This window comes from Salarias fasciatus, chromosome 12 (genome assembly GCF_902148845.1).
Source record: "Salarias fasciatus chromosome 12, fSalaFa1.1, whole genome shotgun sequence".
NCBI lineage: Eukaryota > Metazoa > Chordata > Actinopteri > Blenniiformes > Blenniidae > Salarias > Salarias fasciatus.
In genome coordinates, this window is record NC_043756.1 from 27,700,129 (window position 1) to 27,772,217 (window position 72,089).

Sequence of the window (72,089 nt, forward strand, 5' to 3'; positions counted from 1 at the left end):
TGAGTATCGGCTCTGATACCGAAGAGTAGCCACACTCAGAACAACCCGGCGAGGGTTACGTCACGTGTCAGCAGCGTTGCAGCAGGTAGACAAGAGAGGACGAGCGACGTCCGTAATTCTCTAATATTTAGAGAAAAACAAAAGAGAGTTGGTTCAACACCAGCAGCTTGATCAGCAGAGACATTTGGAGCAGCAGACCTGGCCTGATGTCGCTCAGTAGTTCAGCTGCTCCACTGATCCAGGAGGGTTTCACTCCGATGCTACATGCTACATGCTAAGGAGTTTCGGGGCTCACACACCGAGGATGCTACAAGCTAAAAGATGACGAGCAGCGAGCTCGGTCCCTCGGTCTGCAGTCTGCAGGATGGAAAGCTACCAGACCGTGAGGCTGGTGGAGCTGTAGGTGATATAAAGTTAGGCGATAACTCCATCAGTTATGCTATGAGGGCAACGATACGGAGTATGGATCAGGCTGAAAGCCATTGAGTAAGTCGTTAACGATACCCGGCACTTCGATAAAGCGGTCAGTGTCTCGCTGCTTCATTCTGAACACGTTTCTTTGAACCACAGTGTTTTGCTTCGTCTTCTGTTGCTCGCTGTAAATAAAATGTTCAACCTTTTGGCTCTAATGATGCATGAACCTCCAGCTGGAGTCGCCGTACTTGTGAGTCTAATGACATTTAACTTTTCGATGTGTGAGTCATGCATGAAAGGTCTCGGGTGTCACGGGTGTCAGATCACTGTGTTCTTGATCCGAAGGCTGCAGGATGACTAATGTACATTATACGGTGGGAGATCCGCTCCGTGTCGCCCACTTTCTGAACTCCCGGGAGGAACGGAGCGGCGGCTGCTGCTGCTGGTCAGGCCTGCGCTGGGCTTGCAGCTCTATCCGTCTCTGTCTTGCTCCGGCCGTTTATCGGCTTACGGCGTCCCGCTCTGCCTCGCCTGCTCTCACTTCGCTCCCCATAAATCACGCCGTTCGCAGCCAAAGTCTCCGGCGCACGTGTGGAGCGCGGCCAAAGCGCTCCGTGCGCCGCACTCCAGTTGACGAGGAGATTAATGGCTCTTCGGTGAACAATAGCACCCACCACCACCTTCATCATCATCCTCATCATCATCTTCCTCATCCTCACCACCCGCTGAAGCCAGACTGGGATCTGTGGCGTCTCCAGTCTGTCTCACCCTTTTTTTTTTGCCTCCTTGAGAAATCCAAGCCAGTTCTTTGTGTGTGAACAGCAGTGCAGCGGAGGGATCAGTGAAAATAGCATCTTCTTCTCTCCAGCGACCGGCCATAACATTAAAACCACCCACAGCTCCAGTGAGCAACGCTGGTCTCTTTGTTCCTGCGAGTGAACATTTTGTCCTCGAAGTTGAGGACAGTGGGTGAAACATGTTGTGTAAGGAAAAGAGGTGAACGATGACAGGGTCATGCACATGTAAGGCCCCTTTGCGCAGTGTTTGCATTTTTGTTTGAGAGAAATGTTGTGTTTCCACGGCAACATGGAAGTCCGAGGAATCGGATGCTATGACAGGTGACACTAAACTATGAAACTAGTGTACGGGTATCGATAAATCCAGTTGTCCACTGAACTCTTGGTGACTATCCGGAAACGATAAAATATCAGCAGAAACAAACCAGTGGCTGACATGGAAGTACAGTTCCACCTGAGTTTTCTACAGCATGTGATAACCATTTGTGGCCAGGTGGACCCAGACGTGGTTCCAGATGTTAGCCTGGAGGTGTTACCGAGCAGAGCTCCACAACCTTTTCTGCACCGCTGACCAGTTTTAAAGTTCCCCACAGAGCGGCAGGACGCTGTGAGGAAAAACCTGAACGGTGTTTGAAGCGCAGAAAAGAAGTGCTGAAAGAAGAGAGGTTTTTCAAAATAACACTCAATACAGACTAATTGAAATTAAGATTTACATTTTGAATGCCGGTTAATGTGCGATCCAACAGCTGCCGTCCCTCAGACTGCTGCAGAACTTCTTTTTGGGTCTAATAGAGAACTGTGAGTAAAGAAACAAAACAAAACACTGCAATACAGTTTAGGTTTGAGGCTGCCGAGCTGTCCACTGCACACAGCTCCCACTGGCAGTGGAAGATCTGATGGATCCTGTTTTCTTTTGACATTGCTGGTCTGGGAATACACAGCAGCAGGATGCATTCTGGGAAGAGGTTGATCCTGTGGAGGCATGCTGCTGAAACTCCTCTGTGTTTAATGCCTTCTTCCTGCTTCTGCACGACTCCACAAACACGAAGCTCCTGAGAAACCCCAACAGTTTTGCGGTGTGTTGGAGCAGGCAGATATCTGAAACAGGGACAGGAGATGCTGAAATTACAATCAGATTTACACAAGCCTTTTTCAGAGGTATTTGGCACTAAGTGGTAGATTTTCAGAGATTACTCATCTCACTCTCTTCAACCAGCAAACCGCTCAGGTGATAGCTTAAAAAGTCATGTTAATATGCGCGTGGGTGTTCTGGCTCAAAATACCAGAAAAAACAAGCAAGTTTTACCAAGGAAAAACCAGCCAAGAAGTGACGGGTCAAGCCTCATCGTCAGGTGTGTTGCTGCAACTGCCGAAACAACTCCTGGCGGCTGCTTAAGCGGCTCGTCGTCTTTGAGTTCCAGCCAGCGCGGCTTGTTAACCCCTCAGCATTTATTCACTTTCTCACTCGGGAACCTGAAGAGTTTTTGTTTTCTGGCTCTTGATGGACAGAAGTTTCACCGAACATGGAATACAACGGGCACATTGACCATAGGAGGACACATCACGCAGAGTCTTATCGTTAAGTTAAGGTGATTCTATTGGTAGCTGGAGATACATCTCTTTGGATTAGCCGTTGACCCATCATGATGAATCCCAGATTGGATTTCTTCTGCAGCGAGCTCTCCGCCATTAGAAGTCGGGATGGTATTTGTGTTTGCTTCAGGTGTCTGAGCTGGTTTTTCTCTTCACGCTGAGTCAGACACCGGCCAGCGGTTTGCAAACACCAGAGTGCCGTTAAGAGTTTCACAAATAACACCTTGCAGGATTACTGTGGGGAGGGATTATTCCTCCAGATATTTGGTTTTGGAGCTTTCAGATAATATCCTGTGGGCCGGCGACAATCTGTGATGGAGCAGGTGGAGAGCAGTCCCGCTGCCATCGCTGCCCTCGGGCTGAGCGTTAACCTAGAATTAAACGCTATTCCACTTCTATTAGGCGTGCTGCTTGACTGCGAGTGGCGTCTCGCTGGCAGAGCCAGTTCATCAGGGGGGTGGAAAGCAACGAGCACGGGAGCCAAAGAAGGATCCACGCCAGAATGAATCTGCATTTGAGAATTGGCTGATCATGAAACTTTGGTTGCATTTCACGACTCTGTGCACGACTTTGCAGAAGGGCCGAGGCTGGAAAAAGTGGAGGTAAAAACAATTCTGAAATCAAACTGTGATTCAGTCAGTTTCTGCACCGTGACTCATATTTCACATTTACTATCAAGTTAACCAAAGTTTAATGGAACATTTAAATGCTAGCTTCACTTAATGTGAGTAACACGGAAAGAAATCACATAAAATCTCACTGAAAAATAACGTTTTGTGTTTGAATTGAAATATAAACAAAATCAAAAAGACTTTGAAAAGTCACCATACTGTTAAAAAAAAAACACTAAAGATCATGACACCCCTAAAAAATGCTGCACCCGTTCTAAGCCACTCTTAAAACCACACCTGTAGAAAAAATGGATCAAATCTCTCTAACAGTGTAATTATGGTACGGTGCAAAATTACAGCAAAAAGACAATTAATGATACATTATACTGTAGAAAATATGTCACTCTTAAAATTTCTCAAGAATTCACAATATTAAGTCTTCCACTGTAAAAAAAAAACATCACTGTAAAATTTAGAGAAAACTAAGAAGTCACTGTTGAAATCACAAAATACTTATTTGTCATGAAATTTGTTATTGAAAAATTCAAGATATCATATGTACTATAGAAACAATAATTTAAAAATAACTACATACAGAAAAATACAATTACAACAAAAATTCATTCTTCCATTTAAAGAAATCGGAAAATTTGAAACTACTGGATATAAAAAAAACCATCAAAATGTAAATAAATATATGGTGATAAAACAAAAACTGATTAAATATAACAAAATTGTGGGAGGTCACAGAATTTATTTCACTCTCAAAAAAACAAGTTAAATCATGAAATATTGTAAAATACAGATGCAAGCATCCAATGCAGATAACAAAAAAACATTCTATGCCACTGCAAAATTAATCCTAGTTTTTTGAAGATGACTGGTGTAAAACATCCTACTGTTGTGTTTAAATGTATTTCCCTCTCCGGACTCTACAGGAACAGTGTTTTACAGTACATCACGGTGAAACAGTTGTGTTTTTCTTAATTGTGTGTTTACTGTCTGTTTGCGGTGGAATGAGTTTTGCTTGCTTTGTTTTTTGATGCCCGAGGCGTTCGGAGACGGGCCGCCTCGCCTCCCCGGTCCCGTCCATGACAGATCTTTGGAGAACGGCACGCCGGAAGCGGGCCGTCTGCTCCGATCAGCTGCTCGATGGGGAAGATTACGAGCACTTTGGAGCTAATGTCGCTTTTAATATTTCAGCAGCGTCGGAGTCGCTCCTGAAAGGAATCGCAGAGCACAACAGTTTTCAGGCTTTAATAGTTTTCACTTTGGAGGGGGGGAAATGTGATTTCACGGCCACGTTCCCTCGAGGCCGAGTGACCAGCAGCCGCCACCTCCTCCTCCTCGCTTCAGCGATTAGCTCCAGCAGTGCAGTGTGGATATTGGTGATAACACATCTGGTGCCCCTCATTGGAGAAGAAAAGCACAAGACTTTCATACCACACTGAAAATTAAAAAACAGACGTGAGCGGACCGTTTTAAAACACTGAAACCTGCAAAAGACAGTCTGAATATCGCAGTGACGGTCATACAATCCACATAAATGCTCAAGAACTACACTCAGCTCGCATCTGATTTAATCAGGATGTGGACACTCTTGTTGGAATCAGCGTTAGGACATTTCCTCAGTCATTCCAGGAACAATTAGAAAACATGAAAAACATCGTCTCCATTTCAGCATCAACATTCGGTTCGGGCTGTTCGGGGCGTTTCCAGGAAGCATTGGGCACATCTGTGAAAAAGCATGAAAACTGACACACTGGTAGTTTTTGATATGCCGAAATCAAATATCCTGTGTGCCAAATCCTAATTTCAATGTGGTCGCCATATTTGGCAAAATAAAATATTTGCGACCGAGAAGTTGATTTTTTCATTTTTAGTGAACAGAAAGATATTCCTACGGGTTTTCACACCACAAAGTTTAAAACTGATTTCAAATTGACTGAAAAATTGACAAAAATCATCATATTTGAAATATCCAAGATGGCTGCCAAGCCAAAAATGTAAGTTTAATAGAGAAAAAAAAATCATAAGGGTTTGATATGAAGAATTTCATGTATTTTGTATGTAGCTTACAATTAGAGTATAAGTGTGCCTGTTTTCATGCTTTTGCACAAATTTGCAGATTCCTCCTCAAAAAGACCGGACTAAAGGAACAGAGCCAACAATGAACCCAGGAAAATCAAATGTTTTGGTCCTGTTTGCACAAAGTCTTCAAGTGAAAACGGAAAACCTTGTTGCTGTTTTCGGTAGGGATTCCCAGATACCGATACTGGTATCGGGTACCAAGCAAAAATGCAACTTTTCCGAAACGATGAGGCAGGACTGAGAAAACTGAGACGTTTCAGTCACATTTTGGGAGAGTTCCTCGAACAGCTTCAGGTTTACATTAATCCAATCACCTGGAATGCCTCGGTTCAGTAATCTCTGGGAGATTTCAGTGTTTACTGAAGAAGCTGGAGGTGCTTTGTCTCTCAGCCCATCCAGCTGCTGCTCTGCACCACCTTTAACAGTGACATTAAAGAGATGGTCGGACATTTCGGTAGAGACAGAGAAAGGGAACAGTTTGTAAACTCATTGCATGGGCCACCGGGTCGTTGTAGTCTGATGGAGACGGTTTGAAGCCCTCAGGCTACCTCCTCCTCCTCCTCCTCCTATATTTGGTATTACTCAGACGGGTGACGACAGTTTGTCTCCCTTCAGCTCCTCGGGAGCCGAGCGCTTGACAGGACTGTTGTTTTTTTAAAGACCCAGATGGTTCGGCACAAAGCAGAGTTACCATTAGCTCTGACAAGCTGCAGAAAGCTCTCAAGAAATCCCAGTGAGGGAGTTCGCTTTTGGCGGATCGACATGCGACCCGTCTCTTTTCTGAAGCAAGTCTCGGAGAAAAGAAGTTCTTCGCATTGTTTCAAAAACAATGAGAAATATTTCAGTCGCTTCAGTTCCTGTGCAATAATAATAATAATAATGATAATCAACAACATAGAACCATTTTTTTATGTTCAAATAAAGGAGAAGGAGGTTTAAACTTTCTATTTGGTCCCTTAACTTATTGTTTTGCATTATCGTTTTTAGAAAAGTAGTTTTCATGCCAGGCCACAAGTTGGCTCTGTTGGTTGTTTTTGTGATGAAACCACACACACACACACACACACACACACACACACACACACACACACACACACACACCAGCAGTGGTGAGCTGAGCAGCGGACTCAGAGAAATTTGCCATTAGCCTCCCAGCCTCATCATGAAGCCGTTTACGTTCTCACATATTGCGTTGTAACATATTCCTTTAACGGCCGTGGCGTCCCGCCATAAATTACATGCAGGTACTGAATTCTCCAAAAGATTTATGTGTTTGCTGAAGTACAGAAAGCTTTCCAATTACATCTGGACCGCTGGAACAGGAGGACTGAGTCTCCTGGGTTTTCACACTTCAATTCAGTTTATTTCTTTTCTTTCTTTAGTTCATGTAGAGTCAATAATAACTCTGTCAAGAGGCTTCACTGAGCTCCCAGCCGGGATCATGATTGAATTCTTTTGACTTTCTGTATGGTTTAGCTCATTTTGCTTTGAGTCCGTTCTGAAGTATTTTCTTTTCTTCTTCTTTTTTTCTTCTTTTAGCGTGTCAACAAAGCAGGTTTTTGAAACTTGGCAAAAATTTGAAAATACATTGACAAAGTTTTATAGCTTCAAATCTGTGAAAAAGACGACATTCTCTCAAATCAAACTTATTCATAGCAGACCCTGGAGTCAGTGGAAGCCCTACCCTACCTAATTTGGCACTTTTATAGGTACCGACTGAATTCCATCGGTACTCCCAAGTACCGATTAACTTAAAATCAAATGGAACCATATTTTGGTACTGGAACGCATCCTTGTGACTGAGGAAGTGGAAGAGGAGGGAATTTTCCATGCCGGACCTGAGCGCAGCATTGCAGCATAAGAGCATCATGACGTCAGTAGCTAGCGTGTCAACAAAGCAAGCGTGACTAGAAAACACTGGAAAGTACAGCTCCACTTTTTAAAACACGATGCAAATTACGCTCACTGGTGGGAATAATTCTAATCTTAGGAAGCTCCTGGTTAAGAACAAGATGTTTCTCAAGGCTGAGGAGTGACCAGCCTCAGATCTACAGCTACAACTCCTGCATTTAGCACCGTCAGCACGCTAGCATCTATTAGTGACTCGTCGTTTGCAGCCAGCAACAAATGAACATTCATTACCACATAAAAACACACACAAGTACTGAAAACTGGTACCGTTGAGTACCGGTACCGATTTCCAGTGACGTCAACTCACAGCTATGAAATTACTGAATCAAAGATATCAGAACTGTGACTGAACTCGAACTTGTTTTAGCACATTTCTCAACTTAAATCAACTGTAACACACACATGACGGCAACTAAGTGAAATTAAATACCAACTGTCAATATAAAACCAGTTTTACTTATCCGAGACAGAAATGTTACAAAAATGACCGATATCAGCTGTTACCAACATCAACACGGATATATTGTGCATCTCGCACCAGAAAGACTGATGTAACGGAGATAAATAACCAAATAACCATCATAGAGTCAGTTCTATTGCAGTATATCAGGAGATCCGGTACAGACACTCATGCCTCGTCTGCAACTTTAAAGCGACAGTGTCGTCCGTTTGCCGAGCAGTGAAGCAGATAAGTGTGTCAGTGATATTGTTTGCTGGAGCTCCGGTGAAATCGGCCGGCACACTGTGTGCACATGAGCCGGATCACAAACAGAACAGGTATTGTTCACAGCGGGCTGGTGGGAATCGGCAGCTGTGAGGCGGCAGACGGCCCAGAGTACGAGGAGACTCATGTAATTACAGGTTCTACTGATGACGAGCAGCAGTGTTATCGCAGACATCACAGGTTCCAGGCAAAGATTCCACTGCCACCGAAAGAACACAGACCTGATAGTAAACAGAGAGTCAGTCGCCGTTGTGAACAATGCCTTGCTTAATCACTCAAAACATTGACGTCATTACACTGTTGAAAAAGGCGGCTGTAATGGTCACTGTGCTTCTCTGACAGCTGGATGTCAGTAAATAGGAAGTACAAGCCTAAATTTAACTGAATTTACTTCAGTTAGTGGGGGGGAAGATGCTCTATCTATAGTGTAGATGTTTGCAACTGGCACTCACATAGACCCTAAACACCTCAGTCATGCTCTTATGAAGACGATTATAACTGTGAGACTGATTTTGACTATCAGTTCTTTGCTGATCTCGCTGCTGTTACCTGTTATTTTGTAGCCTGTTATTCTCAACAGGATGAGTAATGAGGATAATGAGCTGTTCTGCAGGATAGAGACGTCACAGACGGACGCCAGTCATCATCCACTTTGTAAGAAAGGTCATGAAATCATCATTACCATTTGCTGACCTTCAGCAGACTGAAGGAGCTGTAACATCAGTGAAGGCCCCACCCCCCCACCAGACGCCACCTATGTTCCAGAGACGCCGTCTGACCTGTAATTGACAGCGAGCTTCTGGTTACTTTTAATGAGAGCCTAATTAAATATGGCGAAGGTCACACAGAAGCCTACAACCAAGTCTGGGACTGTCGAGTGTGCAGTCGTACTGTACGGCGTGCGTTCCGCTGAGGCGTTTTGGGAACGTCTCTGAAATTGCGTTGCTGACGAGGCCGGGGACAACGGGACGGAAAGTGGCAAAACTCATAACCCGACCACCCTCCGGAGGAACATGTTACCATCATTTAAATGCTTACTGGCAATAAAGCTCAAGCTTTAATGAACTCTACCAACAGGAGGGCCTGGTTACGTCCCAATCTGCTGTCTGCGCCGCCTCCTTTAGGTGCTTCACATTCTGTGATTTTTTTTTTTTTTTTTTTCCCCCTCCTCCTGCTTCAGGACCTACTGATGAACCTGCCGCAGCCTCTGGGGACCTGTGGGTAATTGCTTGACTCATGGCCTTTGTTATCAGTGGAGTGTAGTCAAGCAAGTGTCTCATAATGAAGTCATCAGCCATTTACAGACGGTGTGTGTTGGGGCAGATAGACGGGCGGGGTAACAGAATACAAGCCTGAGAGGTGCTGCGTTAAACTGAAAGGAGGGGGTGAGCAATGAATCTCTGCTGCTGCGCTGGTTTTTACTTCGCTTCTCTTTTCTCTGGATTGACCGATTAAACAGTCGTCTGTGAGGCTGCTGCATGGCAGTCAAAGCTTAAAACGCACATCGTATTCTGGGTGTCTGTTTGCACGACAACCACCGATAATGCAGCTTTGTGAAAACGGCTCCCGAGGTGGAGATTTTTGAAAATGCTCCGACTCCATGTAAATAGTCGAAAACGCAGCTTCTCTGAAAATTTGTGCACCGCTGTAGTAAAATTTTTTCTACACATGCATGACTCCCAGTCCACAGCCTCTGTTCCTAGAGATGTCCACGTTCTCCCATTGTTGATGTTTGCAGTGTATTGTTCTCTCATGTGTTTGTGGTTTCATTACAAAAACAAACAGCACCCACTAGAGGCACATCCTGAGAACTACTTTGCTTTCAGTGTTTCCTTCATGGTCATGTCGGATCGTTTTCAGAGCGTTACCAATGTGATAAATGTGATACTGTAAACAGTGTGCTTCCACTTCACATAACATGTTCCTCTTTCTGTTTGCATGTGTTCCCTGAACCTTCTTGGGTTGTTCTTTCCTCACAGGAGCCACTGTCTTCTTCTTCTTTTATGTTGAGATGTCTGTAGCTGATGTAAATTTATGTAAATATGTTTAATGTGTTATAGTAGGTCTGGCTTGCAAACTTCAACATGTGTCTCAAGGTGATTGCTGTTATGAACAGATGTTGTGATAGACGTTGTTGAGGTTGTTTCACCTGAACTGACTGTAAACAACTCATGCTGGAAAACTTACCAAGCTAAATATCAAGAAGACGAGCTGAGGTCTTTTCTAGATAATCTGTATTTTGTGAGACTGTTAAAGACCCCAAGGTTTCACACAGCTGCTTTCTGAAAATGTACATATTTGTGTTTCTTAATCCAACACTGCCCCTGGCGGCTCCCTGTGGTATTGCAGCTTTTGGTTCAAGAACGCTTCCATTAGAATGACAAAGCTATGAATATAGAGTTTGGATGGATTGTATGCAGCCGTCTACATGTCTTATGAAGAGACTAAATGAGCCTTAAAGACTTCTTATAACTACATACTAACTAAAAAATGTGCAGTTTCAGCTTTTGCCACCTTCATATCTAATTATAAAACACAGTCAGAACTCTTGGATACTTTATATGTTTGAGGGAGATGCAATATTACCATAAACCCAGTGAAAAACGTTGTATACAGTATTTTCTACATAAAAAAAAAAGATAATGAAGATAAATAAATAACAAAAAACGGGCCAGAGGCATCCATTAATGTTTGTTGAAAAACAGTCAAAACATTAAAAAATACGTAAAGCCCAACTTTCATTGTTTTGGAGGATCTTCTGCTGACATTTTGACCCAAACTCCAAAGACTTCCTTCAGTTATTTTGAATCATGGTGAGGGATCGACATGTGTGGATCATCGATATCAAATTCAGTGTAGTTCAGTCGTCATTTACAACTGAGAATGGCAACAATATCAATGTCTGCCATTATTTTTAGTGTAAAGTCTTCAAGAAAACTGGAAAACATTACTGAGCTCGCTTTTGCGTCCAAACGCAGACAAACACTACGTCGCAAATCGCCGACGATGCTTGGACGACTTTGACTGGGAAAGTGATAAATGAAGGCTGAAGGTCATGTTGCGAGCCAGACCGGCTCCACTTGAGGGCCATGATGCATGCTGGCGTCGATGTTTCGTAACCGACTGGCCCTGTGATGCTAATTTCTCTTTTCATCTGTACACTACTGTTCATTAATCAGGAGTCTTGAAGGCACACTCTTGTTTCCTAAAATAACGAGGACATAATGATGGCCTTCTAATGACAGGAGCCGGCAGGTGAACAGTAAGATGGCCGGCAGTCCTCTCATTGATCTGACTCATTATGATCTGATCGCCTCCCAGCGAGCGGATGGAACATGGAGGGCACAGCAGGGTCACAACTTACACAAACGCCCTCCGTCACATCGAGCTGGCCTCCATAGCGACACCGCTCTTTCTTCCTGCCACGTACAGGCGCTCACTATATGATGACGAAAGCTCACTTCCAAGAAGAATAGCTGCAGCGGCGGTGATGGCGGTGTACTCCTTCGGTTGACGCATTGTGGCTGATATTGTCTTTTTATTGAATATCAGTCTATCGATGTCAACTGCTCCAGAAAATGATTAATGTTTGTGCCTGAATGCAGCCACAAAAACAGTGGAGGAAACCTATAATCGAGTTCTCGCTGTGCATCTCAGCTGCTTGTTCACCTGCTGAATAATGGTTTTTTTCTTTGGAGCAATCATTTACCACAAAATGGAAGCGTGAGCTCTGGTCCTTGTCCTTTGAAATGCACGAATCTCGGCGCATCACAAGTTTAGTTTCAGTGCACCATTTAATACAAGCTCAAGGGAGAGCCGGGGAGCAGCATTAATGATGCGAAATGCAAATGGACATGCATTGTGTGCGCGCTGTGCGGCCTCAATAGCTCCATTACGCGCAAACAAACAGCCCAGTATGCATAATTTTATTACCAAGAGGTCAAATGAGTTCATGCAGCGTGGAGGAGGGTTTCTGTCAGCCAGGAGCCCACAGAGTGGCAGTTCTGCACAGCTCGGCATTAACTGCTGTTTCAGTTCATTTCCACTGCTATGGGGGGGATGTAAGAACTGCAGACATAACCCTGCTATTCCTTCATCCTCTGTACCAAATTCGATACACAAACAGAGTTTAATTTTTTCGTGTTTTGGGAATGGTCTGGTTAGATATCTTCCACGCAAGGCAGAGTGGACTGGATGGAGATGAGTATCAGGTGTGACTGATATGGATCATTCACTGTCGACTGGGTGGATATTTTAGTCATGGATAGAAGAGTGTTTGGTCTCATTGTATTTACAACCACTGGTCCAAGTGGACTAATCTTTATTTGCTGGAATATTAGTTACACCTGAACATAGTGGGTCACATCTGTGAAAAAATGCATCACGAAGAGAGCTTTTGTTCTAGAACCATCTGTTTGTTACTCAGCTGTGGGCACGGTTAACCTTCTTACTTTTCTTTGTCACAATAGCAGTTCTTCAAAGTAGAACCTGTGTGTAGTTATATTCGAAGTACATTGGATACAGACTTGGTAATATATCTTAAACGAACATCAGTTTTCCTGTAGAGGTTTTGATTCTGGAGAAATCCACCAGGTGTTGAGTTGCTGTATTTATAACTGAAAAAATACCCAAATAAAAGTGAGCGTTTGAATGAGACACGCGACCATTAAGTGGCTCTGCTGCTGGACTTGTTGCCCTGCCATCAGATTACTTAATGAGGCTTCCTGCCGCCTTATCGGTATCAAAGAGGCATTAAATCAGCTTGTGAATGAGGGATTGTGTGGTTGTGGAACTGAGGCACGCCGCCAAACCCAAATCTTTTTCCTGTTATGACTCCCCTGATGAGTCCACTGAAAGAAGAGACAATGGCTGGATGTTTATAATACTGAAAAACCAGAAGGAGCAAAAAAGGAAAAGTTACTGAAAATTAATCCATGATCACTATTATTCAGGGACGCATCAATACTAGCAACAACATGAGGAACAAAGAAAAAAGCAGCAGTGGTTAATTGTTGTGTTTTCCCCTTTGACAACATTCTTTTCACTTGAAAAGTTAAGTAATTGAAAGATCCATTCATTGATCCACTCTTGGTCTGTTGTAGCAAAGGGTTTCGGGGCCTGGAGCTGATCCCAGGTGGAAGTTAGGATGCATTGTGGGGAAGGTCACCACTCCATTACAGGGCAAACAGAATGAAACTGAGACACGTGAAGCCCACCTTGGGCAATTTAGAGTCACCAGTGACCCTCATAGGTTTGTTTTTGTGGGTGTATTCAGAGAAAACCCACATACATACAGGTAGAACGAGATTCATCAACATCTTCTTCTTCAAACTGTAACAGTGTGACTAATTTCATGAGCGTTAACTGTTCCGTCACAGTCTGGATAATTGCTACCAGGACGAACGAGCAGTAGGAACAGAGAAGTGAAGGAGAAGTAAGAGGATCGCCATGCGAGGGTCCGTTACCAGAGGAAAAGCAAAGCTACAGCTTCTTTTTGTCTTCACTCCTGCCGTTATTTACCGTGGCACACACCTTTTTCAGCGGTGGGAACACACTCCATCACACGAGCACAAAGCCAAAGCTCTTAGACCAGCAGACTTTATTCATGTACCCGGACTCTCTGAGGCTCTCAGGCTTTCACCTCTGTGCCCTCGCATGTAAATGCTGCCTGCGGCATCTATAAGCGTTACCATCCCTCACATTTCCATACAGCCATACATCCTCTTTGTCTGCCATGCGACCAGCTCCTGACAGCATCATATCTCAGTTCTGCATCAGATGTCCTCTCCCTTCTTTACCTACTACACCTCCATTCTTCATCCTGCTGCTTATTCCATCCTGAATTTCTATTTTGGGCTCATAAACACGTCTCTCTCTTGTCGCTGCCCCCCCTCCCCCCTTCCTCCCCCCTTCCCTCATGTCACATGGCTGAAAACATGAGTAGGAGAAAGAAGAAAAAAAAAAAAAACTCCGAAAGCACGAAGTAAAGCTGCTTGTGCAGCGGCAGCAGAGTCGGAGTCCGACTGCTTTCTATAATTCATGTTCTAAAACTCCCTGACACGCCGGTCTGTGTTTCAGAGACCTTTCAGACAAATGTATAAATGAATGCATGTAAAAAGCGGCGTTAAACAAAGCTTATTGGCCCGAGGAGTACATCGAGTCTTCACTGCTGCGGTGAGGAAACAGTAAAGCCGCAGGAAGAACGAACACATTTCTGTGTTTTAGTCTTGTGAGGGCTGAATGTCATCTCACTGAGTTTGTGCAATTCTTTGCCCTGAAGAGGTGCAGAAAAAGTGAGATATAACACGAATACAGTGGAGGTTCTCTGCTCTGACCCGACCGTGTGCAGCGGTATCTAGAACTGAGATATGAGCAGCAGATCTTTTATGTAGTTTGGGGGTTTTTAATGGGAGTACATACATCAGTTCATCTTAGACATGGCACTGCCTTCTCACCCTTCCTTCACTACTTTTGAAAATGTTGACCATTAGAGTGGGAACAGAAAGATGAGATAGTTTTATCATCGACAAACTCACTTGACCATTACACCCATCTGTTTTTTTTTTTGGTTTTTTTCTGCTTCTAGCTCATCACTTTCAGAGGGTAAAGTGTTCACTTGCTGTAATATATTCCAATAACTAAAAAGTGCCTTAAAAAAATAAACCCATGTATCCATCTATACAGCTTCATCCAGCGTAAAGCCACAGAGCACTGAAGATGACTCCAGCAGGGTTTGGACTGGTCTCCAGTCCATCACAGGACAAACACCTTATTCCTTTAGCGTTGCTCTCCATCAGATGTGTTTACTCCATGAGAGGAAACTGAAGCAGGTGGAAAAGAACATAACCACAAACATAAAGGCCACCAAGAGGTCTTAAGTGTTCTGTCCGTGGCTATAATCTTCTGGCTGATTGGTGTCTGTCAATAAAATTTACAAACTAAACATAAAAGTAGTAAAAACACCCTTAAATGCATCCTAACTCCCAGAAAATATAAGAGAACTTACAGCTGCTTACAGTATGAGAAAGAGATGCACGAGTTTACTCAGTGGAAACAAAGCACAAGTTTGACTGTTGACTCGACTTGAAGCTTAAATACAATTTATATCAGGCCAATTATGTAGTTTTACCATTCATGCATTAATAATGACATGAGGCTGCTAATAAGTTGACTGATACGACTTCAGTCTGATAGTTGGTGATGCTGCAGTGGTTTTCTTCCCGCTAAGCTGAGTGCATTGTCACATTGTTCTTCCCTCAGTGTAGCATGTGCAGTTTTTAACAGGGGTGCACGGAGTCAAGCAGATAGATCACAGATGATTGCATTTTCTTCTTGGTGCCCTCCTCCTCCTCCTCCTCTTTTACTCATCATCCCGACTGGGAGGGGGAGTTTTTTTCACGAGGCGCGACACCGCTGCACGTGCCGCCTCATATTTAATTACTTAGAGTGTCGTAGCAGGAAGGCATGCAGGCTGCAGCAAGAACACAGCAATTCCATCTCACGGCAACCCCCAAGAGGTTTTTGCTCAAAACATGCTGTGTGTGTGTGTGTGTGTGTGTGTGTGTGTGTGTGTGTGTGTTGCCTGTTTGCTTTCATGCATGCTGTTGCACACACACAGTCTGCGGATGTGGGAGAGTGAGTGAGTGCACGCAGATGGCAGGAGTGCCCGGTCGGAGTGAGTGGGAGGAGAGTGATTATAGGTTGAACTGCTTCACTGCGAGGTGTGTTTGTGTGTGGCCTATATCTTTTAGAACCGGCGTGTTGTGAGTGTGTGGGTGTTTCAGCAGGAGAGATGTGTATCTGACACAATAGTACAAACTGTCTCTGCACTACAAACTGCTGATTTTACTTATCCGGGGCCACTTACGCCGAACAATGGGCAGTGTTTGTCGGCTACTTATGACAGGCTATCAGTAATATTTTTTCCAGTCCAGTTAAAATTGCAGCACGCGCTTTGTTTACCCTGGCTGCAATGTTTCAAAAGAATTAGGTCCTGCTCATGTTTGCTGTTCCTGTTTCATGGGTTCAGTTGTAGTGATTTTAGAAAATGCATAAATAAATGCTGTTTGTTGTTCTTTGTTGTATATTCTCTGTTTTTGTAATTGTCTTACTGTCTTACTTGTGGTGTATGTGATGGTGTCCATAACATCTTGAACTGACATGAAAGGCTGTTGAAACACATTTCCCTTCACGGATAATAAAGACCTATCTATCTATCTATCTATCTATCTATCTATCTATCTATCTATCTATCTATAGCATAGCATTGTATGATCTGTTTTTGTCAGAAAACAGGATTTCACTCTTGAATTAAAAAAAAGACATCATCAGCGTAGAGATTAACCATTCAGTGCTGAACCTCTGTTGAATATTATCACTATTAAATCCATGTTTCATCCCAGTATTTTACACAAAATGATACAAGTATTTGTAGTTTTATCTTACAGTAACTTTAGTAGGTTTTTAACCTTTCAATGTGGTCTCATTTCAGTAATCAATTTTCATATATCCTTTACGATTGCTGGTGAAAGACTTAAAGAAGAGATTTGTATGTTATGTATATTGCGGTGCATATTCAGAATTAATGCTTCCACAAAAGTTTACTGAGTCTTCTTGTTTGTGTTTCCGGGTGCTGCTAAAAATGTAAACATCATAATCCCAAAAATAACCTTACAAAATTAATTACTGTAAGTTTGGCAATCCAGGGCTGAAACCCAGGTGCAACAGAAAAAAATATCTGGCATAGAAATTAGTCTTAGTAGCAAATCCTGGTAAAAAACAAAAGAAAAAAAGCAGCAGCCAAATATACATCTGAATTAAATATACAGTAATGTGTGTACAGAGCAAATGCTGACACCAGCGTTTAATAGAACAACTGAACCAATGCGACAGATTGTTTAATTCCTGATGCTTTAATTTGTTATCCAAGTCGATAATTACAGTGTATAAAACTTTGGATGCTATTGCTTTAATCCTAATATGCAAAGGTCCTATTGAAAGACCTCATGTTAAATAAAGTATGAATGATGCATCAGTGTTGACTGACCCCGATACGACCCCGTTACGCTCTGTAAAGACCCCGCAATGCCTTCATTGAACTACTGTTCCTTTTTATTCGGGCATCACTCTGGACTAGATTTGTATCCTGTAATGCTGCAGATTGTGGGGCACGACATTTTGTGTCCACTTATGCTGCAAATGAATACACAGTTGTGTAACGTGCTTTGGACCAAAAAAAAAAAAAAAACACCATTAAGTCTCTTCTGTTTTAATGGAAAAAAAAAATGAATATTTTTTTTGTTCCAGAATTGTGAAGAAATGGCTGATTAAAAGCCAGAGCTTTCAGAAGAAGTGCTTGGAGAATTGTCCTGAAGAGAACCCGATGTAAGAGAGGACACTTTGTTTTATAAACTACAGGCAGGCTGCCACCTCCATGCTGCACACACTCTGCCAGTTCCTTTGCTGATTCCTGCCAGTATGTGTACATTTATAACATGTGTACGTGACTGCATAAATCTCCTGCCTTCTATTCTGGCACATGCAGTGTCACAGTCCCCTATGGGACTTATCAGCTGTGCAGCCGAGGCAAGCTGTGGCTTCCAAGCTGTTTCCCAGTCCTCCTGCCACTGTATAAGATCAGACTCTTACACGGAGTGTAAATGCTCTCTGAGCAGCATGAATCTCGCCTCGCAGACCGCTACGGTGCTGTAATCCATGATGAGTGTAGAGGTCTTGCAGAGGAAAGGCTGAGACAGGCTGTTGATGTGGTGAAAATCCCGTGAAGCCCTTTTTGTGAGTCACTTCTCTGTGGTTGATAGCAGCTGTTGCGCGATAGGGCTGTGGGTTAACTGTTGCATTTGTTGTGTCTCTTACAGAGCAGCCCGAGCTTTTGGAGAATACCTGTCCAACGCCAACCCAGAGAACCGCAACGGAGCAGGTAGGTGGTAAACAAACACCGGGGAGCGCCAGCTCGTTCAGTCACACATTATTAGAAAGATCAAACTCCCCCCTCTGAGGACGGTCTGAACCCAGCTCACTTATTAGTAGATGAACAATCCAACTGCTTCATAATGATCAGATGAACTGGCATCAAAGAAGACTCATGTATGACTAAAACACTATTAATTCATTTTGAGAGACCTTTGTTGATTCCGATCAGTCCCATACATATAAGGCTATGATTTTCACTTGAAATACTGGACAGTGAACAGTTACGCTGACTCCTTGTGGCTTTAGTAGGAAACTGCAGTAGCAATGTAGCTGCGTAGTTATATTAATTTATGTGTAGTTCTGTTCTGGCTCGGTTGGTGGAATTGTTGACTCCACCAATCCATGTGTCGAAGTGCTCTTGAGCAAAACACTGAAGCCCAAATTGCTCCCATTGGATGAATTCAGTGCCTTGCATGGCAGCTGCCTCCACTGGTGTGTTTATGTGTGTGTGAATGGGCAAATATGATTAACACTGTAAATCACTTTGAGGACAGCTCAAGCGGTGGAAAACTGCTATTTAAGTGAAAGCCATTAACCATTCAGCTTTGTTTTGTGGTTCTTGTCAATTCTCATCAGTACTATACATGTGGGATCATATATGATCCATCTTTGCCATCTGGTCAGGTCAGTCATGGAAGAGACAAAGAAAGAGAGAAAAATAACAGTGACATGTGACGAGACTGACCAAATCAAAGTGAAGAGTTTCAGTGGGAGTTTTAGATTCTGTAATTGTGTAAGGGCATTTCTGACTGCTACAATGTACAGTCCATATCGATTTAGAGTGAGGACAAGTAAATGAACATGATCCACCCTTATCCAACTTCTGGTGATGGGATGATCCTGGCTGACTGCCTAGAGTCAGGATACACATCAGCAAATCATCAGACCATCACAAAAGAATTTACACCGAAATTTCACCAAGTTTTCCCAACACATGGTCTGCACGGCAACAGTTTGACTATTCCAACAGTCCTTTTTATATGGTGCTTAGATGGGGAAGACTGGAACAGAATAACCTCGAAGTTGGACTAAAATTGGGTATTTACACTGTGAGGCAAGTATGCCAACCACCAGGATGCATTAAAAAGAAAAAGAAAAAAAAAAAGATCCTATATGATAACATTTAGAAATACCACCCTGCGCCGGTAACTATGGTAACTCTCTTGATTTCCCGTTCTGTGACTTTACACCCATGCAGACATACCATTTGGTTTTATGTTGAACTTGAATACAATCCTCCTGGGTGTGAGTCTTTGCTTCACTCCCCATAAAAATGAAATAACATGGACTTTCTCCTTTTAATGTCTTGGGCGCACTTGAGAATGAAAGGCTTCCTCTCGAGCAGCTGCTATTAATAACCTTCATCTTTAACTGTGTGACTACCTACGCAGCTGCTGTTGTCATTAATATGACCACTAGCGGTCCTCACGAAACCCGCCTTGCGACTCTCATCGGAACAGTCAAGTCAGGCTAACCTACTTCTAAATGATCGATGACGAGTAACTATTGGATATCAGTGGGTCTGACAACATTTTAATTTGTTCATCAAATCTCTAATTCAGAAAATGTCTACATCTGAAAAGATATGAATAGATGTTAGCTATTGCTACCTGTCACAGAGGTGACATGTCAAACAAGCAATGAAACCTCACCCTACCAAAGCAAAATGCAGCCGGTAAAGGTTGGTAAATCACACTTTCTACTCAATTTTTATCTCTCTGCACCAAGCATGTCCCTGACTTGTTTATCCACAGCACACACAATATGATAAAAAACAGAGATTCCCACGAGCTAACACTTATTTACAAGCCTGGAGCGATGCAGCTGCTTTCTCTGAGAAGGAGTAACCATTCTCCTCGACCCTCAAGGATGACTGGGCCTTTGTATCTGCCAGAGTACTTTCTGTACTTCCAAATCTTCCATCATTCCTCCATTTGCTCTTTTCCATCACTCAGTCACATCTTGCTGTTCTCCTCATCCTCCCAAAAGCTTTGCTGGCTTGTAAATGTTTACTGCTCCAATGCCAGAGAACAAATCCCAGTGAGGGACAGACGTCGATCTGCATTTCAATTTCAGACATTTATTCCTTGCTCATTTGGAGAACTTGTTTTAAACACAGAAAATATTATTGATCTGTCAACCTCCACTTGCTGCTGTCCTGAACTCTTTCTCCTTCTCTTTCTGTTTCTCTCCAGATCATCTTTTGTCTGACACTTTCCCCGGCCAAGACTGTGACTCTCCAGACGTCAGCCGCTTGCATAACAACAATCTGCCGGCACAGAGCCGCTGTTTGCCTGTAGCTAAACCCGACCAGCCCCCTCAGCCCAGTCGCAGCGCCCTCTCTCAGTCTCAGCCTCAGGTCAAGCCCCTCCAGGCACAGGCATCGCTCGGACCCTCCAAACGGCGACTCTCCGGTGAACGCAGCCTCTCCGCAGAGGACCCGCGAGGCGTCAGGGGCCACGAAGGAGGCATTGGTCTGAAGCCATCCAGAGTGTACACCATCACCAGAGAGGGGGGCATGACCCTGGGGGGCCGCAGCAGTGAGGAGAGCCTGGAGCTGGAGGTGCTGAAGGGCTCCAGGGAGCACCCCATGGCCCAGACCTCCGCCGGGGCCAACAGCAGCCTGTCCTGCACCAGCCAGCCATCCGCCACCGCCAATCGCGGCAGCCACCACCGCAGCGGCCACCACCGCAGCAACCACCACCACACCAGCACACATCACGGCGGTCCGTCGTCGTCATCGTCGCAGCCGCTGCAGAGCTCAGGGAGCGCCAGCAACATCCGGGACTGGGGGATGAGGAGAGGGGGGTCGCGGGACGACTACACCCCCGACTGCGTGGCCTGCATACGAGCTCCCTGTCAAAGCCAGCGCTCCCTGGACCTGGACACCTCGCCACGGGACGGAGGGAAACCTCGCAAGAAGCTGGAGAGGATGTACAGCGAGGACCGAACCTCTACCGACGACCGGGGTAAAGAGAGAATGGGTGGGATGAATGGTGGGAGGATCCAACTACACTGTATATTTATTTTTAATGTCACACTGAAATAAATTAATATCGCATTGATAAATGTCATTTTCCCCACTTTAATTGAAATTACGATCCTTCCCTGCACCCACAAGGGGGCGTATATATGGCATCAATTTTAAGCCACAAATATTTAGCAGTTTTCCTGCCCTATATTAAAGGGAGAATCACCCATGGCTAAAACCGCTCCTGGGGTTCAGGGTAGACCTGATAGAGCAGGTCGACCTTCAGTCCCTAAGTTGACAGTATATTAAACTGAGGAGACAATGAGATCCAAGTTTGAGTATGTTGGAATACCTTGCATTTCTCGCCATCTGTGTGTGTGTGAATGCAATTTGTCATGTAAAGTGCATTCATAATGCTGAATTGGTATCATGAAGCGTATTCACCATTTACCAATAACAAATAATTAACATTTTATTTTGATAGATGCATACAGTTATCGAGAAATGTTCAGAAAGATCTTTTAAATAGGAAAATCAATGATTAACTATAAATGAGTTTATGTGATGTGACGTCTATGGCCAAAGCAGTATGTGGTGATTTGCTATTTCTAGACCATGCTTCCTGAATCCTGAACCCACACGTTCAAATAGGCACAACTCTACCAAGTTGCCTGATTAAAGCGCCTCAGATTAGTCATAATGTAAATTCTACGTGGGGAAGTTGATGCATTTAACCAGAGATGACTCCGCTCTGTGCTGGTGCGTTCTCCAGCTTCCTCCGCTAATTGTTAGTGCTGCGAGTGAATCTTCTTCTGGCTGACGCCACGCCATCCTTCTCTTCCTGTGTTTACAGAGGACAATCCTAATAGCTGGTTCCCCAAAGAGAATATGTTCAGCTTTCAGACAGCCACCACCACCATGCAGGCGTGAGTATGTCACGGAGGTTCGCCTCCGACTCTTCTTCTGTGGATCGCTGTGTCGTACTGCACCTCCGCCGTGTTGGCAGGACGTCGCCAGAGCTGTTCCGTCCAAGACTTACACATATCACACTTTAATCAGCACACTCAGACTCTTTTAGGATTTTATAAAGTGTCTGTCATCATATTGGCTTCATACCATAAGAATCCCAGTTGCTACTTTGAGTGGACTTAGTATTGTTGCTAATATATGTACATTAGTATTATTAGACACAACAGACCTTCATTACAATCCCATATTAGTTAAGGCACCAAAACACCTGGTGAGGGTATAAAAAGAGTTAAGATACATGAATGTCTTCAATTTCACACAATTGTTGGTGTTCAGCAATATGATTTAAAATTGTATGAAATAATGCAAGGTGTGATGAAATACATCATATATGTGATATCAAATGCTGTGGCAAGTAAAGGTCCAGTACATCATGGTTCATTGATGGTGAGACAGAAACTCTATGAAGCATTCAAATGAAACTTTCTTGCTTGATATATTTTCAAAGATGATTCCAGATTGAGAGTACTGATAGAATACCTTTTGTTCCTCCTTATACAGAAATGAACTATTGCTGTGGCCATAATCATAATATTACCGTCAACCTGAGCACCACAGCCTAACCCTTAAAATTTGAGAGACTACGCAGTTGTGTACAAATCTACACACAGGCACACACACACACGCACACACACACACACACACACACACACACACACACACACACACACACACACACACACATGCTTTGTGAGCAGTTAATCAGCACCTATCAGCGGGATGTTATAATTACAACTCTCAAACAGACAAAGCCCACCCACCATGATCTTTGCCTCCCACGCTCCCTCTTCTTCCTCCATATGTCTCCTCTTCCTCCTTCCATCTGTTTCCATCTGCTTGTGTCCCGATCCGGGTCAGACTGATGTATGGGTCTGACGCTGGTCTCGGATCTCCATCTTTCCCCTCTGGCATGATGAGTGTGTTGCAGTTTGATGGACTGCTCATTCAACGCCGGATCGATCAAACTGTGTGTGAATATGATGAAGAGCATGCTGTTTGTGGATGATCATCATGTAATATTTAGTGGTCAGTCCTTATTTGCATTAAGATTTTAGATCAGATTCAGTAATTTTACGTGAGATTTTTTGCTCCCTTCAAAGTAAAAAACTGTAATATAAATCTGTGCGTGCGTGCGTGTGTGTGTGTGTAGTAGTTGGCTGACCCTGTTGCTAACTTCTCTTTCATTTTTGTCTTCTCTTCTTCCCTCTGCGTGGCGGCTTTCCAAACCACGACTGTAGAATATCGTGAGTAACTCTTTCAAACGCCCCCACTTGTTCCTCCTCGTTGCTCTTACTTTTTTATTATTATTATTATTTTCTTGGCTCTGTCAGGTAACGTGTCTTGAACCCTTTTCCTTGTGGCTTTGTGTAATCCAGTCTGCTGTGTCCTTAACAATCCCGCTGAACGACAAACCCCCCTCGACCTCAGCGCCTGAGTGTTGAAGTTACAGAGACGCTCATACCAGCTACTGAAGTGTTTTCTAGGGATGCACCGATTACCACTTTCTTAAAGGACGAGTACAAGTACGAGTGCTAACCTTTAGCTGCTTGACAATACAGAGTACGGATCAGCCACACTTTAATCACGTGAGCCCTGAAACTCTTCAGCATGTAGCATGTAGCACAGCTCGGAGTGAAATCGTCCTGGACCCACTGTGTAGTTAAGCTAATGAGGCTAACTCTGCACTTCCAAACGTCTTGGGTCTTGCTGGTGTTGGAGGAAATAGCTTTTGTCTCCTTTTGATAATTTGGTGGAACATAATTTAAAGTCTGTCTTACGTTAGTCGTTCTCAATATTAAAAGAAACTCTGAAGTATCAGTGCAGTATTGGATTGGATGCACAGTACGGTATAATTCCAAAAATTTATAATTGTTTAATTCAGCCTTAGAAATACGTAGTTTTGGAGGGCATCCAGTCAGTTGCTGCTGTCAGGAAAATAACCAATTAGTAGGTAGGGTGCCCATAAGTCTCCCAACTTTCATTCCCATGGGTTTTTTCTTCCTTTTATACTCCCATAAGATGATTGAATTTAGAGGGAAATGTGGTGGATCTTGTCTGACGAGATGTGCTGGTGATGATAGAGCCTCTTCCCACATGATGCAAACATGATGCACACAGGCAGAGCTACAACCGCCATTTCAGATAATAAGCCATGTGCAGAGCGATGGTGACTTCAGCCCGTCAGCCGTCCGTCAGTCATAGCCAGACCGCAGGACAGGACTCCATTTCTGACATACGCTGTCGCAGATGATTCTCATTATGTCTGACATCCTGTCAGAGGCATTAACATCCCTTCTGGGAAAGACACGCCCAATGTCAATCAACGTACACACTCTGAGGATGGGAAACAATGGAAGTGAAGACAGACACGGGGGGGGAACATAATGACTCAAAATGGCTTTTTAAATAAAATTAGGTAGCAGTCTTTACTGTCAGCACCTGTGGCTTTTTCTGTACGATACTACTCAGTTTCCCTCAGTGTCTCTACATGTAGACCTACCCTGCATTGTATGTGTGTGTGTGTGTGTGTGTGTGTGTGTTTGTGTGTGTGTTTGTGTGTGTGTGTGGATCGGTTGTGTCCGTGCTAACCAAGCTAATAAAGCACTTACCAAAACTAACCAACCCCTCACTAACCCGTATGGATATAAACATTCTCCCCTCGAAATCACGTTTACTGTTGCCCCATCCCACCCTGATTATTAATGCCCAAACCCAACTCGACCCAAAGGCCTTCTGTCTGATGTTTAGCTGAAGTTACTTCAAATAGTGGGAGGAAGATGCTCTAATCTAGATGTTCTGTTAAAAATAAGACAAAACATTCACTAAAGACAACAACAAGGAGAAACCAAACAGCTGAGATTAAATACCAACGAGCTGATATAGAAGCTAACGTTTACTTGAGGCTGGGAAAGCAAGTCACAGCTTCTGTGGATATAGGCTAATGCTAATGCTACTTTGGAAGAAAGTTCGCTTAAAGGGATACTTCAACATTTTGGCAAATTGGCCCATTTAGCGCAATTCCTTAGTCATTTCGGACAGCATACTTACTTTTTTTGTGCAGGGGGAGCTATTGTTTATTCAGAGGTGAGTCGGGGAAGGTTTTCGGGATGGACACAATGGAAGTGGGTGGTATTTTTGCTTCCCCTCGTCAAACTCATCAAATACACAATCCAACAACCCCAAAACACTTTGGTGGACACGTTATAATCCGCACATTCACTACGCTGCAGAGGTGGGAGATTAGAGCCTGATCAAGTCATCTCCATGCCATGTTTTTGCTCTGACCATGTATCACACCAGGTGAAACTCATCAACCCTGCTCCTCAGCTTGTCTGTGGTACACAGTGAGGGCAAAAACATGGCATGGAGATGACTTGATCAGGCTCCAATTTCCCACCTCTGCTACGCTGTGAAATATTAATGCAAAATTACGAGATTGAGTTGTTTATGCGAAAATTGCTAAGACGGAACTACTTACTAAATATGGCGTCTGGGCGTAGTGATTTCAAAAGAAAAAGTAGTTCCCAGTATTTGCTTCAGCGTCATAACGCTACAATATTATTTGTTGGTGTTCCACAGCGTAGTGAATGTGCGGATTATAATGTGTCCACCAAAGTGTTTTGCGGTTGTTGGATTGTGTATTTGATCAGTTTGACGAGGGGAAGCAAAAATACCGCCCACTTCCATTATGTCCGCCGCGAAGCCCTCCTCGACTCACCACAGAATAAACAATAACTCGCCCTCACAAAAAACAGTACGTATGCTGTTCGAAATGACTAAGGAATTGCGCGAAATGGGCCAATTTACCAAAATGTTGAAGTATCCCTTTAAGGTTAATTAACCTAAAAAAAAAACTGCAGTTTACTTTTAAGAGACAAACTTTGCTTAAAGCTTAAGCTAACAATGGGCTCAATTAGCTGAGCAGAGAGAGGCTACATATCTGCAGGCGTATTGTACTTCAGCTCATGCTCAAGCTAACAGTCAGCTATGAACAGAGCGGTGACAGACAGCACACGGAAACGGTGGTGCCTGCCGTTACAACTTTTAGCCTTTTCTGTGCTAAACTAGCGTAAACCTTACAAAGGTTGTTTTCCCTGTTGGGTCAAGTTGGGTTCAGACAGATTCCTCCCCGAAAAACGATGAAATGTTCAGTCAGGCGTCGCTAAAGCATCAACGTTCTTCCTAGAAATCAAACCACTTAATGCTTTGACGTCCCGGCAGGGCTTTCCGAGGCATTGCTGAAAGAAAGAGACGGAAAAGAGAGCAGGAAGCAGCCACCCTGATGGAGAGGTACGGTGTCCTGGCTGTCCTGTCCTGTCCTGTGTGGTTCTCCAGCGTCCCTGTCACAGCCCTCCCCTAAAGAAACACCTTTTCTCACACATCTTCAGCTCCTAATCAGATTATAACACCTCTTTGCCTTTTTTTTTTTTTTTTTTTTTTTTTTGCTTTTTTCTGTCTGTGACCTGATTTCTGTTTATAGTCACAAACTTCCAGATGATCACATAACTTCAACAGAATTCAGCTGAAGCTCCCAAAACTGCTGGTATCGCTTTGATTAAAATGTCTTTTCTTAATACATATTAACAATTTGTTGGAAAGAGACCCATCTAATTTGACAAACTGAGCCTCTCCATTGGCTTTATATCACTTTGATAAAGCAGCGAGTCGTTCTCAGATCAAGTTTATTAAAGACACGACTTCTAACAATCTCTCGTTTTGCTCATTGACATGGCAACAACTTCAAGTGAAAACGTAAAACTTCAGTTACGTTTCGGGTGTCCGTTTATACCGTTACAAATACACCTTTTTGAAAATGGGCTCCCAAGGTGGAACTTCTGAGAAACACTCAGGCTGCGTCTGTTGCCATGTGGATGGGCGAAAACGATCCTTTCTGGAAACGTGCTGAGCAGACGGTGCTCCACGACTGTAGTAAATACTTCTTTTACTTTATATGATCAATAAGAACAATGCTTTCCTCCAGAATGTCATGACTCGAAATCCGTATTCTCCTGGATTTGGTAGGTTGAGTTAAGAGATGAAGAAGTTGTTGCTGTGGTCGAGGGCGGAGAGAGCTTCCACAATCACTCAATTAATCGCTGAAATAATCAGCAGAAAACTCAAATTCAAAAAGAATTGAAAGCTGCAGCCCTATTTACAGTGTATTGTTCTGCACTGACGTGTGTGAGGTTTCATTCCAAAAGAAACCAAAAGCACCAATTCGTGGCCTGGTATGCTAACTATATCGTTTTCTGCGTTTCTGCAGTTGCTGTGTGAACAGACATCTTTTTCAAAATGTTGTCATCTAAGAGCGAGACTTTTGCTTAATGTTGCGATTGTAGTTATTTTCAGTAGTAATTATTTGTTTTTGTGAAAACACTGACATTTCCATCAAGTATAGTGTGTGCCACAACAAAGACAAACTTTAAAGTCAAAATCTAAATGTTATTATGACACTGTATTTCCGTCTCAGTCCAGGTGAAATTGTGCTGTCTGTTTGAAACCCCTGCACTGCAGTGTGAGTGTAAATGCTTTAACATGAGGATCAATGCTGATAAACTGTCACAAACATCTGGTTTGGTATTGATCTTGGTATTGAGCACACAACAACACGGTAGAAGCTGTATCGTAGCGTCGGTGGCAGACCTGTGTGATGGAGTTGTGTTTTGGGCCTTTTCTCTCTGTCTCCACGCTGGAGGATGAAATTTAGCAAAAAATCTTATTTTTTTTCCCCATGTGAGTAGGAAACCTTGTGTATCACGGGAGGAATTAGTTTGACCGTCTTTAACCTTTTCTTTCTTAATGTGCTTCACTGCTGGTGTAAATAGTTTTGCTCCAAACTGTTTCCGTCATTTCTAACCGGGGCGTATAAAGTTCCCTTACTCTGCACATTTTTTTCTACACGGGAATCGAACCTGGCCTTGCACTTCTTGTCCTCAGCTGCTTTTACAAGAGGATCACAAATCTCCTGACTGTATCCTGTGGTGTGTGTGTGTGTGTGTGTGTGTGTGTGAGAGAGAGAGAGAGAGAGTGTGTGAGGCTGTGGGTGGCAGGTTTAATCAGTGTTCCTCACACTGAAGTGTAAAAGCAGGGTCTATCAGTACAGAGCTGTAGCTCTGCACTCAAAACGGATCGATATCTGGCAGCAGAGCTGAGACATGACATACACTGTGTGTGTGTGTGTGTGTGTGTGTGTGTGTGTGTGTGTGTGTGTGTGTGTGTGTGCCTGTGTGTGTGTAATGCAGTTTAAATCTCACTCGAAATAAGGCAAGACTACCTTTATATTCAGAAATTAGTATGTGTAAATGTTATTAAGCGTAAATGCACGATTCAACTCAAGAATCAATGTGAAGGTACTGAAATTGTGTGAAATGTGTCAATATCTGACCATCGATTTTGCGCATGACAACACAACAGAAGATTTATTTAGAACAGTGGCAGATCGGTGCGATTTTGTTTGGTGTCAGACTCCAGCTAGCATTTCCAGAACGTGGCAGCTGTTCAGCGGTGGAGGAGCGCGATCATGTCTTTTTCCAATTCACGAGATGAACTGTGTCCAAAATCACCTGTATTTTTTTTTTTCAACGGAACTTTTTCATTTGGAAGACGTTTTCCATGATCTTTTGGCACTGATCCGTTCTTTGTGGTGTTTCCTTGATTTCTCACAGTTTTTCTTGCTCATGACGAGCAAAACCAAGATATCTGCCATTGTGTGGCATAATTCCCTTCAGTGATTTTAAAAGGCTATAGGACTAGGACATCCTGAGGAGTTCATATTGAAATATTAACCTTGGTTTTTCACTTAAACCGAAGCGAAACAACTTTTGTTCCAGCCAATGAGGGCTCCATTGTTTTCTTTATGTCACGAGTCTGATTCGTTTAAAACATCCTGAACTTCAGGCTGAGGTGGAAACAGACAAGAATGGACACAATAACCTTTTCTTTTCTTGTTAATTTAAGTACTCATCATAGTAACTAAAAGTCTCAGGTACTTTTGGTGAAATTGTTTCTGTAAATAGTATCTGGTCGCAAATCATTCCTGATGAGCCACTGAGACTCATCTGGATACTTTGTTCAATTCAGGCTAAAGAATCTAGGAAAGTATTTAAAATGAGGGCCTTGTCCTTCCTGAATGTGTAATTTTTTTGGCGGTACAGAGTCCTTTCAGGTCCTTTCAGGACGCAACACTTTTAATAGAAATGTACATCTCGGCTATTTTCACAAATCCAATTATGCATGTTTGAATGAGCAAGTACCAAAGTGTTTCTGTAAAGGTCACGGGCAGATAGAGAGGTGAGGAGGTGAGGGCTGCATTCGGGTGCCAGGAACTGGACTCGGTCGTTGTGGTGTTTCTAGTGAAAAAGGCGTTGCTAGTTGAGCTGACAGCGACTGACTGACAGATCCTCCTCTCTGAGTCATGCCTCCGTTTCAGGCGACTCCACACTGCAATCAACACCGACATGTCAGCAGCGTTCCTGCAAAACCGCCTCAAACCGCTCTGAGATCCAGACAATGCACGGGGGAGGTCTGCGGCTTCCCAGCTTATCTTGACACTGTACACCAGGGGTTCCAAACATGAGGTCTGCGGGCCAAAACTGGTTCATCACCTCGCTGATTAACGCCGAGGTTCATTTCTAATTTACTTAAGGGGAGATTGCATCATGTCGGGAACAGTAATGCCCATAAAAGAGACCCGAGAGATCAGTGTTGTTGGTTAAAGCCAGGTACTATTTACTGTGACCATGGTTCGTATGCACAGTAGCAGTATTTTGTTGCATTCTTAGCCATCTACGCAGAGATAGAGTGTTTTCAAAAAGATGCATTTTCACCTGTTTACATGGAGACAGAGTCGGAGCATTTTTGAAATGTTCCACCTTGGAAGCCATTTCCAAAAATGAGCATTTTCAGTGTCTTCCAGCACCGTCAACGTGTGAACAGACGCCCAAAAAGCAGCAAAAACTTTTCTGTTGTCACTTCGAAAAAATGTCGTCTAAATAGAATCTTAAAAAATGCAACAAAAAAACAAAAAACAATGAATTAAATAAAAGCTTAAAATACTCAAAAAGCAGGAGGAAGCATGACCTCAGTGAAGCCTTGTTTGATGTCAATTTTTTCTTCTCTATCTTTATTCTTTCATGTGAAAAAGGTATATGCACATTTCTATAATAAACATCTTTCAGTTGTATGATATTTAATCAAATACAAACTTTTAATGATCAATAAATCAATACAAAAAAGGGAATTGCATTTAAAGGTGATAAAGCTCCTGTTTTATTGGTCCACTCTGGGCCATTTGTGACCTGTTCAGGGTTGTTCGTCAGCTCCAGCACGTTGCAGCCATAAGCTGAAGAAAGCAATGTGTCTCTTGGGTGAATCTCAGTTGCTTTACAATAGAATATGTTGTTGTACTTTTTAATGAAAATAATCATTTCAGTGGGGAAGTCCCTCTTCATGACGGAGCAGCTTCACCAGCTGCGGAGGAAGAGACGGTGATAATTGGCTGCAGAGGTGGAGTTCATTAAAAATAATGAGCTGGGGGTGTCGGCCCACCCGTGTCACATTAATAGATGCTTCAGAAAAAGAAAAAAAAAGCAGCAGGTTCAGTTTGAATAGTCAGAAATGGGGAAAAATGTTTTGTGTTTTCTAACTTCATGTTGTCAGACAGACTCATTAACTACAACTTTACCTCTATGATCCTTTGAAAACACGCTTATTTTTTGGCTTCAAGTTAATTATGATTCTCTCATAATCAATAGAGTCTGCTGCCATCGACCGCAGTTTGTTTGTGGTTTTAAGGTACAGAGTGTGAAATGGGCTGACCAAACACCCCTCCATTGATGCTGGTATTTGATCATTTATTTGTTTTTTTGGACGAATCTTCACAGTTCAGACTGCTTCAGGGCGGTCTGTACCGTTCAACCAGTACGCCTTAATCTTAAATAATGTCTCCGTGTGGCATTTCTATACACAGAAGATTTGTAAAGATAAAACAATCTTTTATATGGGAACAACTTTAGATAGAAACCGGGCATTTTAGCTTTCAACCATCAATAATGAAATGTGACCTTTCTCACAAATGCATTTCCTGATGGGACCACAAATCGTGAGGACTAAGCCTTAGACTTCCTCCCAGTTGCTCTCAGTCTGAGTTTATTTTAGGAATGCACAGGTACCACTTTTCTCTTGTCTCTGATGATTAAGTTGCGGGTGTTTCGCCTCCTCTGATATTTTGGCAGAATGTCATTTACAGTCTGACTTACATTTATCTTGCAGGCGACCGTGGTGATGGAGGATGAGCATGCTGTGCAGTATCAGTTATCAGTATCGGTGCATCTCTAGAGCATTTATCTTACTTAAAAACAGGACATTGTAGGAATTTGTTGTGTCAGGCTCCTGGATCAGTCACATCTCTGCATATCTGCGCATGTTTGGTCTGATCATGCTGATTCAGGTCTGTTGGTGAAGAAGGCTGACGGGTCGTCCATATGTTAACTATGCACATTGGAAATAAATGGAGCACCAACCTTGAAGAGCGGAGCAGAACAGTTGTATGCTAATTTCTATCTCAATGGTCATTTGTCATTGATCCCTTGAGGACCGGTCAGCCTCCACCGGAGGGCCTCATGTGGTCTGCGAGTCACACGTTGCCCATTTGTTATCGAGATTAAAGTTAACGGACAATCTTATTGCAAGAGTGAGGAGACAAAACATTTTTCTTTTGGATTTGGAGGATCAGGAAGTTGTCATCTTTGTCCTTTATTCATGTTTCTCTTCATGTCTGAAACGGTCTGATTCTTCTTCTTTTCTCCTTCTCTCTCACTTCATGGCAGAAATTTCCGGAAGCACCTTCGGATGGTGGGCAGCCGCAGGATGAAAGCCCAGAGTAAGTTTCCCTGGGAGTCCACCTGCATGTGTGTTGGTGTTGGTGTGTTTTCATGCGCTCACGCTCTTCGGTGTGTCCCGCCATAACATCCCACCTGAGGCTCGTCAGGGCGGATTCCTGCTTCACGCATGGAGCTGCAGGTCTGCATGTTCACACCAAGTCGTGTTGTTGGTGACTTATTGGGTCTTTATTAGTTTGTGCCTGTGATGGTTACGGCTGTTTTTGGTTACGGCTCCTTTTCATTTTGATTTCAACACGATAAGTTGGCCTCTGCTTTGTCTGTGCTGTTTTATTTTTTCTCAGTGAAATTCTTATTGGATGATTCTTCCTGTTGTGATCACAGTTTTGCCTAATTCCAGTAAAAAGTTGCAGAAATTATTACTGGATGAAATGAATGAGTGTGTGATGAAGGAAGTTCCTGGGAGAAGTTGTGTGTTAAAGGTACGCACATAGGATTTAACTGTTCCACTTCTGAACAGCGCGTGGCAGTAGTGAGTCACTATGAGTCTGCAGCCTCTTCTCAGTGACTCACTGCACCATCTGGAGGCATTAAGTGGTATTACAGTGAGAATCAGACAGAAGTTTGCTCGATTTAGCAGTGGCTTACCTTTGAATTATTGAAATGATTCGAGATTTGAACTCTTTCAACACTTTTGGGACTTTTGAGAACTTAATCAATATGTTTATATACCATGTATTTATCCCAAATAAAGTGTTGGACTCTTGCATTATACAGATGTATGAGTGGACATTCAGCCAGTTGTATTAAAAAAGACTAAATTTACTAAAAATATTACCTCAAAAATGTTGAATGATACAAACAGTATGAACACAGAGATATATAAACCAGCCGTTGAGTATAATGTGACTGATATGAGTATATGAGAAGCATCAATGTCATTCTGTATGCAGCATTTTCCAAACATAGCAAAATGTTAAAAGAGTATCAGGAAATATGGGATAGAAATCAAGCTGAAGTGAAAAAAATACAAGCAGGTAATGAAAGTAAGACATTACAATTAGAAATTTGTCAAATTGGAAATTATAATAAAAACTTGTATGGAAAGGTGTTAATGAGAAAAATTTGAAGCTGTAATGAAAAAGGCTCTTTTTAAAAAGACACTATCATCATCAATCTCATTTAAGTCAAAAAAGAAAAGCATCTGATCAAGTCTCATCCCGAGTGTGATTGACCTGGTGTAGAAGTCCGTGATATCAGAGGCAATGAGTTTCTGTGTATTCTTTCTCTGCTGAAAGGTTTATCTTGAATAAATCCGCCTGTAGACTTGATGGTACTGAGTTAAGAACATTTATTCAATCATGCCACTAGTTTTGTAGTATAATAACCTTGGAAACCTTGACTTTCTCCATTCCTCACATTATGAATTTCATGGATTGACCAAACGGTTTAGAAGGGACTGAATTTCTCCTGTGTATCAGTGTTTCACCGACCAGAGTGGCTATCGAACACAGACACGTGCATCAGCTGTTCCTCTCATGCTGGGTCAACAAGTGCGGGCCCTCCATTATCCAGGGTTAATTATCCCTGGGAGGGTGTGGAAGTGTGCGAGTGTGTGTGAGTGACTTTCTCCCCTCCGTCGACTCCATCAGCCTTCGCCGACCGCCGAGCCAAGAGCTTCAGCCGCTCGTGGAGTGACCCCACCCCCGTCAAGCCCGAGTCACTGCATGACTCCAGAGACAGTGAGTCCCACATTTCACATACACCCTGACAAAGACACACTGTCTCACACACACTTCATCAGAACTGTTGTTTTAATCAGAAACCTTTGGCTATTTGTTTCACTTCTTTTAAAAATCAGTACTTCGGGATATTCGGTGGGATTTCCCTGCAACACCTTGCAAAACCACATCGTCATAAGTTGCAGATTGCAATTTTCTTGAAGATAACATACTTCAGGGAGCCAAACTTTAGGTATCTAAAGATTAAAGCATCAGTGAGGAAAAACAACAAGCTCCAATACCCAACCCTGTGGAACACCGCAACACAATTTAAGTGATGATTACATGAATGTTAAATGTTTCTCTACATTTGCAAAAAAGAAAAGAAAAATCAACCTTTTTGCCATAACTGTTGTGGAGTTTTGTTGAAATTATCTTAGTACCCATGAGTGCAACATCTCAGTCGGGTTCAGTGATTATTCATATAATTGGAAGATTGCAGTGTTCTGGAGGGATCAGTCAGCCACACACACTTCAGAAAGAAACATAGCATCGAAGCAAATAACACATCAAAGCAACAGGTGCACTAAAACATTTAACCCAGAGACTCACTGACTGCACTCTGACACACACACACTCCCTGTTCCTGTCGACTGTGGCCGTCACTGTGTGTCCACGGTCTCTGTGTTTACAGTCCATGCTCCTGTGTGTGCGACTACCCGGCTGTCCTCACCCATCCACACAGCCGTCCTCATCTCCAGCTCGTCGTCCATCTGCCTGTTGCTTTTGTGTGTCGTATCTGTTTCTGTGTGTGTCCGGGCCGAGCGCCTGAGCAGGCCGTTATTGTGTCGTTTTGTGTTTGTCTGATTTGAACTTCCCCGTCCCTTCCTGTACTGGATGAATAAAATAACAGGTGCAACGGAAAAAATAATAAAAGAATGGAACGCCCACCTCTTCTGTAATCTCATTTGTGCGACTTCCTTTCATCTGGGCCTTTGTTCCCACGTGTGAGCCAGGTGGTGAGCTTCAGACCTCCTCAGGGACGCTGGATGAAGGGGTGGACGAGGACGCCGACTGGGAGGAGGAGAGGGAGGCGGAGAGAGTGGCCTGCGAAGGAGAAGACTTCATCCCCCCTAAAATCATGGTGAGGATGCAGGAGATGGAGTTTCAGATTAACATCTTAACCGCTCAGTCTTTCATGTTAGTGAGTGTCTGATTCCCTCGTCTCTGCAGCTGATATCCTCAAAGGTTCCGAAGGCCGAATATGTTCCGAACATCATCCGCAGGGACGATCCCTCTATCATTCCCATCCTCTACGTAAGTAACAGGATGTATTGGCAAGTTTTCAAACAACAATGGAAGAAAAAAATTCAGATAAAACTTTATCAAAATACAAACATTTTACGAAAAGCTCATCAAATAAAATGTAATGATAGCTTTCAAAGCTTCCTGTGAATTTTCTCAATCCATGGAGGAATGAACAGATGGAGAGACACATCTGCAATGATTTTGGGGAATTGATACCTTTCCACCCAAAACTGTGTCATGGCCATATTTAACCCCATCAGTATTTTCTCTCGCCCCGTCTCCTGGGAAGGTTTGGTCTGATTGGTGTTTTCTCAGTTTCAATGGCAAAATTAATTTATTTAAAACCTTGTTCAGTAGATTTGTGAGTTATTAAACTGTAACTTCAGGTGAAGTCTGCCATGTTCTTCCACACAAACCCTCATTTGAAGAATAACATTAACTGTTTGCAGATGATGTTATTCTGATCGCTGGCTTAAAGGTATAGTGGACGATGTTTTTAGCCAATGAATTGCGTGATGCAAATCTCAACTATTGGTCTTCCAACGTGTCAATCACGCTGGAGAAATGCTTGCGACAATTAATAGGTCTTTCCTCGGGAGGAGCAGTAGAGCATGATAGGATGGTGCGCTTTTCCAAAAGGAAGTAACAGACGTTTGGTTTCGACTTTTGAGAAAATCGTCCACTATACCTTTAATGCAGACCAACCGAAAGCCCAATCTTTTTGCTTGAACATGTGATTTAACATGTTTCATACATGATCTTAGTAAATCAGATTGAAGTAGTCCTGATTTAGTTTCTTTTCTTATAGCAGAAGACTGACTGAAAAGTTGCGAAGAAATTGCTTTTTTTTTTTTTTTTTTTTTTTTTTTTTTTTTTGCCTCTCTGGCATTTATCTAACTCAAGCCAGCCAGAAGTCTGCAGAAATGAGGCTGAAGCACAAATTTAAAGTGTTGACTTCTATGCTCCATCTGTGCAGAAAGTGAGCTCTCTGCTTTTTCAAGCATCTGGTAATAAAGACCTGAAAAAAAATCTAGGCATGTATAAAAGACACAATGCCATCTGTTGGTTTCATCACATGAAGGCAGGTGATGTTTGGGTCTGAACTGAATCTCACACAACAGCCATTGGCCACTTTCCTGGTTTTTTTTTTTTTTTTTTTTCCAGATGGCCCTGACATGTACAATGAAAAGGGAAAAAAAGCTCTGAAGTTAGTGGCACTCATCATTCATTGTCTGAATTGAACTGAAACTGATCTCAGTGTTTGGAGGACGGCCAGCATCTCCTCCGGTCTGACAGTCGCAGCTCAGAGCAGTGAAACGGTCAACCATTCATCCACTGGAAGCCACCGTTCACCGCAGTGACGTCCAGGCTCCTCCCAGCCTGACTCTGAGGGACTCTCAAGTGTCTCTTTCGTGTTTTTCTTTTGTTTGTTTTTTCTCACACAAGGGCAGAAAACTAATCAGCAAGTTGGTGATTTGTTTTTTGGAGGGAGAACAAACTGAGGCTGTGAGCACTGCCAAGGTTTAATCATTCCTGTTTGGACCCTGAAGCTGTTGTAGGTTCACCAAATTACTGGACTTGTGAGTGATTGTACAATGGAGGGCATCTGACTCTATAAAGAGCTGGTCTTCACTATTCTTTGTAAAACTGGGATCCATTCCCTGCGTAAACTATGCTAATTGCCGTGATTTTGCTCTTGCACTGTGATTTCAGTTGTCGTGTCTTCTGTGGGTGATCAGTGGAGACATCATGCACAAACAGGCTTATTTACACTAGAACAATCGACTGGAAACACATCGTTTCCATGTGTGTTTGCTTGTGTGTACCAAGGAATGATTGATTGGAAAACTGAGCTCAAACAAGCACAAACATGGGAAGTTGGACTCATTGGTGGAGAAATCTATCAAACATATTGAAGCAATGCAACAAATATCTGAATATGGGAGAAATTGTTGAACAAAATTGTTCAGAAATTCAAAAGTCAGGTGATCATCTGTATATATGATATCACATCTGCATCTGTGTTTTTATGTACAAACCTTTTGATTGGGCCCATAATGTACATCAGGCCCACTTTATACTGCAATATTTTCAAGTGAAAAGAGAATACCTTCTCGCAGCCTGGCATGCTAAAAACATTGTATTTAGTGTTTCTGCTGTGTCTGTGTAAACGGACATTGTTTAAAAAATGTTGCCGTGTAAATACAAACCTTTTCTTAAACGGAGATACAAAAACAGTGATTTTTCACTTGAAACGTCACGTCGAAATCAGCTCATAGTCAGAACACATCGGATTCCTGAACAACAGCAGCCGAAAAAACCTTTCCCTCATTAACTGACATCTTTATTCCATGCAAACATTTTAAAATCCTCAAGCATAAAACCGACACACATCATGTAACAGAATCTGTCGAGGTCCGGGTCTCTCTGAGAGGTCCAAAGCTGAACCTGAAGTCTAATTAAAGCCATTAACGACCTGAATTTTTCCGTCGACAGGACCACGAACACGCCACATTTGATGACATCCTGGGTGAGTAAAGAAAAGTTATCTTTATGCGAACATCAGTCGATGTGAAAATGACTCTGTGGCCTGTAAATGTGGAAAAGATGAGGGTGGAATAAGTTTGAGCTTGCTGGAGTGAAGGATGACTCATTGTTTTTCTGCCCGCGTGCGTCTCTCCAGGGACGGCCAATTTATATGTCTCACCATTATGGCTGAGTGGGAAAAGTGACACCTCTCCCTCTCTCTCTCCTCTCTCTCCTCTCTCCCCTGTGACTCTCTCCCACCCAGAGGAGATCGAGAAGAAGCTGACGGCCTACAGGAAGGGCTGCAAAATCTGGAACATGCTCATTTTCTGCCAGGTGAGCCCCAGTTGAAAAACATTTTGACATTTTGGGGTCACGCTTTCCTCCAAATCAAGTGTTATTGTGAGTCTGATAAATTACCAAGCATCAGCTTATAAGTTCCAAAAGAGATTTGTTCTCTGTCTCCCAACAAAAAAAATATTTTTTCCTGCATTATTTGTTGACAGTGTGGCTGTTCGTATCATCAATCTTTGGAAATGCATTAGATTGCAGCTTTGCAGAAAAGGTCACAAAGAAATCATGTGGGGATATTTTGTTGGCCTAAAAGACTTTTTTAAAAGTAAATATTTTTTTTGCTGAGGTAAAAGTAGAAGGTGAGGTGCATCAGCCACACAGATAAGATCTGTGGAGAACTGTAGGTATAAACGCGATGTTGGGATGAGCGATTGCTGCTGTCTTTCTTTCTTCTGCTTCTTCACCTTGATAATGATGGTAATGATGATAGTTGATCGTCTCTTCCAGCTGCTCTCATTTGCACTCCTGTTGAATAATGTAACACGCCTCCCGCTGCCTCAATGCGATGCTCAGCACAATAATAAATGGAATCATTTATCTTTAAAGAGGTTTTTTTTGGGAGGCATCTCACTTGATTGCTATAACTTTTGAGATTAAATTATCGTTATGTATACATAGAATTGTAGTTCTTTTTCTTGAGATTTGTAAATGTTTTCTACATTATGTGTTGATGTGTGCGGTCTGAAAACATCATTGAAACCAAGAGCTCTTCTAATATTGTGACTCAGTATGACCCTGATGTTTCCTCAGGGAGGCCCCGGACATCTGTACCTGCTGAAGAATAAAGTGGCAACCTTTGCAAAGGTGGAGAAAGAAGAGGGCATGAGCCAGTAAGTTTTGGGGGATGTCTGAATGATTGATAACCTTTAGAGCTGAACCAACTCATCGGTTGTTAGATAAAAGTGCCAGACAGAGCAAACCTTGTCCATCACCCTCATTACAAATATGGCCGTTATATGCTGCGTTAGTGAGTGTCAGTGAAGTGCTGCAGCTTGAAAACAGTCCATAGTAAATGAAGTAAAAATGCTCATTAACTGTGGATTCAGAAGTCCTGTTTCTCAGTTTATTCCAACAGTGACGCATGTGAAAGATGGAGTTACTGTGTTGAGAGACGTTCTTTATCATGAGAAATATTCTGTGTTCTCTTATCTAATTTCTTCTCTTGGACTTGTCTGATTTCTTTATGTCTTTAAATTTTGAAATGCTTCTCCTCTAGAAAGTCTGACAGAATGAGTGTGAGCATGAGTGCTTCTTAGAACTCTGACTCCGAGATCATTCAAAAACTACCAGAGAACAGACAAATGAGGCTTTTCGCCCATGTTCCAGGCAGCAGAGGATCCCAGGGTCATCAGGAATAACGAAGAACTGCCAGATATTTAAAGTTGAAGTTATTTCCAAAAAAAAAAAAAATTCAACTTCTTCACAGTTCTCTACACCCAATAAATTAAAATAAATCCAGTCGTGAGAGAGTTGAAGTTAAGATTCAACAGCAGTGTGAGTGATGTTTGAATTAATGGGAAAACAAGCTCTGAGAAAATACTTTGACGTGTGTGGGTTTGGATGATAGAGTGACAAACAAATCAGTCTGTGCTGCTCAAGCTGTGAAGCAACACCTCTTTTTACTGTTTCACACACAAATCTGTGGCCTCCGCCAGAGTGTCTGCAGGCGACATGAAAGCTATTTACTACAAACCGTCCCAGAAATGCCTCCGGTCACAGCGTTGTTCAAACATTGACCTTTACCTTGCTCTCTTGCTCGTTGGTGTCTGATCGCCCTCACTTCTCGCTACCAGGTTCTGGCGGCGGCTCGGCAGGCTGATGAGCAAGCTCAACCCGGCGCCAAACCTGATCCACATCATGGGCTGCTACGTGCTGGGGAGCGCTAACGGAGAGAAGGTACCCGGTTTCCCGTGTAGCCTGGAGGACAAATACGACCTCTGCATTTCGTAGTCCGGGTCACGCACACAATGCTCACTCATGACTCCAGATTTACACGCCGACCGCTCAGAGGTGTGCTGCTGACTCATTTAGAGCAGACGCTGGAAACCGACTGCCTGAAGGCTACGGTCAAGTCTCAAGCACAGCAACATTTTCAAGTGAAAACAGAAAACGTCAGTTGCGTTTTGGGGGAATATTGTGCGGTAGCCTGGCATGCCAGACTGACTTCATGTGTTTCACACGTATAAAGACAGTCTGGTACCGCGCCATTGGTGCAGCGTTTCAAACAGGGTGACGAGAGGCGAGAGTATTGACTGGAGAGAACCAATCCAAGAAACAAGGCTGTGATGCAACGGCAATGCGACGTACACAGCGCTCCGTTGTAGTCGTTTTATAGTCCAAAACATGGGATCATGGCATGGAGTTTTCCGTCCGTTTTACCCCCAAATTCCACCGGACGCTTAAGCGATGCGCTGCGCCGGCATCTTGTTCATGAAATCAACGCACACCGGGAGCGCGGTGCAGCGCCGCCCCGTTTAGAAGCGGCGACCTGAAGCGAATCACCAGCGCCGTGGCGCGCGCCTCCGTTCTGGTGATCTGTCGTAACAACGGCGCTTCTGCGTCCGGTGGAATTTGAGGTTAAAGAAAAGCCTTCAGAGCAGATTCTTGCTGTGGTTTCAGCGCCAAATTCAGTTCGTTCAAAACTTCAGACAAAGTTGTGATAAAACCTCGCTGTGTTGCGGCCGCCACCATGATTGTTTTGAGGGGGGATAATATGACGCATCGCTAACTCCCGCCTCTCGTGGGCTGTGATTGGCCTGGCAGAAGTTTGCCGGGCAGAAGTCAGATTCAATTGGCGTGGTACCAGACTGTTTCCCCATGAATCCCTGAGCATGGAGAGACAGTCTGGCGTGCCAGGCTAAGTGTTCGGAGCCACTGGAAATGAGAGTTTCTTGGAGAAGCTTCCAAGGTGCAGGTTTTTGAAAATGATCTGACTACGTTTGGTAGGAAAATGCAGCTTTTCTGAAACATGGGAGACAGAGTCAGAGCATCCTAATAGTGTGGGGTCAATAAAGGCCGACGCCCACAGGGCGGCGCCAAAGAGTCAGCTGGTGACTGACATGTTGGCTGCATCGCGTGCGGTTTAGAGGCCACAGAGACCACAGCCAGTGGAGGCCTCGTCAGAGGGGGCGAGGCTCAGTGACGACAACAACATTTGAGACGAGCAGCATCTTCAACCTGAGTCTCCGCCTGCAGCTCCGTCTTCTTCCTCTGGGGCTTCTCTGTCTGCTGCTTCCACACTTTCTGCTCCGCCTGCAGCTCCGACACTTCTCTGTGAGCTGCTCCACCACCTGACGAAGAAGGAACTTTCTATTTAATCGATCAAATTTTGAAAAAATTCAGATTTTTTTTTTCCCGATCACCTTCTGCAGCTGGTTCGAGTCGTCTCATTGAGCATCTGCTCCAGAACCTCCAGGTCCACGCTGAGCCGGCTCCTCCTGTCCCGCAGGGCGGCGTTCTCCTCCATCAGGACCCGCATGTGCTGAGACAGCTGGCCGAAGCTCTCCTTCACCTCCAGGTTCTCCTGCAGGGCCAGCCTGGTGCTTTCCGGAACCTTCTGCTCCACCTGTTGCTGCACCTCTGCAGCCATGGCTGCCATGTGGAGCTCCAGCTGTCTCTCCAGTCTCCATGACGACGAGAAGGAGATGAGACTCGTCTTCCAGCTGTCCGCTCCACACACCATGCACATTAACACTGCCACATCTGGATTTCTGCACATCTGGACCAACGTCGACAAACAGGACAGCCAAGGAAGACCAAGACCAAGTTTTCCTCTGGAGCCTGGAACCAGGATCCAGGATACCATCTGGATCTCAACTATACTTAACCAAATGATCAGCAGATAAATCAATCAACCAACTAACCAGTCACCAACTAGAGTAAATGACTGACTGATCAATGATCCAACTAACCAAAGTAAGCAAACGAGCAACCGACGAACCATCAACCAACTAAAGCAAGCGACGGACCAACCAGCCAACCATCCGACCAACTGAATGACCAGAAGATTGATCAACCAACCTGCTAACCAACCAACAAACTGATGGAGCAACCAACCAACCCACCAACCAACCAACCAACCAACCAACCAATCAACCAATCAAAGCAAGTTACTGACCATTCCAACAAAACAGCAATGACAACGTATCCCTCGTGGGGGAAGGAGATGAGTTCTTGATAATCTATGTTCTATAGTTGTAACACCTGAATGAAACATTTTATACTTCCAACATCAGGGATGGCCTTCGAACTACTTCCTGTGCCAAGCTGAGGGTCTTCAACCTGCCTCTGGAGCCAAGTCAGTTCAATAGTCTCATTCCTGACCGATTCTGAAGAAGCCATGGATTCAGTGAAGACTGTACTGGGATCCTCTGTTCTGAGTTTTTAACTCCATCAGTGGAACAGAAACAGCAGCCACACTGTCAAGTTTCAACAGGTCACAGCCCTCCACATACTGACGGAGACTCTACCTCCGCTTCTCCATCAGTGCTTTCATCTCCACACTGTCAACGTCATCTCTGTGCTCCACCTTCTGACTGGCCAGCTGCCTCTCCATCGACTCTACCCGACCCATCAGCTCCTCCCTCTGCTCCTGGAACTGCTGCAGACCGGCCAGCATCTCCACTGCAAGAGAAGGAGGAGGTGCCCGATATCTGATCTAGTACCGATACCTGGTCTAGTACTGATACCTAGTCTAGTACCGATCCGTTGTTTACCGTCAAGATGCCACAGTGTTGTGTCCCTCAGTGTTTTAATAGATCGGAGACTAAAGGAATCACTCAAGTCTCATTCTATCGTTTCCCTGCTGATGATCAAAGAAGAAGAGATGGCTGAAATTAATCAGGTAAATTGCAATTTGAAGTATCCCTCACGTTAGCACATGCTAGCTAAAGTGCTAAAAATACAGATGTTGCATACTAGACAAAGATGTAACTTTTTAGTTCAGTCATCCGGATGCAAACGTGCCATTTAACTACTCCTCAAGGATCGATGTATTGTGTGTTTTATATTATTACTCATTCTGGTCTTGATGAAGAGATGAGATGATGAGTGTCTGTCTTAGTTAGCTTCTGAGTTGGCTTCATGTCAGCTACAGAAGCAGACAATTGACATTATCTTGTGCCTGCCATGATCGCAAACTAGCCCTTGGGTCTCCAAGCAAAATCATCCTCTACGAGAATCCGAAGCTAGTCTTAATATTCTAAGAGCCTTTTATTAGAAATGCATCTCCTTGTACTAAAACGTGCTACAAACGATCCCTACTGTGTTTTTTCTTACCACTGTATGTTGTTGAAATACTGGAACTGCAACCCTGTAAATTATATTGGAGTATTTATGTTTTCCATCAGTTGTTCTTTCCATACATATGATAGAAATTACTTATCTCACAAAAAGTATATATAGTCTGAGGAAGTCTGAAATTGAAGTCTTTCATTGCCAGTTATTTCCATGTATTTTTGTACAAATAACTAATACCAATTTTACAATTTGTAATGATCTGTCCTCCTTCACAGGAATGGCAACTTCACTCCAAACCACAATGCAAGAGTGTGCAGTTGGCATTTCCCTCAGGGCAAAGCTGCTGGGCCATCACGGTTTGCGTGGATACTGAATAAGATACTGAAAGTGTGTGTCTGTCTTACGAATCTGCAAACACCAGTTCTGCATGAAATGGCTTTATGGGAATGATTCAGATGTGAAAAAGAAATAAATGCAAGGTCATGAATGTATGAACCTTTATTATAATAAAGTGTCATTTGCTTAAAGTGCGGCTCTTCTTTATGGCATGCATTCTGTAGGCTGGTGGTGCAAATTCACATCTCCTGCAACATCTTCAGCAAGAAATGATCTTTGTAGAACTGTTCCAGAGCGTCTATGTTTCAAGCCCATGTTTGCTCTTTAACTACGGGCAAGATTACTAGGTCGCAAGGTGTCCAAACCACCAGGTGACATGTTGTGGCTCCACAGAGGTGAAGGTTCCCCTTCAGTGTCAGAGAACCAGTTGCTGCATCCAATTGCAGAAAGAAGCCCTTTCTGTCTGCTGCCTGAAGGACAGTCATTGTTGCAGCTGTCCAGGGACATTTGACCTGCAGATGGGAGAAGCAGTTATGCCACATAATAGCCACCGCGTGAAAATGTGAAAAATACGAGGGGGGACCCAAAAGAAACCGGACTTTGGTTATAACATTTTGCCCGGGGCCAGGTCAGGTGAATATGGCGGTGGGGAGGCTGGCTGGTCACGGTTTTAGTCAAAAAATATGCTTTACACACAACATTTCGTGCTATTTCTGTGCGTAACGGGGTGTCCTGTGGTCTGCTGTCTGCTATGATGCGGCCATTTCCGGGTGCCTTCGTCTCCCTGCTTCTAATAACCGCCTGAGGATTATCTGTCTGGATCTCTACAATACTCCCATCAGATCTGCAATGTCATCAAAAGTCCTGCGTGGCTCTACCATGACGTCTTCCTCAGTTTTTGTGACGTTTTCCTCTGTTCTGGAAGTGGATTGTTGTCCTCTGCGTGCCTGGTCTTCGTGATGTAATCTGATTACTCTTAAAGGGCCCAAACCACCCAGACACCTTAAGAATCCTTCTTAAAGAATGTCTGCAACATGGTGAGTGTTTCTGCCGCTGTTTTTCCCAATAAAAACCAAAATGTTTTGACAGAGCACATATCAGTGGGTATCCGCCATCTTGAAAAATCAAAGAGGGGGGTGTAACTCTGTCAACATACACAATGACTGTCAGCTGACGGCATTACTGGGGAAGACCAAACCTGGCACAGTTATGAGGTTATCCTGTAGCGACATCTAGCGGCCAAAGTCGGAACTTCATTGTATGTTTTTATTAATAGAATTAGTCCGGTTTCTTTTGGGTCCCCCCCTCGAAGAAGATCTGTAAGCTGTTTTCCACTGTTTTACCACCATTTTAGAATGAGGTGAGTAGGTGAGCGTAAGCATTTCTCTCACCTCGATGATGCGGTCAGCAGACACTGCCCCATCTGGAGATCCACCGAGAAGGCCACTGTTAGACAGGAACAATCCCTTCTCCTGGGTAACATGACCAGTTTGCTCTGTGTATTCCTGCTCTGCAGTTCCTTCATGGGTGATTCCCCAATCACATGCCTTAGGAAGGGTGAAAAACATACAACTGACTCTTAATAAGTTATTTGTTATAGACAATGACAGCTTGATTTCAAGTCATTACAACCACCTGTTAGCATTTAGCTAACAAGAGACACAACGCTTGATATATCTATTTGAACAAGTGAAATGTTACATAACACAAATATATCCATAATATAAATCTATCCCAGTCTTAACTAAGGCTACTTAAAAGCTAAGGGAGTGGTATATACAGCATTAAAAGACAGAAAGCACTGGTTCACTCACCTCAACATCGTAGAGCTTCTTCTAAAGACGTCTGGACTTTACCATTAATTACACCCTGTGTAATGCTTACATTTGCCACCCGACCGGAGGTAAAGGAATTCAGACCCTTTCGAATCCTCTCTGAGGTTTCTCTGGAAAAAAAGATGCAATTGTAAAGAGATTTGCAGGTTCTGACATGTTTGTTTTGAACTGTTTTACACTTTGTGCCAACGGAGCACAGACGCGTTTGGCCCCGGAAGTGAGCGTATCCTTGTTGGGTGACGTCGGACATTCCTAGCGGATACCAGCATGTAGTACCGATACTTGAATACCGATACAAGAGTACCGATACCAGCGTCTAGTACCGATATAAGAGTACCGATACCAGAATACAGATACCTAAGTACCGATACCGGATTACCGATACCAGTATCTGATATTGGTAATCTGGTATCAGTACTAGGCTCTGGTATCGGTATCCAAGTATCGGTACTAGATGCTGATATCGGTACTCTGGTATCGGTACCAGACGCCGGTATTGGTACTCTGATATCGGTACTAGACGCTGGTATCGGTACTATACCAGGTATCGGTACCAGATGCTAGTATCAGATTACAGTTGCCACGGCCCCAATCCAAGTCGTCCCTGACCTCGCCAGCGCCAAGCCAAGTCGGCCCCAGTTCCCAATCAACTCAGCCCCGACTCCCGATCAACTCGGCCCCAACTAACTGAAAAAAAAATTACTGGTAAATTTGTCTGGTGCGCCGCTGCTATGGATCCGGGAGGAATCACACACGGGCCTGTCACATACCTGTCAATCAAAAACGGGAAGGGGCGGGCTAAAATAGCGCAACAACCAATGAAAACAAGCATTGTTGTAACGTGAATCTGCTAGAGGGTGAGCAGACGTCATATACGCTATGGGCAGACGCAGTTCGCCAAACGCCGTCACGTGACCAGGCGGCTATGGGTGGCCGTTTGTGCCATACATCGCATTATAATTTTATTCTAATATTCTCCACCCCTGAAGTTTGGGCAGCCAGTAAAATTAATTTATTTTTACCCAATCAGTGGAAACCTGGGGAGACTGAAGAAGCTGCAGGACGAGTTTGATTTCTGGCTGTGGCTCAAGGACAGGAAGGAATATGGACATCACAACCACAACATAATATTTGTGTTGCATTATACTTATGCTGCTTTGTTCATTTCTGATCAACATTGCTGTTCATCATCATTATTCTTTAACAATCAATTTAATTTGTCGACAAAGCATGTATTTTTGTAAGATCAATTATGTAAGATCAGTTTTGTAATCCAAATGATTACATTTTGAAAACTGTAATTTATAAAAGTATTTAAAAATATTTTATTATAGTACTTAAAGAAGAACACATATGATAATTGCACATCCAAAATGTAGTGAGATAAAAGACAAAATACATGTTTTTTCGAATCCAGAGATGGAGCTCGTCCTGCAGCTGCTTCAGTCTCCCCAGGTTTCCACTGATTGGGTAAAAATAAATTAATTTTAGCGGCTGACCAAACTTCAGGGATGGAGAAAATTAGAATAAAATTATAATGCAGGCATCTGGTCAAACCAGACGCCGTTCCGCGAACTCGCCTGGTCACGTGACGGCGTTCAGCGAACGGCGTCTGCTCATATTTACGCTGCTTTGTCTCTGACGCCGTATTTTTGATCATATCGGCCGCCCATATCACGCTGCTGTTTGCCGCATAGAAGTGACCATAAATCGATCAGTTTTCAACTTCTGATGGAGTTTATTATAAACATCATACATGGACACAGACATAAACAGAATGAACTGAAGTCATAAACTCTTCAGACAGACTTTTATTGAGAGAATTGATTTAAGGATGTATATTGTACTTGATTACTATTGATATTATGGTTGTATGATTCTGATCAGCATTATTGTGATATTGTACTGTTATATCTGTTATTATCACATGTGATTATCACAATTAATATAATTAATATTTTTATTATATTTAAATTTTATAATTGCTATTATGACTATTATTGCCATTGTTATCTTTAAATCATCACAGTATTGCTGTTTCCATATTAATTATAATATTGTATTTTATTTTGATTCATACTAAGTTTCAACATGATAAATACCATAAACAGTAAAGCCTCGGTTGCAACATCTGTCTCACTCAAACCATCTGCATATCTACAAACTACTATAAAATACGTGTTTATTGATGTTTTGTTCGGACCATGGTGTCCAGCATCAGTGTCTCTCATTCAGATTTAGTCTGATCTTCCTCCAATCTTCGTCCCACAAATAAAATTCAGTCAAACACCTAATGGTAATTTTCTGCAAGAGTACCACAGATTTCATAATTTTCCCATAATTAATATGAGCCAAGTTCATCGGGGGCTGGGGTCGAGTTGGTCGGGGGCCGACTTGGCTTGGGGCCAGTGAGGTCAGGGACGACTTGGATTGGGGCCGTGGCGACTGGTTACCCTAGTATCGGTACGAGACCAGGTATCGGTACCAGACGCTGGAATCGGTACCAGATCCTGGATGATACTGACGATCTTATACTGAACAGAGTACTCATGTCATAAAAGCGTTCCGATGCAGTCTTCCATCCTGTTAGCCGTTATGCTTTTAGTGACTCCAAGCACTGTTGTAAAAACTGTCCTTTAAACTGGGCCTCTGAGTGCTGTCATAGCTGTTGTTCATCGACTTTAAGTCGGATACATTGTAGTTTGCTTGTTTTGCAGCCACAACCACTTCTGCTGTTCTGCTTCAAATGTTGCACCAACTGGACTAATCTGATACCGACCAGTTTTACCCCCAAGTACTCTGTACAGCTCATTAAATCATTGGAATTTTTCCTTTTCAGCACCATTAATTTCCATTTTATTAGTATTTCATAGTGAGATGTGTTTTGTTCCTATTGAAGCCTCTTTCCATGAGGTGATTATTACAAAAAGCTATTCTCAGTAGGTATGTTCAGATGTGACACGCTGGTGGAATCACCCACAATGCACCGGTCACTGGCCAACCGGAGCCTCTTTCTCCTCAAACTTCTGAGCATATGTGTCAGTTGGTGCACAGAGTGGTGCAGACGGTGCTTGTTTTGGTGTCATGTTCACACCTCCCTCAATCCCAGCGCTCAGCTCAGTCCACCTACAAACATGTGAAAGAGCCCTCCGAGCTGCGAGGGGAGCGGAAAGTTAGAAACCACGGGGAAAAACGAAATGAGGCACAGCAAAGAGTTTTCACAAAGATAGATCTCACGGGCATGAGAGGCATGAGCGAAGACTTCATCCTCTGCAGCTCTGATTCTGCTGTCTGGCTGCTGCAGAGCTCAGACGAGGCTGGGGGAGGAGGGGAGGGGAGGGGAGGGGGGACGTGTGACACGACACACAACAAGACACACACATTATAACGCTTTTGAACGACAGGTAAATCGACTCCTCGACACCCACCCAATTAATCCGCACACCGTCTCCACGTCCGTTTGCTCTCGCCGCAATGACACACTCACACTCCCGCCGTGCCCACCCCCACCCCCACCCCCACCCGGGCTGACACAAACGCTTACATATGTACGTGCAGACAGACTCTCGTCCAGCATATGCACTTGAAACATGCCCACACACTGAAATATTCATGTCCCATGTAAACAGTGTGGCCTGCGCTGCTGCTGCTGCTGCTGCTGCTGCTGCTGCCACCTCGCTGTCATCCTCTGGTTGTAAACTCTGCATAAAACTTCAACCTGCACCCCGATCGAGGGTTTGACGGGAGGATAAATCTCTGTAATTTAAAAGGAGGTGGCTGGTGAAGGCTTTTTTTTAATGTATGTGGCATGTTTGTGTGCCTCTCGCAAGTTATTGCTTGTCTCTGCCGTGCTGCCGCACGGTGTGCCGACTAGAAGAGGGTCGACGCTACAACCAAGACAGAAACTCAGCCTCATCACTTCTGTTTTACTTTTCCTTATTACTAAAATTAAAATCTATTTAATCTTCTACAACAGCGTGTTCTATTATGCATTTTGTGTTGCAGAATAAAAAGAGTGCAAACACAAGAAAAGACTTAAAATGGCTCAAAATATGAACCAACGATAAAAAATGTCCATATAGGATCGTGTCGACATGCGAGAAGCACCAGAAACCAGTTTCATTGCTAAAGACAACAAACAGCTCCAGCTGGTTTCCCAGCATACGTTGTTTTCAAAACGTTTCAGCGGAAATGTGAAAATTTCCTCAAATAAAAATGAAAAAATGATCCATTTTCACCTGAGACTCGGTTGTGTAAACAGGGAGTCAATGCAGTCCCTCAGTTGGTTAAACCTGCACAGAATATGGACCGATGGATGGACTTTCTTTGTGTATTGTAGTCGTGTTATGAATTACAACAGTTTTCTTCATTAGCTGTGCCATTTGTCGTGGCAGCAAGCTTAAATGAAAGTCTTTCATATACTGAATAATGACTGAGGCTATAAAAGAAAGCTTTGAGGGGAGCATTCTCATAGATTTCACGTAATTAATCTTTTATTTGTTTCAGAATAATGACAAACAGCTCTGAGGTTAATTGGAAAGTGATTTATATGACTGTTTCCATGACTGTTTTCTCGTCTCCTCTGAGTTGCACGTGGAGACAGAGGGACGAGCAGAGGGGAAAAAAACCTTGTTTGCTGCGTTTAACAATTTTCCCCTGCTGCTGCCTGCGTGCGCTCCTGCAGGCTCAGCTGGAAAGCCTCTATTAATAGCCCCACTGGCTGAGATACCTCCACCAACGGCTCCGCCGCTCCCCTCCAACCCCGCGGCTCAGCCATCACCTGCCTTTCTTCAGAGGTCTGAAAGGTCGGCGCCTCGAGGTCACGCTCCATTTCAGAATGATGACAGTCCTCCGAGCGAATGGACACAACCGGGATCAGGTTATTAAAACTTAAAACACAATGTCAGAACCGACTGGGCGATGAGGGAACACAGCTTTCATGTTCACAAGGTGTTTTTAGCTTAACTCTTTTAAATGAAATCTTTTGGCCATTAGATCTGGCTAAAGTTCACAACACAATTTACTTTTTTTTAAAGTTTGTACATTTTCAAGTCAACAAATTCCATTTATTTTGCCAAGAAAATCTTTTAAAAGTACAAAATTAACGAATAGATATGTTGAGATGGGAGGTTTCTCATGCATCATCCACTCTAAGACAGGACTAGCTTCATCTACATGTTTTATAATCAGATTTTTTTTCAGTTTTATTTGATTAATCTGAAAACATTCACTGACTACCAACCTTAATAACAAATGTTGGTGCTACAGAAGCTACTAAGCTTGTTCTGACTTTCTAACACATTTTCATTGTCTCTTCAAATTTGTTGGTTCTTTCATCAAGATTAAACCAAAGCAGAAGTTCCTCTTTGTCATAGTGTGCCACATAAATGACTCTGTTCTCGCTTGCATGTCCATAATTACCACTGTATGTATGTACTTTGGGTTTTATGTGGTTGCTTCTTAGTTCTTGGATTATTTCTACAGTGAGGATACAGCGCCTCCGCAGACTTGGCAGACATACTACGATGTAGACAGGCTCGTTTGTTAGTGCAGCTTTGTGTAAACGGAACTGTTTTAATCTCCCAATGGGCCCTGAGAAACTTTGTCTCAGTTCCCAACATACTGATGTGGCAGACACATTCAACATCAAATGCAGACAGAAATCTTGCAGCCATATTGGGTGAGGACGAGGGATGCGCGAGTACCGATACTGGCCTTATTTTAAAGTATCGAGTACTCTCGAAGGCTACCGATGCCAGCCGCCGATACTCAAGGCAAGAAAATCTCACGCGTAGTAAGCCCTCCTCACCAGCAGATGGCGGCAGTGCAACCGAATGGGATGCTAGCTGGAAAGAGAACATGAACGAGGAAGAAGCTCCTCTCTGGGAGGTGGCGCTGAGCTGCACTGCAGCGGTTTGACTTCTCAGTGTGAGTCACATCCAGAGCAGAGACAACAGGAATGAATCCAGAACAGCTGCTCGTCTCACCAAAACTTCGCCGGCGTGGAAATTCATTTATATTAGCGAAAACGAGCCGAGCTTTGCAGAATGCAAACTCTGCGATGCTAAAATTGCTAGAGGAGGTGCGCGATGTTGTTCATTTACCACTAGGAATCTGTTGAAACACCTCAGGGCAAAGCTTGTGGACAAGAGTCTGGCGCTGTTGAGCTGGAAGAAAAACTCCTGCAGCCAAGTCGACTGCAAACTCTGCAGAAGACCGAGAAACTGAAGAGCAGCGATCCGAGAGCAGCACAGAGAACACCAGCAACTCTTAAAACTCAGGGGTTGTTCTATCTTTGACTTTAGTTCTTAAAAAAATTATTAAAATGAGTACATTTAAAAACTTTAGCTCATGTAAAGTTTAAAACTCAGAGAAAACTGTTTTATCTTGCACTTTAGTTCATTTTTAAACGTTAAAATAAGTTCATTTAAAAAAGTGTATAATTTAGAGTTGTTTGTTTACATCTTGTACTTCAGTTCATTAAAAAAAACTTAAAACTCAGAGAAATTGTTTTATCTTGCACTTAATTTCATTTAAAAAAGTGTAAAACTCAGAGTTGTTTTATTTTTCAGACTATTATTTTGGACTTAAACATAGTTGCTGTGCTGCCTTTTTTTTAGAAATGTCATTTTTCAAAAAGATTTGTCATTGCATTATTTTAAATTTTACGTATCAAAAGTATCGGTATGAGTACTCGGTATTGGTGAGTGCTGAAGATGAAGTACTCGTATTTGGTATCGGTCTGAAAAAAAGTGGTATCGAACATCCCTACTGAGGACCCATTTCTCCTTGAGGAAGGAGGTCTAAATACTCATAAATCACTGGCCTTTCAATCCATTGTCAGTTTGGTAACCACCAGGTGTGGCAGTAACACCATCTCTCTTCATGAACTCAGGAACACCTAACGTATCCCGACTACATGAACATATCTTGTGATTACTTTATTTTCTCAATCATTTGCACAGTTACACACCAGAATACTGTCAGAAACCAGAGGAATTTTGTGCAACAAGCCCAACATAGTCCATCAAGCTCTGCAGCTGCTTACTCAGTGAACCATTTTACCCATTTTCGTTCCCAGTAAAGCCTCCCGGCGGCCGTCGCCGTCGTTTATCTTACTGTCACCTTCAGATTTGGCAGCCCTGCAGCAGCCATATGGAGCTCCTGTATGGAGAGTCTGCTGTGAACCAGGTGAAGTCAGGCGATAAAAATCTCCTGAGAGGTTGTATTTAGTAGATATATTCATGGTGAAGTGAATGTTAAATACATCAGAGATTAGTCATTATGTCGATCTGAATGTGTTAAATTCATCATATTAAAGCAACTACATGATAATATTCTTATTAACACCTAAATCCACCTTTCTACTCGGATGAACACGGGGTTCATCCAGCCCCTTTCTAGCAGCTTCCCTGCATTAATAGTGGTGTTGACCCCAGCTGAGAAAAGTCGTGGTCGGTGTATGGTCACCACAGAGCCTCTGGGAACTGTCGGGGTCGAGCAGAGGAGCAGGCTGCATTAGCACAGCACGCACTGTCCAGCGTTTGACCTTTTTTCCCTGTTTCTGACCTCTAGCCTCATTACAGTCTGTAACCCCAGGGTTACATGGTCAGGGGTATTCTGAGGAAGAGACAGGAAAAGATGGAAAGTTAGTCAAAGAATTTTTATAGTTCGTTATTAACAAAGTATTTCAAATGTATTTTCACTTCTTATTTGATATGTAGGCTACTTAAATTATGAATGCACACTTGAAACAGTTGATCTCAAACAATGAATACATGACGAGTTAGCCGATGAAAGTGTTCAAAAAAAGCATCCATTACTAGTTAAGGCTCATTTACAGATACATGCGCTTCAAATGATGGAAAGTCAACGTTTTCAGACTTTCGAATCTGTTGGAATGAGCGTTTGACGTTCAGTCCACCAGAGGGCGCTGCTCTAATTCAACATGTGGTTGAATGTCAATAAGAACACTGGAAAAAAAGGGTAGACCGAATACAATATATCAACACTAAATTAAAGAAAACTATTCAGAAATTATCTGTAAATGCAGCAAATACAATTTTACTTAAAAAGAGATCTTTATATAAGAATTTTAAATTAAGGAATAAGTGTATCTTAAATGTATCTTAAATCAAGTGGGATGACACATTTTGACTGAAAACAAGGCTAATAAACTTGATAAGATTTTGAGTTTTTGCAGTTTTTGCAGTGAAGCGTAAAGTTTTTTAAAGCCAACATTGTGATCGGCATCGGACATTTACTCAACTGGCCCACCACAGCTTTTCTTTGTGGACTTATTTTCTCAAACTTGTACTTTGTGCCTGATCATTTCCTATATTGCTTTGTTCTTTCATTTTTTTTTCCCCCCAAATTTGATTTTTTTTTTTTGCTCTGACGCTCCAATATGTTTAAAAACTCAACTTTGCTTACAAAGACATGGATCACGGTTTCAAAGTTCTCACCCTCAAGATCTTTCTACCTTCTCAATGTTATCAGATAGACGGCATCTCTTTATATTAATAGGATGAATTATTGTTCATTTAACGGGTTGCGCAATTTCAAAGCTGCAGCAGTGACTGCAGACACCAGCATAGATTCACTGCATATGGACAGAAACCATCGCCACGAGTGCTTTTCATTTTTATTCCGCTCTTGAAGTCTAAGTGGCATATTGACCTTTCTCCCGTGCTGCCTGAGCAGAGTGGGAGCCGCTGCTGCGGGGCATCCTGGAGCTGCATCGCCGCCGCGCACATGGTTTTGCACTTCATAACGCCTGCTGCTGTGGAACAAAGCGTTCCCCCTCCTTTAACCCCTTCCCTCTCTCCCCGCAGCTCATCCAGACCCTGAAGCGGCTGATGAGACCCTCCTCGGTCGAGTTCAAGTCCCCGCTGGAGCTGTCGGCGCAAGGTGGGTACGACTGACGCTCCGCTCCTCCCGCCGTGCCACGGATGAACCGTCGTGCGCTAACACTCAGAAGTTTAAGTCTATACTGTGTGTGTATGGACTCGGCGCTATCGGCCTCGGCTGCACGCCGGCTGAATGTTAATAGTGACCATTAATCAATGCCAGCTCGGCGGTGAAGCCAGCGCTTTACGGAGTGTGAGCAAACACACAGGTGTGAACTGAGCTGAGCCCCTCGCACATCCCTCATCAGTCATTTTCACAACCTGCATCGATGCCACGATAATTATTTTTCTATTACAACGTCATTACCGCCTTTGTGTGTTTTCCTGACTTACACACACTCACACACAGGCGATCTGCGATCTGCATAACACGTTACACAATCCCGAGATCTGAAGTACTTTAGCAAGTTTTGCAAAGCGAGGTGGTTTTTGTGTCTCGAATAGCTGAATGAACCTCACTTTACACCAGAGGTGGCAAACATAAGGCCTGTGTTCCAAAAGCAGCCCACAAGAGACCCAATCCGGCCTGCCAAATCACCACCACTGTAAACATTTCAAAGCAAAAATAAATAAAAAGCGGTGAACACAACACAAAACTGAGACCTGAGCTGAGAGATCAGTGATGCTGCCATTAAAGGTAACTGACCTGGTTGCCATCAAACAAGTCTCAAAGCCGTGCTGTCGTCAGGGTTTGGAAAAGTGCAAGATGCAGCAGCTAAAATGCATTTCACTGTGTTTTGCACCAGGAGGTTTCATTAAAATTGGCTTTATGTTTAGATTATAGTGATTTTACTATAAATAATAGTTTAGATTGGTGAGAACGTTGATATTTTCATGACATATAAACTGCACCACAACAAGGACAACCTTTAAAAGTTTAGATTTAAAGGTTATTATGGCACTATTTTATCAGTCCAGCCACCTCGAGATGAAACTGGGCTGTTTGAAAAAACTGAACTAAAATGCGTTTGACACTCCTGCTGTAAAGCATGGTGGTGGCAGCATCATGTTTTTGGGTTGCGTCGTTACAAGATCAGCAGTTGTCCTGCCCAGAATTCACTATAAAATGCATTTAGCTTCCACTCAGGTCATCCGTTCACAGACCTTCAGTTAGATGGATCTGAGTGCGTCTTGGGGCTGAAACAGATTTGTATGGAAAGTCTCACTTACACTTCCTGATGTTATTGATTTATTGGCAAGGCCACCGGACCAGAGTGGAAGAGAAAGGAATAGAAAGCACACAGCAACAACACAGTTAAAAACAGAGGAGGAGGGTCAACAACTGATTTTCAATAGCCAGATGATGGAGGGAAGTAACCGAGTATGGTTCTGCTGTATCGGTGATCAGCCAAATTCTGTTTGAACAGAAATAGTTAGCATGATGTTTTTCACTCACTCTGGTTCTCCCGTGGCTGCGGTATCCGGTGCACACCCAAGTGGTCGGGACCGCAGGTTGGGAACCACGGCTCATTTTCCTCTTCCCGCTGTCCTCCTTACAAGAAGCCAGTGACTGATGACACAGTGACACAAAGTCAATGAGCCCAGCTCCGTGTTTCCCCACCATCCCAGCACTGTCAGCACATCCCACCACACGTCGATGTCCCATCAATACTCTGACGCTCATCGGGTCTGTTTCCATCAGACTGATTTAATGCACAAGACTCCATATCGGACAACCTCACTTAAAATGACCTCATCTCCATTTGAGTTAAAATCTTCTTCTTGTTTTCAAGAGTTCCAAAAAGATGCAGTCAAATTAACGGACAGGGTGTAGGTACACATGTCCAACTGCTCGTTAATGGCTGATGAAGCAACCGCATAACACCAGAGTGGATGTCCATCCCTTTGTGACCACAGTGGCCCATCTTCTGATGGAGACTTCCTGATCAGATCGATCATCTCAGCCTGCTGTGGTGTAAGTGGTTAGCACTCTCTTCAGATCCAGAATGTCTGGGTTGGGTTGGGGGATCTTCTGTATAGAATTACCTTATTTTCTCGGGGTGCTTCGATTCTCTCTGTCCAAATACGTGAATATTTTGTGAACTGGCAGCAGAAGGTTTACCCAGCCAGTCAGCTAGGGTTGGGTTCGGCTTCAACACCCATCGATTACAAGTTGGATAAAGTGTTAGAGGAGATCAATCTTTCTTTCTCATCAAGTAAAGCTGTTCATTACTGCATAAACTTGTTTCAAAATCTGTTTTGTTTCATTTTTCTTGTCAAGATAACTGAATTTGGGAGTCATCTTGAAGGAATCAATCAATGACTGTCATACAAAATTCTTCAGCAGCTCCAGAGTTGGTGGAATACTGCAATAAATTCCACCATTATACATTTCAGTATACATTTTAACTTTGCATTCATCCTTCTATGTTTTTTAATGCCTCTGTTGAACTGAACTGAGTGACTCTGCTGTCCATGAGGTCAACCTGAAGGATCTTTGCTCGCTGGAGGTCATGAGTCGTGCTCCTACACTGAAACCATCCTGAAAGAAACCAGCAGTCCTCCAGTGTGACGTGAACTTGATGTAGGAGGTGTGCTGGGAGATTCCTCATCTTACTCCTGACCTTATCTTCTGTTTCCTCCTGGCTGCAGGCAAAGAGATGATCGAGATGTACTTCGACTTCCGCCTCTTCCGCCTGTGGAAAAGCCGGCAGCACTCCAAGCTGCTGGACTACGACGACCTGTTGTGACGCCGCCCGGCATGGTGGCGGCTCGTCGAGCCGGTTACAGCCAGCCTGAGCCTGCTTTTGTGCAGTTTTGAGGGTTGAAGATGGAGTCCTGCTCTTTCTCTCTCTGTTCCTGAGCCGATCCTGGACCGGCGGTGTTGGCCGGAGAGTCGGATCGCCGTTGACAGCAGTAGTCGGATCTCTTTTGGGGTTTTTTTTTTTTTTTTTTTAGATGGACGCCCATTCAGCCGGCGGCGTCCGTTCTCCTCCCTCAGCCATTTTGACTTTCTGCCTATCTCGTTGAGAAAAGAGCAAGAGGAGGAGCGGCTCGTCGTCCTAGCATTAACGTATCAGAGAAGCTAACTAGAGTTAGGTTTCCGAGTGCGGACGCGGCGGTAGATGTCTGAGTGGCGGGCGGGAACACTTTGCTGTCGTTGTTTTGAATTGCCTTGAGCCAAGCTGTCTGCTCTTTAAAGATGGAGGCTCACAGGGATGGGGGTGTTCCCTTTTTTTCAGGTGTGGAAGTAGAGCTCATATGTAAATAAACAAGTGCTTAACTGGGAGTATTAGAGACTAGATTTCCAGCGACTCTCTCCCCACGCTTTCATGTGAAGATTTAGACATGTGACTTAGTCTTATTTAAAATTAGAGTTGTCTATTTAACGCAGCTTTTTTCTTTTTTTTTAAAAAAAAAAAGAAGAATTTCAGATAAATGTAATAGTATTTCGTACAGACTGTTGTATTAACTCAGGTTAAATCTCTTGTTTTTCTACTGAGAATCGTCCTACAACATACTGTAGAGCCGAATGGAAGGCCTTCCCCCTCTTCAGCGAACCCTTCTGACCGTCAGGGATGTGGTGTCGTCTTCGCCCGTGTGTGTCGGGCAGCGCTTTTCCCCGTAGCCAAACGCGCCGACGTACCCGTGCATGTTTCATGACATTACAGCGTTACGTTCTGAGCCAACGCTCGGCTATTATTCCTCCGAGCCGGCGGCTTCCTTCCTTTATTTCCCCCCTCGGCGTGTTCGTGTTGCATGTGAGTGTCCATAGCTTAGCTAACCGCATAGCTGCCCTGCAGACCAGGCGCACACGCTTTGTAGTGACTTTTAAAGCAGAAATACATACTGCATATTTATTTTATTGAAAAGATTTACTCACATTGTTTGACTCTTACTCGAAGCTCGACTTGAATCACTCGCAGTAGCAACAGAGTGAGAAACTTGACTCTCTCTCTGATGATATACTAAACCAGTGCTGTTTACAGTGAACTTCATTATACTCCGTCGTACACGCTTATGGCATTTATAGTCTTTTTTTGAAAAATATTTTGCTTAGAATTACTTGTGTTTAGTTAAAATAATGGAGTAAATTGTGGAGATGTTTGATTTACATCAGATACATTGAAAAATGGAGGTAATATGTTGTAAGTTTTACACTTTTTAAAGGTTTGGAGAAAGGTTTCCCACAATGCAACTGGATTGCATTTAATTCTTTTTCTATTTTCCAATAATCGGGTATTCTCACGAAGATGTGAGCAGCCACCATGACAACATCACATGCCGTTTTTCCCCCTCCATTTATTGGCGGGAAAAAAAGTAAAGATCATTAAACAGTTTCTAAAGTGGGAATCAAACAAACTCCAGCTGGAAACACTTTTTGATGCAAAATTTAATAAAATCCCAAGAGTGCCCCTTTAAAATGGTACCTGACAGGTGTTCATTCTGGGCTTTTCTAACCTGTTTCACCGCGTTGTCCGAACCTGCATTTAACGAACGGTGACTTTATTTTTCTAAAAGCAAGGGCTGAACCCGGCAGAGCGGCGAGCTGCAGGATACTCAACTTAAACAGAGAGGAGGAAGCTCATATCAAATTTAAAAGGGTGGAAGTGCTGAGTCGGACAGGATGAGTGACATTTCCATCGCTTTGTCTCGCGCTTGTGCTGAGGTGGCCGTGTCCTCCATTATTCTCCCTCCTCTTCCTCCTCTCAGCAGAGCCGACGTCCTCACGGTGATACGAAAAGACAGGGGGAGGTGATTCGGGGGAAGGGTTTGTATTTTCTATATGGTAACACAGAAGACGTGTCATATGCTTCCTAACTTTCTATCCAGGCTTCCCAGCACATGTCCAGTGGGTGACGGCGTCCCTGTTAGTCGTGTCGCGTCACGTGTTTCCGTAGCTGCTGCTTCCTGATCCGTCGGGCCCGCCGAGCTGGAAAAAACAAAGTGTAGCTCTGTGAAGTGTGCGGGATTCCAGACGGAGGACTCGCTCGCCGCTGCTGTGCGTCTTAATGCGTCCGCCGTGACAGGAGAGCTTCACCCCGAAACGAAGTATCTCCGTTTAATGGCGGCGAGGATGTAAGACATTAAATATTAGTGAGCTCTATCTGTTTTATAGTCGAACTGCTTTTTCTCGAGGGCAATAATGACTGCTGCCACAGGCTTTTTGGACTGAAGCCCTTCGGGAGGACGAAGGACATCGGGGCTGATTTTGATTTTCCTCAGTGACATTGACGCCGTCTTTTTGCCTCACCTGCTTTCCATTATGCGACTGCTGAAGACTTTCTGCTCCGGTGTTTGAGTAACTGTTTTATTGCGTTCACAGAAGAAAGAGAAACTCAGATTTATGTCTCATTATCTGGTAATTACAACACCCAGAGGTCCTAGAAAAAACAAGTGGTTGTGGAAGCTGTCACTACCTCAAGTGTTCCCCACGAATTTACAAATTGAAAATCTTCGTTTTGAGCAGAGCGCAGATGCTTGAGCACGTTCGTTATACGAATGGTGACCACCCATAAACAGTGCTGTTGCACTGAGCAGTTGCAATTACCAGACGTGAAGCCTAAATCTTTTTGTTTTTTAAGGTTTCTCCCCTCTTCATGTTATTGCGTTGAATCACGTCTGTGGTAGAAACGTGCACACTGTTGTCGACCGATGGTAATGCCACAAAGTAGCACGTTTCATGAGATCGCTGTAAGAAACCGGCGGGCTTTTTACTTCCTGTGCCATCAACATGTGTGTCCCACTGTAAGCTCTCCAATAGTGTTTGAGTCCCTCAGTTACCTCTGCAGACTTGACTTAAGAGAGTGTTTTATCATGTTTTCTTTGGATCTGTTGTTCCATTTGAAGCTTTGCTGGATGTGATTGATGCAGACTTCCTGCTGCTTTACTTACTGAGTCATAATGTACATTTTCATGTTACATGTTGTCAAAAACATGGTCACTTCCTTGAACCACTTGCTTTTTTTCATGAAACTGACCCAAGTATATAATATCTGATGTCTAAAATGCTAAAAAAAAAAAAAAAAAAAAAAAAAAAAAATTCATGGAGTAAAACAATGTAATTTATTCAGTTGAGGCTATTTTTGACAAAGGAAACATTAATCCATCACTTCCTGAAGGTTGTGATATGTTTCTCTTCAAAATATCATGAAATGAAATCTTGAGGTCTCTCACTATTTCAATCCATTTTGGTCACTGCACATTTAATTTCAAAGACTTAATTTGTCTCTAATTGGAAATTAAAAGTATTTAGAGCCCATTCACACAACTTCTTCAGGGAAATCTGCAAACTTTGGTTTTGTTTTGGGTTTTCTTTGCGCTGCTCTCATGTTTGAATTCATTCTCCAACAAGGTGCGCATTAAAAACTCCGTCATGTGAATAAGTGGAGACAGACTTTTTGCACACAGCGGAGACCGATTGGGCCGACACAGTGAAGAATCACAGCTCTGAATGGTTCTCTGCATGGACAGGCGGTCGACATTAACACCGCGCTGAACCGAAAATCACGCATTCCAGTGAAAATGTACATTATGCTGAATATACCATGTGGTCAGTTCATTCATTTAGGATTCAGACACTATTTCTAAACTGTGTAAAGTCTGGCTGCATGTGCTTGTTCAGAGGTTTGGTTTTGGTAGATTATTTTATTGGCACTTTCCCATTGAAAGCCTGACGGAGAAGATTTGGGCTTTTTTTTTTTCCACAACCTCAACTGCTCTGATAAATACATGTTCCTAACATGTGACACTGCTAAAGAAGGAAATGATCAGTTTGCAGCCATTTTGTTACAGTGGAGAAACAATCTACCAAAACTGGTATCATACTTGTAGGCATTTGTCATTTGTTTTGTAATATTTTTAATCAGACGTCTTCAGGCTGTGTGGCAGTGTTCGCCGTCTCTCACACTCACTTCGCTAAATGTGGATCTGACCTTAATAAGTGTTGTTTAGACTTCACCTCTTTCTCCTGTAGCAATATCTGCTGTGTGAGAGTACTGCTGTGTGCAGCTCATACGTCTGCGATCATGAGGGACCGCGGCGGCCGCTAACACCTCTGAACACGCGCTGCTCTGCGGCTCTGCGGCTCACGGACTAGAACCAAGCTCTCCACTCTTCTCCTTTGTGTCCTGCTGCAGTGTGGCGGAGCCTCAACGCCGCTCCGAACAGATGCTCCTGCTTCCGGCCAGTGTAGTTCAGCTGGATTCATTCAAATGCAGCACAGTCATTCAACGCACTCTTAGAGGGAAAAACCAAACAGTGTCACATGTACAAGTGGAACAGTACCAAGATAAAACCTGAAAACTTTCCTTGGAATTAAATTTAAATCCGAATAAACAGTTTATTCTAATTCAGGAGCAGAATTACATGTGAACTCGATGTGACTTTATTGTGGTCAGTCTGCGCGCCCGTCGCCATGACGGAATATTCCAAAATGGTCTGTGGTTCAGACGATTTATTTAAAGGTGCATTAAGGAGTTTTTCAACTTTAAAAATATTTATTTTCCACCATAAATATGTTACAAATATTTAATGGTGTGTACAATGTACCCTGTCATATTCATTGTAAGTACCTCTAACAGCGCTAAATTGTCACTTGAAAGTTGCAGTGCCGGTCCGGCACCAGCATTTTTTGGGGGGAGAATTTGAGATGATGTGAGGTAGTGCGCGCTCCCGCTGGCCTGATTCCCTTAGGTTTCGTTTTACTCTGCCAGATGCTTAGCAGCAGCAACTTAGTAGTATTGAGGAAGGATCTTCCAGAAAGTAAGAAAAGACCGGCTTCTAGCACTGCCACAACTCCAGCACAGACCCCACCAGGTAAAAGAAACCTAAATTTTACTCGAGTGCTACTTAAAGAGCGAGGAAGGAGATCCCCTCTTCTGTGCACGTACATGGACACAAGCCACAGGCATGAGTGTTTCACTAAGCTGCAGGCCTGCAGGGGTCGTTGTTTCTCACGAAACGTGCAAACTCCTTAATGCACCTTTAACAGTGGCTTTAAAAGAAATAGATCTAATGAAAGGAGTTGATAGATGGGCGCAAAATAATGAGGACATTTTCAAAGCTGTTGCATCAAAGTTAATTGAGAAAGAGAGAGAGAAAAAATGGCCGCCAACATGCTTGATTTACTTCCTGGATACTACGTCCCGGGCGCCCCCTGTCCAATCAGAACGCTCTACAGGCCCAGCGTTAAAGAGGATTTCGTCCTTCATTTTTCCAATATAAACATGAAGCTCACCAATATAATTTGGAATTACTTAATTCAGAGTAAACCAATTCTGAATGAAAACACCATGTAACCACACTGAGTTTGGAGTCGTTATCCAGCAGTTTCCGTGTCTGATCTGAGTGAGCTGTAGGAAATCCTCTCAGGAATTCACTGAAGACAGTTCTCCATCAGGTACCGCCACTAAATGCAAAAATAAATAAATAGAAACCAAATAACATCAGTCCTGTTTACCTGGAGAGAAGTTTCTCTTCACATAAATTCAGAAATCAAGACATTTGATCACATTTATCAACAAAAGTCAAATAAAGTGTCATTAGTTATAACATATCCAAAAGCTGCAGTGAGCGCTGGAGGAAGCAGGACATCTGGTCTGCTTAAAGGCGAGGGGAGGAGAGTTTGCTTTGGAGAGGCTCTCATGTTGGATGTTCCTTGTCTTTGGGCCGCTGGCTGGGCGAACGCAGACATCAGATGTCAGGAGGCGTTTTAATGAGCGGCTCAGCCAAGCAGCCATTTCTATTTCCTGAGAACATAATCACACAAATCACCATCTTTCCAAATGAAGCCGCGTGTCCCATTGAGAGCGAGACGTCGTTAATAAGCGCTGCTGTTGTCGTGCCGTCCCCGCCGCGTCGTGACGGCTCGGTCGGGAGCGTGACCACGAAGACGAGGGAGAGACGCCGCTTTGATTGCCCCGACGCCTCCGGCTGGGCTGTGATTAGATTTCCAGAAAGGTGGAGAAAACAAAAAAAGGTGTTGATTGTCACATGTGTTTGGATTTACATGAACTCTGAAGTCATCGAACTGAGCGTTACGTTTTGTTTTGTTTGTTTTTTTTTTGGTTACTAACAGTAAATGAGTGATAGATGTTAAGCGAGGCTTCTTCATCCCTGTGTCTTGATAGAATAAAATAAAACTTATGAAAGGTATAATAGCAATTAACATAGCTGTATATTTGTTGATTTTTGATACTAGTAGAATCTATATATGGGTAGCGTTCCTGAGCTTTTGGGATCTTCCTCATTAGAATAAACATTACAGAGAATTTACTCCGAGGTGGAAAATTATCGTATCTGAACTAATAGCAGAGAAGTGTTGTTGCATTGCACAATGTTGGTAATAACCTGTGAGAACATTTGTTTTTAAAGGTTTTTTTTTTTTTTTTTTTTTCCAGTAAACTGTAGTTCTACACAGCTCCTCTGAATCGTGTCATTATTGCAGTGGGAAAAAGTAAAAACTGCTTGGTCTCAGTTATTCTCTGCTGAAAACGAACAAACTTTCAGAGCATCTGCAATACATCACCAGCTTCATTTACGCTGCGCAGGCTGCATTAGACCCGTTTCCTCTGGCCACTCATGCAGTAGATTGCAATAAAAGCAGAATCCTGTGGAGAATTATCGCAGCAACATGTAAGGAATAAAGCTAATAGTGAATTATTTCAGTGACGCTCAGGGCCTGGAGTGCAGCACAAAGGGTCAGAGAGCAAACTGACGAGGCAGTCAGGGACGATGAAAAGACTCAAAACCACAACAATCAGCTGAAAGACAACTTCCAAAACTGCCAAATACATCAGTGTGATGATCCAAGAGACACACCTGCAAAGAGCCAAAACACCCACTGAAAGCTGCAAAATCACTATAAAAGAAGCACAAAGTCATCAGGAACGCATGAAAAATTAACTAAAAGTTAAACTACAGTAATTCTACAGCTGGAGTGAATCCTGAAACTTAAAACAGACACACAACAACACACAACACAACAACTACAAAAACACTTTAAGGAGGTTAAAATGAACCCCAGAAAGACACAAAGTACAAAACAACAAACACACAAAGACAGAACAGACAAAATGATACAAAACCACTTGATTACACAAAATTATCAAAAATAAAAGTCAAATAACAACAGGCAAACAACAACGATGAAAAGATATGACTTTGAAGAGACACAAAATGCAGAAAGACTTCAAACCACTTTGTGGCCCTTCAGAATGGTTTTGTTTGTTATTAAAACAACTACAGAATGGCAGAAAATCCACTTCAGCAGTTACAGTACCAGGTCAGAGACATGTGATACAACTGTGAGGCATGCACACAAAAAAGTGCATTGTGAAGACAAAACAATGGCAATGACACACAAAACACTTTGAAGAATAAAAAATAATAAAAAAAATTGAAAAAAATAACAATAATGTTGGAAATGGTCAAATTGGTAAAGAACTTAAAAGACAGGCCATCAAAGAAGCAAACTGCGAACTGGACAGTGAAAAGACTGCAGAGATACAAGATGAGCCCAAAGAAACACAGAGTCTTTAAAGAGCCGCTGCAAAGCAACAAAAGTACATTTGCGGGAAGTTTTTTGCCTTGGTGATTTATCACTTTCTTGCGTTGCTTTCACTTCTTATTTGTGGCATCAGGAGCTTCTGTTCCACCTCCAGCCTTTCTAATGTGATTTAACGTCATTTCAACTTGTTTCCTGTATAAATCAAAAGTTGCTGAGCAACATTTCCCATCATCTTTCTCATCCCACAGACCTGATCCTTATGATTTGATACACTAGAACACTTTTTATGTTTTTTTTAAGTAATGTGGACATCCAGTGTTTGGACAGAGGGTGTTTTAAGATCTGTGCATATTTAATGTAAATGTGTCGCCTTGCGCTAAATTCATTTGTGGCTCCAGTGAGAGAAACACTTCTAATTATCAGCTCCACAGATGGCGGCGACATATGTGCAGAGGCTGCAGATGTACATTGTTAGCTTCAGATACAAAGCGCATCCAGATGGAGCTGTCAGAAGCCAGTGGGACTGGGTGACGGAGCGGACGAGTCGAGGAACGCTCAGGACCAGGAACACGGCGGCCAGGCGCACCGGGCGCACCGGGACACGAGTCAGCAGCGTGTGATGAATAATAGAGGAGAGGATGAAGAGAAGAGGACCACACCTGCATGGAGCCCCGAGTGTGTGTCGAACTCCAGATGGAAAACTGGAACCCAACAGAGAGAGGAACGGAAAAAATACATTTTATTGCTTCGCTTCATCAAACCTTTGCACACGCATCAATAAACACTAATAAAAACTAACTACTAAATGACTGCCTGTTTTCATCAGCGTTGATCAAATGGGCTAAAAATAGGAACAATCTGTTCTCTACACAGCTTTCTAATCATGAACGATGCATTAAGGAGTGATGGACCCCAGATAGAAACACCTGTATGGTCGAGGAAACGTCTCTGTGATGCCTGTTCATTCTGCACCCCCTCACCTCGAGGGGGGGTTTACTGTACCCTCTGCAGATCTGTAATGTGGATGATGGTTCACCGTGTCCCTGCAGCGTCGTGTCGGATCAGATCTCAAGCGCGCGGCAGAGCAAACACCGAGGGGTTAAAACAACACAGGACTGCCAGTAGGGAGGTGTGGGAGCCGATCTGCCGACGGAGCGAGCTCAACATGTCGTCTGACAGATTTACTGAGTCTAATAACGTTTCCATTGCTGGTGTTTGCGTCTGTTCTCATGCCTCAGCAGAGTTGCTGCTGGTATCATGGTGAGAGTTCATCGGGTTTTGGGGTCCGTTGACATGACAACAGAGCTTGAAGCCAAAGACAATGAAGCTTTCTGAAAACGCGTCTTTATGTTAATGGAGTAAAATTACTTTTCTGAAAGTTTGCTACTGGCCATGCGCACGATGGCTGTACTAACTAGTTCCTCTGCTCATGCTCAGTAAATGGACAATAACAATGTTTTCCTCCAGTGTCATGACTCCCAGTTCAGACTCTCCTGGTCCCGGTAGTTTCAGAGTTGACAGTCACCATAATAACAATCCAATCTGGTGTTCTGTCCGTATGAATGTGTGTGCTTCCTATTGTCCTGCTCTCTGTGCTGGTGTGTGTTCTCATTACAAACCAAACATCAGCACCAAGTTGTGGCCCAACTTGAAAACTGCATTGATTTAAACATTTCTGCCTTTTGCATGTAATCGGACATTGTTGTCAAAACGTAAACACGAACTTTTCTGAAACAAAAATGATGCGTTTTCACTTGAGACATTCACACTTAAACGTGGCCTAAATTAAGACTTTCCTTGAAGTTAGGTTCCCATTGGGTCTGAATGGACACTAGACTTCAACAAAACTCTGGAACATAGATTATATCCCCAGTGTAAATGATACCAATCATATTATTGTTCAGTTATATACCCAGACCACATCATGGTTTCCCTTAAAACATTTACAAGCTAATTCTTTCTATTTCAGTCATTATTACTATTCTGAATGATCCTCCTTCCCCTCAGTCTCATTTTTATCAGATTGTGGTTTTAACCATTGGCGGGGCTCAAGAAGATTTCAAGATCTTCAAATGTTCTGAGGCTTTCTGGGGTTTGTGTATAGATGCTCCAGTGGATGAAGTCTGAAAGCAAACCACTCGATTTAGCTATCAACATTTCAATCCGCTGATAAACACAAAAGCTCCAACTGCTTCCATAAACATCACCGGTCAGTGACCACTGTGCTCAACCTGTTTCAAAAGCAGGTCAAAGGAAGCATCTGAAGCTCCATCACCACCTAATTTCACACAGAGACCATCTTATGGGACACATGTATATCGCAGTCTAATCCCGGGATTAGTGAGACCTGTACTCTGTGACCCCGGCACGCCGGGCTCCACTACTTGATGCTGATTGAAACTGGAGGCCGGCTCGTTCGTCCCGCTGGCTGCTGCCGTAGATTGGTGTCAGCGGGTGCAGTAAAGTGCAACATGTTTTACTGCAGCCTTGACCTTCGCAGCCCCCTCTTCTTCCTCCTCCTCCTCCTCCTCATCACTGACAGCTCTGCTACCTGGAAGCTGGTCTCAAAGCAGATTTTATGGATTCTATAAAAGGCATTTACAATAGCATGAGCCTTAAATCCTGCTGCTGTTTGAGCCTCGGAGCCTCTCCAATAGAATTTCCACGGTGCTGGTCGGCTTGGCGGTGCATCACCGGCTCCTGTTCAGAATATGGATGGTCTGAGGAAGCGTTATATGTTACTAATTCACTTTAATTGAAGATTCAGCACTGATGTCCTGTCTTAATGAGATACAGCTTGTATTTGCAAGGGCTCCATTGTGATCGTGTGATAAAGGAATCCCGAATCAGCCTGGAGATGTTGGTGTTTTCTAGTATCAATCTTGATTTATGTGAAGACAAAGAAAATCAATGCAGCCACTGAATTCCATCATGAATATCTCGTTCAGGTAGCCGGCCATTGATTTCACAGAAGGACAAAGAAAAACAGTCGATAGCATACTGGATTGGTCAGGTGTTAAAAAAAACAAAACATCTGTGACGGTGTTAAAGGCGTCCAGAGGAAGGCGGTGGGTTTGCTCAGAGGTGACCGTGGTGCTCCGGTGTTTTCTTAGAATTTAAAATCCGAACGATTTAAAGCACTCAGTCGCAAACTGGCTGTCTCACATAAAGTCTCCTTTCATCCGGAAAGCTCATTCATATTTAGAAAAAACTGAAGAAAATGACAGGTTTAATTGGAAGATCTTCTGATTGGTGGGCCCTTAAAAACACACCAATCCCCTTCTGCTACCAGTTTGAACAGCTTTAAAGGGGCACAGCGCAGTTTTAAATATTAAATTTTCAATTATTCAAACCCACACACGTTTTCGTTTGCCTGATGGGCAGCAAGAGCTATTTTTGCAAGATCGGAGTCGCTCCTATTTTCCTGTGCAGCGCACTGAAGACACAGCAATATGAGTGATTCGGGTACGAATCACTCTGAGCATGACGTAATGCGTGCTCCCGCTGGCCTGGTAATACTTAAGTTTCGCTTTGTCCGCCATTACTCCGCCAGATGCTTAGCAGCAACAACTGAGCAGTACTGAGGATGGAGCTTCCAGAAAGTAAGAAAAGACCGGCTTCTAGCACTGCCACAACTCCAGCACAGACCCCACCAGGAAAAATAAACTTACATTTTACTCGAGCGCTGCTAAAAGAGCGAGGAAGGAGTTCCCCTCTTCTGTGCACGTACATGGGCGCATGCCACAGTCACGAGCTTTTCACTAAGCTACAGTTACGCCTAAGGCCTGCAGGGCTCGGTGTTTCGCATAAAACGTGCAAACTGCGCTGTGCTCCTTTAATTATATACTTGAAACTGGATCTGTGTTCAGAGATGATGATATGAGCTCTGCCTTCACTCTGAAACAATGTTATTAGCAGGGCCAGGTCTACACAGGGGCAAGTAAATGTCAAATAAATGTTGTGCCCCCTAAAACTAAATCCCCCCAAATATATTAGCACGAGCACGCACCGCAGCATCTTTGCTCCGACGCTACATTTGCCCCCCCCCCCCACTGAACGCACATTTATGCTCCCCCATACACTTGATATGCCCCCCATGAGACGAATATCTGGCAACGGGTCTGCAGTGACCAACTGCTACTCTGCACGTCAATGGTGGATTGGCTATTTCAGCACCATCGCCTTGGATTTATTGGTAAACAGCAACCCACTGTTAAACTTCACCACAATAGTCAATTGGCTATATCAGCGGCATGGACAGCAATTGGAATTCATCAATGAATAGAGACCCACTGTTAATCTTGACCAAAATGGTGTGTTTGGGTATTTCAGCACCATCGACAGTGCCTTGGAATCATCATGAAAGAGCAGCCCACTGATTTTCTGCACCACAATGGTGGATTATTTCAGCACCATGAACAGCATCTTGGATTTTTACCGAAACAGTGACCAACTGATATTCTGCACCACAATGGTGGGTTGGCTATTTCAGCACCATGGAGAGCGCCTTGGATTTATCTGTAAACAGAGGCTGTGTTCGAAACCGCATACTGCCTACTACATCCGTCCATACTCATACTATCCATCTTGCATCCTGCTTACTCAGTCCATCAGACAGTATGCAAAGCGTTTACACTACAGCATACTACATAATAACCCACAATGCATTGCACTCCTCCCTGAGCAGAAATCGACCTGCTAAGGCTGATTTCACTTCAGCTCTAAACTCTTCAAATGTACAACTTCATCGAGATGTTTTTGTAAATTAGGTGACAAAGTGGTGGTTTAGAGTCCGAGTGTGTCGTTTATTTGTCCGAATATCAGCCGTTTATGATTTTGTTTGGACGGATTCAGCGAAATTCAAGCCAGCCGCAGTGAGTAACACACTTCTGGTTATTTTCACCAAAATGAACCACCCCTTTCTCTTTCTCGTGCAAAAAAACCCTCAGTGATAAATCTGTGCTTTTACTTTGAAAACAAGAAGCCAATCTTTCAGCAATATATCTCGCTTAACATTTGGACCGTTTGGACCGGTGTCCTGTTAACGGACCAGTTATGATGCCAATTATGATGCTTTACCGACGGAGAGTTTTTTTGGCTCTTCAACAAAGATCGCCTCGCCATCTTCAGTACATCATGGTCGCTTTCAACATGGACTTGTTGTCAGATGTGTTTTTTTTTAAATATATTTTTAATCAATGTAAATCCAATCAGAAATCTCGTAACATAACATACCTACGAGCACAAAAATTGGAGGGAAAAATATATCTAGAACCATACTCAGCTTGCTAAATGTACATCATTAAGAAACAATCATTGTGAACTGAATAAAGTTTATTCAAATGTCTGTCGCATTGCATCTTGGGTAGTTTCAGTATGAGTAGTGAACACACGATGTCTACTCAACATTTCTAGCGAATGCAGTATGCATCCGGGAACTTCTCGCCTACTCAAAATCGCATACTGCCAGTGTAAACACACTGCATCCTCAATAATTTAGTATGAGTAGTAGGTAAGTATGCGGTTTCGAACACAACCAGAGACTTAATATTAAAGGGGACGTTGATCAGTGGACCTCTTTTTTAAACCTGTAAACACTATTAAATAGTCTGATACCAATGTGAAACAACACCAAAGTGTCAAGTAATGCGGTTCATGTCTTTGCCTGCAAGCCCTGAAAAATGTTCTGCCTGGCTGTGAACGCTCGGTTTCACTGAGTTTTTTTCAAGCCGGGACCGTTGTGACGTAGATGTGATCTGGACTTCCTTATATGGTCATGCTCAGACTCGGCCCTGGCTTCTCTGTGCCTGGTGTGCCTGTGTTGGTGTTAGATCCAGAGAACATGGCTCCCAGAAAATATTTATTTGGATATCCTGGAAAGGCAGTTTTATTTGGCTTTCCTGAAGACGAAATCGGCCAGGCAGCAGTGGAAAGCATTTCTTTTTCCGGGTCAAAAGAAGACAAATACTCCAGTCTTTGTCTGCCAACGGCATTTTGCACGGCACTGTTTTGCAAGGGGTAAGTTAGAACTTTTCAGTGTCCTGTGTTTATTCTGTGTTAGCTATAAAAGTTATTTTAGATGGTAAGGTTGGGTGCTCGACGAAATCATCAGCTGATAGGGGAATAGCGCAAAAAAGTTACCCACTTTGCCTTACCGGCAAAGTGGGTGTGACCAATCACAGCGAGTGGAATGCGCACATGGATGAGACTGGGATGGGGTCAACTGAACAGAGCGTTTTCGGAGGAAGGAGGAAAAGCAAGGAAGCGGCTCAGTAAAAGACACAGATCTAAGAAGCTTTCAGTGCCGGTTATCCTGTATAGGCCCTCTAGAGGGGGCTAGAAATTAAATAAGAAAAAGCAAAACCGGCCGATCAGCATCCCCTATAATCTTTACCACAACACTCAATTGGCTATATCAGGACCATGGACAGCGAATTGGATTTCCTCAATGAATAGAGACCCACTTTTGATCTTAACTAAAACGGTGGATTGGCTATTTCAGCACCATGGACAGTGCCTTGGATTTATCTGTACACAGTGACTTAATATTAATCTCTACCACAACAGTCAGTAGGCTATACCAGCACCATAGACAGAAAATTGGAATTCATCAGTGAATCGAGACTGACAATTAATCTTTACCAAATCCGTGGTTTGGCTATTTCAGCACCATGAACAGCGCCTTGAAAACATTTTGAAAGAGTGAACTACTGATATTCTGCACCACAACGGTCGATCAGCCATTTCAACAGCATGGACAGCGCCTTTGATTTTTAATAATACAGTGACCCAGGGCCGGGTCTACGCAGGGGCAAGAGGGGGCCTGGCCCCCTCAAATAAATGTTGTGCCCCTTCAAACTAAATCCCTCAAAATATATTAGCACGAGCACCCACCGCACCATCCTCGCTCCGACGCTACATGCGGACATCCCCCCACCCCTGCCCCCACGAACGCACATGATATGCCCCCCCTGAGACGAATGTCTGGTGACGGGTCTGGTTATTAGCCCAGCTGAGGTGTCGTTGTCCCAGTTCTCAGTCTGAGCTGGTCTGGCTGTAAAAAACAAGGAGAGTAATGGAGGCTGTCAGTATGATTAACCTTTGCCTTGTTTATTCCCTTCTCCCCGTGTGTCGGCCATCCAATCGCGGCCATGTCGGCCATCTATCTCCTCCTTGCCCTCTTGGTTGCTCCTGAACCCCCCTCCTCACCGCCCCCCTTTGTTTGAAGGTTAATTGGGTTTAACCCAGGGCATAGATCATAGCACGGAGATCAATCAGTGGCCTTTTACATCGTTCTGTGTGTGTGTGTGTGTGTGTGTGTGTGTGTGTGTGTGTGTGTGTGTGTGTGTGTGTGTGTGTGTGTGTGTGTGCAGAGGTGGGTTAATAATCTGGACATAAACACTGGTTTCACAAAGAGATAGATAAAGTATGATGAGTTTAGT

General features: G+C 43.4%; 1 protein-coding gene across 1 annotated transcript; it reads left to right on the forward strand.

Moving 5' to 3' along the window:
• Positions 1–5,401: 5,401 nt before the first annotated feature.
• LOC115398250 (NMDA receptor synaptonuclear signaling and neuronal migration factor) lies at positions 5,402–56,917 on the forward strand. The gene is made up of 16 exons (XM_030104931.1): positions 5,402–5,421; positions 18,017–18,078; positions 20,327–21,100; positions 21,956–22,028; positions 23,370–23,375; positions 26,353–26,421; positions 31,959–32,011; positions 33,623–33,712; positions 34,708–34,835; positions 34,925–35,008; positions 37,496–37,529; positions 37,791–37,861; positions 38,630–38,709; positions 39,673–39,775; positions 54,123–54,198; positions 56,790–56,917. Exons 1-16 carry the CDS (start codon positions 5,402–5,404, stop codon positions 56,885–56,887), a joined length of 1,821 nt encoding a protein of 606 aa, XP_029960791.1. The 3' UTR covers positions 56,888–56,917.
• Positions 56,918–72,089: the final 15,172 nt, after the last annotated feature.

Coding starts and splice junctions, on each gene's coding strand:
- LOC115398250 (XM_030104931.1), top strand. CDS start 5,402: ATGGCTGCCAAGCCAAAAAT. Junction 37,530..37,790: donor CACATTTGATGACATCCTGG/GTGAGTAAAGAA, acceptor TCTCCCACCCAG/AGGAGATCGAGAAGAAGCTG. Junction 37,862..38,629: donor ACATGCTCATTTTCTGCCAG/GTGAGCCCCAGT, acceptor ATGTTTCCTCAG/GGAGGCCCCGGACATCTGTA.